This window comes from Pleuronectes platessa, chromosome 14 (genome assembly GCF_947347685.1).
Source record: "Pleuronectes platessa chromosome 14, fPlePla1.1, whole genome shotgun sequence".
NCBI classification, from domain to species: Eukaryota; Metazoa; Chordata; class Actinopteri; order Pleuronectiformes; family Pleuronectidae; genus Pleuronectes; species Pleuronectes platessa.
Window position 1 is genome coordinate 12,792,554 of NC_070639.1, and position 66,907 is coordinate 12,859,460.

Genomic DNA, 66,907 nt, shown 5'->3' on the forward strand with positions numbered 1-66,907 from the left:
CGGGGATGAATGTTATTAAAGGCAGAGCTGTCTGACACAGCTCTAATGAAAAATAGGATGTTTCTGAAGGTTACGTTGCCAGCCAGCTCAGAAATGCCTGCTTCATTTTCCCCACCCTTGCACAGGGCAACGTAATTCCCACCTCTTGATAGATCTTTTTTTTTCTTAAGTTTTTTGTGCCTCTGTGTGCAGGAGCCTCATCATAAAGAGACCTTTATTATCCTTGTTTCTTCCTCTGTAGATGCTCAACAAAGGGCGAGACTGGACTTTTTGGCAGATCATACAATTGTGAAAAACTACATCCATGTGTTGTGAAGTGGTGGCTGCTGCTGTGTGGGTTTAATTGAGAGGCATAGCTGTGTTTCTCATGCAGACGGGGGAAGGGTTTCTCGCATTTTAGAATTATATTTATGCCGAAAATGTCTCCTCTTTGCATCTTTCGGTCAACTTTAATCACATATGAACTCATAGATATTTATGAGAATATAATGTAGAGATTGCACAAATATAAATTACACTACAGTAAGTGGTCTCTATTCAGACGACGCAGGCTTGTGACAGTGAGGGACGACTGTTTCGGCATTAGGGTCAGACTGCTCTTCTCAGAGCTCCATCAGAGGTGGCAGGTCACGCTGAAGACGACCTGACCCACCCACACTGACGGATCCCAGCTCTGGCCTTAAGAGTAAATCCTCCCCTCCCCCTGAATCGCTGCCCCGGTTTGGCCTTGCCAGTCCCTAACAGCCCCATCAGAGCCACACGGGAAGCCTGCGCCGGACATACGAGATACCAGGTTACTCCAATTTATCCCTTCATTTAAATACTAGATTTCTCTCTACAAAGTCCACAAGTCAGTGACGTTTTTAAGTCCACGACTGTTGCCATCGTCATGAGCAAACATAACATGAAAGGTGTTGCAAAACTTAAAATGCACCCAAAGACTTGTTGTCCTGCTGATAATTGATTCCTTATTAAAAGCCAATATAGAGGATCAATCAGTACAACATATGCTCATGTTATTTTTTAATAGACTAGAAATCTAAGCATAAATAACACTCATCTTTATTAAAAGATAAATTACCTTAAAGTAGATATCATATACATTTGTTTTTCATATGATCTTGTTCTGGTTTGAACATTAATAAATTTCCCCGCCAAGTTTAAACCATGAAAAACAATAAATACAAAGCTGCTTTGCAGGTTAATAATTAGATTCAAATCTCAAATCAATTGAAAAGATTTAGGTTTACACATTAATCACTTGTTTTATTAACGTATTGGTTAACTTATCTTTTTCTATTTGCAAAAAAAGAAAATCAAACTTTGTTATAGAAATAATGAAATAATAAAAAAGATGAAATATAATATTTTAGACGTCAAAATAAAGGAATATATTTTGGAAATTTAAGTGCTAAATGGGTAAATTGTAAAAACGTAAACAAATTCAAGTTAAATCAAGAGAATTATATCATGACAAAATTTGCCTTCTAAAATTAAATTCAGTTTTCACGTCAGTTTTCCCGAGCTCCGATATTGCTGCCTGATCAATTTACATCAGTATTAGAAATAATCTTAATGTCACAGAAGTTCACCTTCAGGGATAAAATTTATCCGGGATCATTAGAATTAGAAAATATATTTTATCTGAAGACAACCTAGAATCAGCACGACACAACAAACACTAGAATGTAATTCAATTTTTTGGGTTTTTACAATAAAACTGTTACATAATATAGCTTCAGAATCTGTGCCTGCTTTCCTCAACATTGCAGTAAAAATTCAATTTATTGTAGCTGTCATTCAGTATTTTCCCGGCTTCTCTAATGCCCGGTTGTATCTTCCTCTTAGCTGCCTTGTCTGCTGTGTAATCAGCAACAGACCCTAAACACAGATGTTTCGGGGTCAGCCAGCAAGACCTCTGACAATTGGTCACCACCTCTTACTGCGTGTAAATCACAGCCAACGTCAGCAGCTCCAAAAAACCATGGGTATGTGGGTGTTCCCCTTGCCAAAAAAAACATGAGCTGCAAGCTGAAAATGGTGCCATGTCACTTTAATGCTTAATCTTTGGAACCTGAAATTTCGGGGTTGTGACCCGTGCCAGCTTTCTTTTTTTGGGGGGTAGAGGAAATACTACATCCACTGAAGTGTGAGGTGAAAGCTGGCAGTCATGAAATAAACAGTATTTGCTCTAATCCTGTTCACTTGTCTCACAGATAAACAACAGGACTGAATTCTCTGTGTATACCTGGTTAATTTCAAATGTTGACTTTGCAGCCGGTTGATATGAAAGCTCCATCACCTGTGGAGCGTTAAAAACAAACTATTGTCGTTGCTGTCGGGGCATCGTGGTTTGTTAGGGATGTTTTTGAAGCAGCGACTCGCCGTGTCAGATTATGCCACACATCTATTTGACTTTCATAAGCTGTATACGCTTCAGAAATTGTGGCAATGGCTTCTCTCTTGTGAAAAGGCTTTTACATATGTTGTGTCTCGGAAATTCTGCCCCAGTTATAGCTATCATCCTTAAAAAAAAACTAAAAAAACAAAAAAAAATTACAAGGTAACATGAGGCTTGTCCTTTTCAGTTTTCTGTTAATTGCATCTTGTTTGGTATTTGAATAAAGCATTCAGGGATAATTTCATTGATAAAACAAGACAAAGGTAAAAATAACCTAGAATTCTTGCATCTATCGAGCCATAAAACAATCTAATTGCACCGGCACCTTTGATTTATTTTAACTTTATCACCATTAACCTAATAGCAGCTCCCTTATTTCTCCGTTCGCATGGGAAAATCATGGTCCGCCAATTTGGTGAACGTATTTATGGCTTATGTGTTACACAAAGCCTGGTAATAATGTGTTTAATGTGGACAATATTGCTTACACATGGGCTCTTATTAGTGAGTGGTAGTCTGGTCTCAGGATCAGTGGCAGTATCCTTCGGGGATGGCCTTTCTTAGGGAGGGATGAAATAAGTACATGTGAAAAAAAACCAGCGTGAGTCCTGTTCAAAGGCACAGACGGGTTCTGACTGGATTAACATTTATTGACCGTTCAAGCTTCCCCTCTTTTTTGTTTTTTTTTGTATTTTCCTTTTTTTTTGCACCAGGACAAAGATTCACACTTAATTGCAGTGGCTGTTCCACCAACTGATCACCAATGTGCCAACAAAAGCCTCCCTAATAGGTGCTTCATTAAGGATTAGAAACTCTCTATTACAAAACAAATTAAGCATGGTCTGATCTTAACCTATAGGTCGAACGGCATTACAGCAAAGTTTAAGCTGTTAGATGGCTGAAAAACTTATTACGGGTTAGCGCTGAGATAGCAGTTTGGTATTGATTTTACGATAGCTAGGTATGATGATTTATGGAGTGCTTGTGTCAGTATAACAAGCTGAAGGACACACAATATCATCTCCAACATCATTAAAATTCAGAGGTCTCCAGAGCTAGCTCATCAAGTACTGTTCACCACCTTGGAATCTCACACGCACACACACACACACACACACACTCACAACCCGCACACACATGCACAAATACATATTGTCAGAAATATCAGGATCGGGAAAAGGTGTGTGTTCACTCAGGCTTTTCAGCTTTTTACTTTGAGTCGATGCGGTGCTACATTGTGAGGACGGTTCTGTTTTACTTCAACTGTCTTTTACCCTGTTTTGCATTTAATTAGCTCCTTTACTCTGTGCTCACAGTCTGATTTGCGTATAAGCTTGGTTAATGTTTATATCAATTGCACAGCACAGCAGTTCAAAAGGTCTACCCTCACCACAATCAGCACCCTGGTCTCCTAAGCAGCGTCTAACACACACTCAGGGTGTTAAAATCTGTGGTACACTAGAGCCCCCTGTGGGCACTGGAAAGTAATGCTGGCTGCTGGTAATGAGCCCCTCTGTAGTTATTTATAATTGGATGAGGGTTTGCTGTTGAGAATTTGTCCCAATGATGATGATGAACATTATCTGATTTCTGTTTTTTTTCTCTTATTGTTTCTAAGTAGTTGTCAAGAATAATTTGCTGCGGTTCAGCATCACCCTGAATTTTAACACAAAAGTAATTGCCACATTTAAAGGATGGATATAAGGTAATCTTGTTTTCTTTTTTTGTGCTTAAAGTCTCTTATTCTGGCAATTTTCAAAATACACTTACTCTAAACAGATGGCAAGCACAGGGTGGTTCTTCTTAAACTTTCGGCAATCAGACTCTGCCAGTGTTTTTTTCTTTTCTTAAAGTCCAAATCATTGGCTTGCTAAATAAAGACTTAACATGAGTGACTCTTGTAAATTCAGTTGTACAGTCACATGTAAATTATTCAGTGGTATTTTTTTTTTAACAGTGATGAATGGAAATTTGATAGTCAACAAGAAAATCAAGCTACTGTGCGAAGAAAGATGCCTGTGTAAAAGTAAACAAACAATACAAAATCATTTAGCTGTCTTTTCTCAGAAACACCCCCTCCTGCTGCCTCTCCCCCAAAGAACCCCAACAAGGAGACTTCAGACTACCATATCAGGTCGGGGCTGTCCGAGGATCGGCCTGTGGGACGGAGGTAAGCTTCTGGGCTTCTGTCTGTCTTTCTCTGTCTCTCAGATTCCTCTGGATCCACCCCCCTCCTGGATCCCAGATTCTCTCCATCATCTCCTCCAACCGTGAGGTCTAACCGGCAGGGCAGGGGCGTGTGGGCGGACATGCTGGGCGCTGGCAGCGTGCTCCGTCTGCTAGTGAGTAATGCGAGTACAGAGGCGACCCCCTCCGCCCCCACCACCCAAACACACACAAACACGCACAAACACGCACACACATCTCACACTCATAGAAAGAGATGGGCTGTAGATGGAGAGGCAGGCACTCCTGCTGTGACTTGGCGCACCCCACTGGACAGCTGGAGACTTAGGGAAAGGAGACGCTGCCAAACATGTCTGACAGAGCAGGGGAGCGCTGGAGGTGCAGGGCTGGGTGAGGCCTGAGGTGGCTCCCATACCTGCAGCTGATCACCGGCCCATCATCTGTAATTATCTACACTTATATACCAGTGAGATAAACGCTGGGATGGAGGACACACACACAAACTGACACACACACGCACGCACGCACGCACACGCTCACACGCTCACAGACACGTATAGATTTAGTCGAGTGACCAAAAACTAAAAAACCTTTTCCAGGGGGTTAAGAAGGAATACGTTTACTCATGTTACCCTGATGAGAAAGTGGTATCTGCTATTGTTACTTTGATTGGTTACCTTGTTAGCAGGAAGACCACTAATGAGCCAATGCTAATTACATTTTATAACAACAATAATTAGCTCAAACTGAATTATTTCTGAACCAGCAATAAAATATATTACTGTCTCATGTGAGTCATTTAAAAAATTGCTGATTTATGGCGGCAACTAATGATTATTTTCATTATCAGTTAATCTGACAATGATTTTCTTGATTATTTTTCTATTGTAAATTTTTCTAAAGAAATGATATAAAAAACTGAAAACATTGTAAGGTTATCCAGAGCCTAATGTGACATGTTCAAATCCTTTGTTTTTATGACAAATAGACTAAAATAAAAAGCTAAATATAAATAATTTTACCCTCAGATATGAGACAGAAACTCGCACTGGAGAAGCTGAATGAATATCATTTTCAGAAGCATGACCTGCAGTTTCCTATAATTAAAAGCTGCCTAAGATTTCTTACAGCAAATAACCGAAGAGGAGCTGCAGTATGTTCTACTAAACCAGCAATTCACAAATTCTCCTTCTCCAGGTCAAACAGCTGCGGCGTATGCACATTAGAGAAAAGTGTTTCAATCTACAGCGAGTCTCTTCATCATCGGGCTGTCGTGCTGGACCTGTTTTACAGCTTCTAATGCAGCTCCCTGTAAAGGAATAATACCACTTTACTGTCATGAATATCGAGCTAAGCCCCCTGCAATGTGGCTGTGGCCCATTTTCTACTCCTTCATTCTCAATCTATCTGCTTAATCTTGATTCATCAGTTACTGCGGCTTATTATGGAGAGCTGACAGCATGCTGGGGTTCTTGATAAATGACACTGCTCAGGCCAGATTCGAAACGTGAGGCTCAAGTGCCAATTATCTACGCAGGCCTGGTTAATAAGGGGATCTCTTGTTAACTATCTGATCTCAGCATGAGCATCATTTGTCATGAAGGCCCCTTGTTTACCTCAGAGACAGGAGTTCCCGAGACCTCCCTGCCTAACATATGTAAAACCTGGATCTTTGTTCCTTTAATAACCTTTTATTAACAGCCTGACATCATGATTAAGTTTGGCCCAAACACGCGCTCAATGAAGTACACAATTACCCTCACCCCCTCGCAGAACCGCGGCAGATCAGAGTCAGAGGCGATAATGAATATTGAGCCGGCGTTTGATCCATTCCACATCGAAAGCCCAATTTGCTTGAGCACCTGGAGCTGTGCCGCTGCGTGCGGTTTTTTGAGGTGATGATAGATACTCATGGGAGCTTATTTCCATGAGCACATCTTCTCCTGATTTGTAAAGATGATAAGTGCTTTGACCTTAACTCATCATTACAGCTCATTAAAGCTTTTGTTTGTTCCACCTTGGAAGAAGAAGCTGCCTTTTAAATCGGCTCGTTGCAAACTATTATGGCTCGTGACTGTTAAGAAGTTGGAGACGCTCTATATGCCTGTGTTTTCATTTAGCAACTTCTCAGAGGTCTCAAGGTCTCAGATTAATAAACACTCGCTGTGGTCAGGAGTGTGGCGCAGCCGAGGGAGGTGAGATGCCCCCTATCTTCTCTGAAACCCCAACATCGCCATCCTGTCATCTTGATGTCTGGCTCACGGGCTCGCTGCTCGGTCTTGGCGTGTTTTGTCTTCCTGGGAAAGTAGCAAATAAAATATTTTGCAGGTCTGCCGTAGCCAGGGGACTTTGTGTTCCATCAAGAAACACCTCTAGCTCGTAAGTGTAGAAGTTGTAAAATACTTCCAGACAGCACTTGGAACATTCCTTTTAACCTTACTTGTCCAGCATGGGATATATATAAAAAAAAAGAAGATATTCTATGAAATAAATAATTAATCAGTGTGTTTTCTATTATTGCTTGGATATGGAGTCGGTAGGAAGCCAGGTGGAGCGATCAGATCTTCACAGCATCCCCACTTCCTGTCCCCCACAGAACGCTACACTGTCTAGGCAGCATCTGCTGAGGAAAATAAAGCCCCTTTTCCTTCTCATGTAGAGAGGATCATTTGCATAATATCCCCCTCTGTAAGGTGAAAACAGAATAATAATTGGTTTGCCCTTTTCTCTCTGTGTGTTGTAAAACAGTTAGGAATTAATTTGAGGATAACTGTGCAATTAATTCTAAATGCTAAAGATGGTGTGTGTGTGGGGGGGGGGGGGGGGATTCAAAGGAGGGGAAAGGATATACAGACTGAGGTCATGGAACAAAGACTTTGTGTTCTGATAAAACTTAGCCTGCTGCATTCAGATGGTTTTGGGGTATTTTGCTGACAAACCGGGTTGTCGTGTTGTCTCGTTTAACCCTCTTAATTTATTATTTCTCCATCAGTTATGTCTCAGGTAAGTGCACATACTCAGCTGTGCTGTTTGAATATTCTTGTCTTAATGATGAATAATAGTGCTGCAGGAAAAAGGGCTGCAGGAATACTTGAATCGTGAGCCTGTTTTTAACCTCGTTACACATCAGAGTAAATTCCACATGCATCCCCATTAAAGCTAATGAGCAGCACTGTAATTAATGTCTGATTGTGTGTTTTTGTTTGTTTTCTGCATAATAGAGCTCAACAATGTAGTTTCCTGAAGCAAAAATTCCTATAGAGATTTTTACTTTCAGCCATAATATTGCAATCATCCATGGTAGACATCACACAAGCTACGAGATTAGAAAATGTTTTTTTTATGCTCCCGTAGAAGCCACAAATCTGTATTATTTCTGTGTTTTAAGAAAAACACGTTTTATTCGCTAGTACTAAGCTTCCCACATTCCTCAGGTGTAATGGCAATGTTTCTGATTGGTGGAGCTTGCTGTTTATTGTTTTCCACAACTGTGAAAATCATGTCAGTTGCTGTCAGACCGTTTAACGTTACATTACGCTAAACCACTTAACAACCACTATTTCTTTTTCTTACATCCTGGAGGAAAAATCACTAGAGGAGGCTCGCTGGAAGTCATTGGAAATGGTTTATACTAGGATATGTAGTTAATTTCCTCCTAAAATAATTATCTACACAGTTTTCTACCTTTGCCTTTTATTTAATTTCCAATAATTTTCCATGTCCAAGATCAAATTTTTTATGGTCATGATTCATAGCTGGTCAGCCTGGTTCCAGGCTTACAACTCTTTTGATAAGGATTCACACAAATGTAAATTGAGAAAATGAATGAGAAATTTTCTCCAGAAACCAGAGCTGCTCTATCGGTTGGCGGTCACTCTTCTGTTCTGTAATCTATTCAATATAAAGAATCATGCTTTCATCCAGCTTTCTAAGACAGAGGAAAGAGTTGGTCAGACACTTAGGTTCAGGACATTTGACACCTGCACATACAGAATCTGTTGAGCTTCCATTTAGGCCAGCAGTGTGATATTAGGACATAGATGACTGGTGTAGCAGTGGCCTGGACATGTCTCCCTTCTGTAGCCTGTCCTATTACGAGTACAGCAGCTTCATTCCCTGATACCTCCACAGCGGAAGAAGAACACGCCTCGCCATGAGTCCCAATTACACCTAATGATGGCGAAAGGATGGAGCACATGCAGATTGTGCCGCAGTTCCTTTGTCACGCCACGGCACGATCATTTATCACACCAGTCATATCCTGCACTCCTCCCCGAGCTCAGACAATGAATCCCAGCATATCATCCATGCTGTTATTTGTGTTTAACTGCCAGGAAAAGGGAAATAAAAGGCCAGTTACAAGGCGTTGCAAGAACACGGCTGTATCCTGTGAGCTAACGTGAGAGTCTTCACCTTCAGGGAGGAAATGTTGCCGTCATCCAGTCCTCAGAATAGATCGGACAAAGTCCACACACCCGCACAAGTACACACACACTCACCCGCCTGCTGCCTTTACCCCTTGTGTTTAGATGACTTAGTTTGCAATCAATTTTGTCTTTGAAACCCAAATGAGATTACTGTAAGGTCTGTGTCTTACATGTGGAGAGGTGGGGGAGAGCTTAATGTGAGATTTGGGAGGTGCTGTGTGAATGCGCGTGCTGCTGCAGCAGAGAGGCGGCTCTGTGCTTGTCAGTGGCTTTCTCCTAATCCAGGCCTGATCTTTGTGTTTGATCCGCAGCATGGTCCTGAGACAGCATGAGCAGCAGCTATTGCTGTAATTTGAAGTCAATATTGTACTCATGATCCCTCTCCGCGGGCTAACAGAAACCGCCTCTCACCGCGATGGACAAAGTCATCTCTGCTGCTTAGAGGGAATCCTCAGCTTGAGTAGTTCTCCTCTCTCTCTCTGACTGAACAGAAACCTGACCGGTGGCTTGTGTTCGCCCCTGCGAAAGGAAAGAGTTGGGATTATATTTGCTATTTTCCTCTTCCCTGACTGCTGACATGCCATCTAAACCTTGTACCTCAAAGAAACTGATCTGACCCTTAAATACAGATGCTCTGATACCGGTACCAGCATCAGAAATGCCTCTGATACTGCCAAAAATGTCAAATCTATCACCTGATCCAATATACTTCTTTAAATATATTAGTTTCAGCCACATAAGACGGCAATTTTCCTTCTAATCACTTAGAAGGCAATCACTTCTTTGTTGCTCCAAAACAATAGTTGTATAAAGTATATTTTTTTTTTTAGAGCAGCAAAATGGAGGTAGTTTCCAGTAGGGTAGCTTTAGCTAGAGCACCCTTAATTGTCCGTAATTGAGCAATATTTCACACTGGAAAGTTCCACAGGTAAAACACGTGTACCTGTTTGTACCTCATGCATTATTTCAGTTTCGAGATGTTTAAAGCAAGTACATTTTAGATTTTCCCTTGATTTTTTTTTTTGCTTTGTTATGACTTTCAAACAAGATTATAAAAGAAGTTACATGACATTAATTAGGCATTAACCCGAGCCAGGCGATATAAAAATCATCACTTCCACACGGATTAGTACCATACAGCTTCTAAAATACGTTGTAGAAGTTATTTTCTTAAATGCACAGGTTCGGTCCTCAGATACGCAAAGTCAAGTTATCAGCACATCTTTACCCTTAAGCATTTAGCATTTCCCAGTTTTACTATCCCACATAACTTGAAACATCACATGTTTCCTAATCTCTGAGAAGTCAAATGTAAATACGAATGGCATATTCTCACCTTATATATATTTTTCAATTGACACATGTTCATAAAACCTTTGTGTTTGTGACCCTTCCTACAAACCCCATCAGAAATTGTTATTGACTCCAGGATCCGGCTAACAAGCCCACAGTGACATCAATAGCTTTGATGATTCATTCCGAAGCACTTTAATAGATCTAAGATTAGAATTGGAGGCCTCATCCACAAATCTCCTCCCGTGTTATTACACCAAGAACTAAGATATTTATCCTGCGTGAACGACGGGAGATATATACGAGTGGCTCAAGGGCCCATTAAATCCATACATGTCATGATCTGCAGTGTGTTCCACTAAAACTTTCTGCCAAACGTGTTGCTGACAAACACTTTGATTGAGGCCGTACAGAGCTGTAAATTCAAGAGCCAGGGTCACTGAACTCTATAGATGGAGGTGAAATGTCAAAAATTGATTCCTGTTGTGGCCACAATTTGCTTTGATATAGTGTGAACCTTGTATTTATTTTTTTTTACAATCCCACCATTAACTGTCGTGGTTCTGCTGCAGGTTTTGGTGTCAGCCGAACAGCTGCTGACTTCACTGGCCAGAGAAAAGGAAGATACCAATCATTTTCAGATCGTTGTGGCAGTGCACGCTCGTTTTAGAAAGGTTAAAGGGCCTCGTCCTGTAGGAATACACAGACTCGTTGGGAGATTGGTTGATTGATGACACATTCCATGAACTCTTAATTTCGGTCTTGATGACGAGCGTTATTTCAAAAACTTTTTCCAATTATTCTGTACATAAAAAATCTTTCAAATTTATAACCAATCCATGGAACAAGTTTCTTAATACATTTTGCTTCATTGGCAGATTAAGATGGTGGTTTCTTTATGTACTGTAGAGCAGAGCAAACAGTGAATTAAATGACCTGTAAATGAACTGCAAGCAGCTCAGTCTATCAAGTTTAATTTGATGAATTTGTTTGTAGTTTTTGAGCACATATTACTTTCTTTTGTAATTGCATACAGATTAAATTTTCTTGACGCCATACAATACACCTAACCCTGCAATATATCCACGGATTTTTTTATCTGCTCCTTACAGTTATTGCTATAAAGGTAAGGCAAGGGGAAAGATTATTGGTGTGTCTAGTTTGGCCAATCATGTTTGAGCAGGCTTTGGTTGCCCGTGGATAAACTGTTCATGTGGAGAGTAATAGAGTTCGAACATGTTAAACAATATGCATCGGCAATCTGCTTTATACTTTATCTACATTCAAATGCAGACGGTTGTTGAAAGGTATAGCCAATGGCTTCAGAGATTGCTCCTTACAGATTTGTATGCATTGAGAAACATTTATATTTTAACATGTGCTGTCCACACATCTTCACATGCAAAGCAATCAATTTAGTTTGTGTTCATTTGTCTTGTGTTTTTAAGGTTGTAGCTTTGTGGTGTTAAATAAACACATCTCAGTGCTGTGACCTGGACTTTAAAAATACAATATATCATGATTACTGACATCTCTCATGTGTCATGCATTTTCAGTTATTCGGTTCAACTTCTGCATTAGGGTAACCTTTAACCCTTCCTCAGTGGTGATTTAACTTAATCCCCCAGTGAGCATCATCGTTCCATCTAACACTAAATTACCTAAATCAACACTAGGCTAAATCTAGCACCCGTTCCTGCAGCACAGAGCTTAATCCTGTAGCTGTGGACGCAGACATACGCCAGTGGCCCACTTATAACTTAAATGACTACTTTAGTTAACCTTCCTGTTTAAGTCTAACATATTGTTATGACAGCAATAGTGCACTGCATAATTTCCCTGGCATTAGCATCAGTCATCGGCCGGCCCGCTATAAATACACCTGACAGCAGAACTGTTTCAGAAGTGTTCTTTGCAGGATAGTGCCCAGGACTCCAGAGGTGAGGTACTCTGATAGTACAGCTCATGAAATATTTGCTGACTTCTATCACCTATGGGACTACTGTTCTGATGGAGCCAATGATATGTGCCCCTATTAGTCTCTAAGGAGTTTTCCTAGCCCACTTTCACCCGATCCGTGCCAATTAAGTAGCAGAATTATGTATATTAGTTGGAGTCACTTGTACTTCCACACAAAGGAATGCATACAGGGAAGGGTGACAGAGGGATACTGTTGAATAATTAGAGTGAATTTTCCGAGCCCTGGAAACTCAATCATATGCTGCCATGTGCTAACTATTTTTAACCAGTTCTTTCCTCCTCTTCTCCTCTTTTCTGCTCCTTCCTTCATACATTCAGCCGCAGAAATGAAGAACAAATTCTCTATCCTCACTGCTCCTTTACTTCACCCAGAGTAATTGTTAACATTCTGCATATATAGCACCTCTCGAAACATGCTCAGAAGTCTGGGCATTTTCTTAAAAATGTTCCAAAGGGTGTGGGCTGTTGCATAATCAAAATGTTCTAACAAAGCATCTGCATCCTGCTCCAGCAAAAAGAAAAAGAAAAGCATGTACAAGCGTTTATGCATTTAAAAAGTCTCCGGCTGCATCATTCATATGGTTAAAACAAAGTCCAGAAAATGTCTGGACCCAATGTTCTTGGTAGGAGGTCACTTTAACAAAGTCCCCATTAATATTTTAGAGAACCATCGCACACATCTCGTCTGGCTTGAGCTTGTTTTGATGGTTTGTGAGTATAAACAACTTTCATTCTCATGTCTAATTCTCATTTTCCCTCCATCAACGATAAACAAGTAAACGATTCCCGAAAGCCACGCATGAAAACACATTAATTGAGCTCCTCAGACTTTCTGTAAACTCATTACATCACGCTTGGCTTGTCATCCATACAATGCTCGCAGCAACTGCTCTTTAGTCTTCTTTATGGAGCCGGGCGGTTTGAGGAAGTACGGAGTGTCACGAGCAGACCTCTCATCCTCGCAGACACTTCCCACAGTCATCAGTATTCTAATGACTCATGGGTGTTTATTTTTAGAGATCCAGAGATTGATGAGATGCTCGTATCGTCCTTAACCACCAACTAATTAACTAATTAGGACATTCAAATGAAGACTTGCTCTGGATAATGCGGCGTGGCTTTGGCATGAGCAAACAGCTCTTGATTCTAACTGCTTGACTCAGCTGAGAGGGGTTCAGCATCATGGTCTCTTCCTGTTTGCCTCATCGGTGCCATGTTGTTCTGTTGCACTATTGACGAGGGCAGGTATTGATCAGACAAAATAATGCCGCATTGGGTGATAAGAGCGGCACCTGTGACACTGACTATGTTTACATGACAGTGCTATTCAGAGATTAACCCAATTAGGACACTGAATAAGACACACTGCAATTTAAACAGCATTTTCTGATTATCTTAACCTGGATAAGGTCAAACTCGTAACTGAATTAACACCCTGTCCACCCTAATGTGAATATTTTGCTCTCGTCCACATGATGGTGTGGACGATATTTTATTGTCAGGATTTAATCAGAAAATTTTCTTGCTTCGTGTAGCAGTGGCATTTACAGAAAACAAAAATCAAGACAGGAAGCAAAAATACATGCATTTAAAATGATTTCAGACTCGACGCATTAGACAGATATTTAAACAACATTAGACAAACAGAACCTGAGACGCGTAGCCGAGCAGTGCACCTGCACCTGATCGGGCATTTTTAGTAACTCAAACTGATTTTTACAAAGGTCAAAACTCTAGATTCTGTGTATCAATGTGTACATGTAAAAAGAAATGTTCGTAAAATGATGATGTCACTGCTGACTTTGCACATGCCCACTGTTGCTTTGTGTAATTAGCTTGATCAAGAAAGAAAATGTCTCTAAACCCGTTTCTCTACACGTCATCACAACCTACTGGTTCGTTATGCTTGTTTGAGTGTTTTACAGTATTTCTGTGTTCACGTTGAAGGTTGCGTGAACAGATTTTTCAAACAGGGGCGAAAAATATTGATTTAGACTATGATCCGCCGTAGTGTGGACAGTTATTGCGGCATTTTCATGACATCGACACCTGGAATATTCTAGTTGCACCTCAAGTAAACATCATCATTGAAATAATGGCTTATTCAGAATATAGTCAATATTTGGGATATTGTTGTCCATGTAGAGATGGTCACTGATGTTAACATTTTGACATGTTTTCATGTATCAATCAGCATATTTTCACTTTTACTGTTCCCCAACCCAAAACCTTATGTAGATCCAATGAGGTGATATCAATCCTCCGTTACATCAGCCTCCTTTGTTGTCCGAAAATATGCTCTTAATTTTTCCATCAGGTATTGTCAATCACACTCCACTTACTTTGACTTTGAACTCACCTGCTCTAGAGGCCTTGAAGTCCTGCGATGCCAAACATCTCACCGTCTGTGTTATAATTAGTTTTTCTCAACCATTGACTTGTTCACCCATTCACCTTGTTCTCACCATGTTTAGATTGGCTCTGGTCAGATCTGTATCATTATCCATCTCTTTGCACTGATTGTTATCGCACCAGGTATAATGTGTCAGCGTTCTGTGGACTTTAATTGGAGGGAGATATGGATGATGGCTTATTACTGCTGTAAGTCAGCTCTTTAGAAAAGCTAGCATGTAACTCAGCTACGAGCAGGACTGGGTCAGATTACTTTGAAATGTAGTCAGTTACAGAATACAAATAACATGGCAATTCTTTTGTAGTTAGTGAAGTTATCCATTCAATTACAAAAGTATAATCTAATCAGGATACTTTCGGATTAGCCTACTTCAAAAAATGAAGTTCAAAAGGAAAGTTTTTCACCTTATACTGTATAAACAAATAAAAGCCTCCAAATGTAGAGTTTCAAAATGTTTCTCTTTCAGTGCAAATAAAATGTATTATTCATATTAACAATCCAACATCAATACATGTTAACATTGAATTGGATCACCCTGATCCCTGATCCACAAAATAACTTTTCAAGATGTGGATTACCAGCGCTTCACATGGAGCTGCATGTCACAATGTAGGCTCCCAGCGATGAAGAACAACAGGTGAAGAGACAGAAAACAGCAGAACAAAACAATAGAAACATTCCCCTCTGTTTCAGTCAGTCAGACCCCTCCTCTGACCTTTAACTGCAGCAAACACACTTGAACACTGCTCACTTTACATGCTTTGACTACTTGTGAGTGGAACCACACAGAGCGTTACCTGTTGTGTCCTGCATAACATCGATATTTATATTGACCACTGATATTGATATTGACAGCTGCAGTGGAGATAATATTATGGGAGTTTACCTGGAATGAAAGTCTTAATGGGTAAAATCGACGTTATCGCTGTTGAACAAATCAAGTGTGAAATAAGTGAAAATGAATACTTCATGAAAATACAACACACGTATTGTTTGACCACACATTCGTCTGCTGGGATCGTGATAATCAAGCAGTGATTGGATTAAAGGTACTAGACATGTTGAGCAAGACATACTTAAGATTTGTTCGAAATCATAGCCCAGATGTGATGTCATCTTTATTTGTCTTTTAAATAACCCGTTTATTCAATTCTGATCAAATTACCTCTGAACAACAGAGTCTTGATTACGTAATCCCAATTACATTTAATCTGTTACAATCACTAACCCTGGCAATGAGCCATTCCACATTCTTTAACTGAAATGTCTCTGCTTATTTTGGTAAAAAAAAAAGCTGTTGACTGTTACATTCAAGAGCTTAATCCCACATGGCTCAATTTTAAAGGTTAATAATCCCTTTAATTAAAGGATAAGCCTGCTATTGAACAGAATAGATGGATGTAGACCCACTAATTAGTTCAATAATTAAGGTTTTAGTGCCGGACAGAGATGAGAGCGCTCTGGTGATGTGTCATAAAATTCATAGAGTTGTTAGGACGCCATGAGTACGCTGGCTGCAGCTTTACAGCAGTACGCCTGCATATGCACTCAGGGTGGTGGTGAAACATGGCGTCCCAGTGGACGGTGCCGCAACAGCTGTTCTTGCCTGAGCCTGACGTTCCACACAATATGATCGCTCCATCAGCAAGCACGCTCTCCAAACAGCCGCATCTGCATTCATCAAACACACTTATCAATAAACAGCAAACAATAAATGATCTCCGAGAGTAAACAAAACAGCGAGCCTGGAAAGAAATGTCACCCGTACAGTTTAATCACCGATGTTGTTAATCAATAAAGCGGCTTCATATCTTTTAATTAAAGTTTTATTTGCAGCAAACGTTGGCCGTATCTGTCTGCATGTGTTTGGGCTTTTTTCCCTTTTAATGGAACCTGTTGGGGCTGGGGAATGGAGGTGGCAGCTGCTGATGACCAGTCACGATGGGGCGCTTGTGTTTGTAATTGCATTTTGTCACCTACAGAGGGTGTTAAGAATCCTGGTTAAAAGCTGGGGGAAATCTCACAGTAACAATTATTGTAGAGCAAATTACCAGGTAGGCAATATCTAAGCTGTCAAGAAAGGTTAGGAGAAATGAGGAGAAGAAGATGGACTATTCAGACATTCATCATGGCCATAGTTGCCACTTCCAAATTGAAAATTGGACGGAATGCATCCTTCATTTTCGCAAAATTTGAATGAGTTACTGATTAATGCTGGGATTGACAGAAAGGCCTGGATAAATAAATAGGATGGTAATTCGTTTCTGTGCTTTCGCCTTAGATCCATTCCCGCATAGAACTTCTGGCTATTTTGGCGTTAACAATAAACGATGAACGAGATGTGGCCTCTTGTGCATCGGGATCCGCCTGCTCATGTGAACACGTATGTGAACGGGCATGCAATAGTTGCACATGAAGGCGTATTAATGGATCTAATCTGGCTTCGGATGGTGTTGGGAGGATTTCTTGTTTGGCAGCGGCTGCAGTGGTAGCGTTACACAGTGTTGCCACAGGAGACATTCCCTCCACCATCTGTCTCTTTTTCAACTCTGTATATTACATTTACACCACGTGCTTGGAAATGTAGCTTCCTCGTTTTAATGGGAATGTGAGGCAACCGTAAAATATATATTCTCTCCTTCCTCCGGCAGCCGGGGCGTTGCTGGAGCCAAACCCATCGCCTGTGTTCATTTGCAGCAGCAGTGTCCTTTGAATTCCATTTATGGCGAGCTATAAATTGAATTATTGAAAAGCTATTGTTTGTCGCATGAAATCAGTGAAGCAGTAAAGGGGTTAAAGTCAAAGAGTCATAAAAACAATAAGCAAGGGTGAGAAAAAAATCTACTCCAATCAGGATTGGGTCAATATTTAGCCCCTCACCATATCACAGGATTTAATAGGACATGCTCCATGTGTATTTATAGATTGCAGGCGTCTGCTGAAAATGGGTTCCGGTTTAGGTGATATTGATTCTGGATTCTTAGTTTCACTCAGTAGCACATAGGTAACTTTAAGTTTTGGGGGGAAAGTATTTTGGGACATGATCTAGTTTGGTAGAAAAAGTAGGCCTGAGTCTGAAAGTTATAAAAACTAACAACTCCTGCTTGTCCCATGGGGGCAGTGGACAGGCCGAGTCTACCTCCTGTATGTCAGTTTGAAGTGTAGGAAATGATCAAACACAATTCAACACATTATGTATAACATTATAGAGCTGAAACAATTTGTCGATTAATCAGTTAGTTTAGTGACAGAACTAAATGGTCATCAAAATTAGCATTAAAGCTAGTGTTGTTATCATGGAAAAGCTAGCAAGAGCACGCTACAATATGCAACTGTTACATCCCAACCCCTTCCGCAAGCCCTCTCGTCAAAGTTGTGCCCCCGAAACACATGAACCTGAACTGCCTGACTGACAGATGTTCAGAGGTGTACGTCTCTACGGCTAAAGACTCCAGCACAGGCCGGCAGGATGGTTAGTGACAGACAGGTACACCAGCGTATCATTTCATCCACACCGAATAAAATTATTCGTTGCGTCTCATTTGAGGGTCGCCAATCCAAGATGACATGGTTGTACCCCGGACAGGTCGCCAGCGTACTGCAGGGCCAACCTGTTCAGTTGTTAAGTCGTGACATGTGATATCTGTTTCTGGGTTCAAGCTCGGGTATTTTCAAGGTGCCGCAGTGCTGTGTCCTTTGCTGTATTTGTCGATCTCAGATAGTGTAATAGATGAAATACGATGTGATACAACGTTTGTCTTTTGCCGGTGTATGCTAATGTTAGCGAGCAAAACTTCTGCTGCGTTCCAGACAACTCGGATGTCGGATATTGCGACTTGAAATTTCAGAGACCCGACTTCTCAGCATTCCAATACATGGATACATCATCACAGGCTATGACATATATTTTATAAGCTGACAGCGATAAATCCATCCAAAGCAATTTAAGGTCTCTAAACACCCAATCTGCATGTCTTTGGGTTGTGGGAGTATCTGGAGAAAACCCACACAGACACAAGGAGAACATGCCAGCTCAACTCGGCCAAGAAAACCTTGTCTCTGTGAGGTGACATTGCTAACCACTGCTCCACCGTGCCGCCCCATCTTCATTGATCCCAAAGTGAATATTTTGTGGGTTTTATGCTTTAATTTTATGGACCAAATTATGAATTGATTGAATGAGATAATAATCAACAAACTAATAATGAAAAACTGAGTCGCAGGCTCCGATCACAGGCTCCGATCAGTGTCTCTGTTTAGTCATTTGCAAGCTGTGACCATTGTTGATTCAAGGTGAGACCTGATATCATTGCCGTATAGGCTTGTGTTTTTATTGTTGTTATTTTCAAGAATGGGCCCATTTTGTCATTTAATTGAGGCTCATGGGCTCGGCTGTGTAACGGCACACGGGGGAATAAGACGTCAAGCGGCTGCATTTCCACCGCCATTAACTGTTCCACACTCAATTAGAATGCATAGGATCCTGACATTTCATAACTTATGGGTCTCCAGGCTGATATAACCCCCCACTATAAAAGAAGCCGCGTTCTGAAGACAGAGCTAGATACTTACTTCCTCTCAGAGATTTAAGTGATTGCCTTGTGAGTTTTTGCAGAGCAGAATCAAGGCTGGATAAAAAGGCACGCATGATGTGATTAAAACCTTCCAGGGGCTCGGGCGTTATCGCTGCATAAACATGGTTGCTGCTCTGCTCGGAGGATGCCACAGATTACTCTTTAGACGTCTTCTCTAACTATCAATTTAATTCAGCCACATGGCAGAATTCTCATATTTCCATGTCTAATAAATCAAGCTGCATTCCACGTATAGAGAGACTGTGGAACACATGTATGCCGCTGTTGTACCGCAACATAAATATGAAATATGAACAGCAGCAAATTGTGCCACTTAATAAATAGAAGGATTTGTTGTGCTGTTATGAGCCGTCTTGGGAAAGGTGATCCTGACAATCAGAATTATGATGATAGAAATGCACTTTGATTGCTGTTTAATTTTCTTTGGTGATCTCTCGCCACCGCTATAACTCAGTTTCAAAACAGACAGGTCCTATTTGCCAGGTAATTAATAACAGGCCGCTGAGGCAGGATTTAGCTATTATTTCTAATATGCTGTGTGATTGTAAAAAGCACCTTTTCCAACAGGACGATTGAATTCATTTATATCTTGTTATTTTGTAAATGCTTTTCCAGAGCTTTAATTTATACAAAGTGAAGGTGAATCTTCAGCACAGCCATCAGTAATCGAATTTAAAAAGAGACTGCTGCTATCTGAAGGGCCACCAATTAATTCAGATTGATTCCATGTATAATTGGGTATATTACAAAGAGCAGTATTAAGCTTTCATTATGCTGGGCATGACTGTTCACTCCTTTGAGTTTTCCAGCTTGTTTTTCACCGAAACACTTTGAAATCAGAAACCCCGTCTGATGTCTAATCCCTCCAATCATGGATACGAGAATGTAATGTGGAGGTAATGAGTTTTAGGAAAGTCACTCCTAATCATTCAGTACCTAACCTGGATTAGGACCAGAGCAGAGAAATTGAAGTCAGAGGTTGGCCTATAGATCACACTTTCCTTGAAATTCTCTGTTGGTGGCAAACCAATAAACTTAATAGGTGAGGCCCTCTGCCATGAACAACAAAGCCCCATCAGCCGTGCCTCCAAGGTGGAGCCACCTATGGGTCACCGCTGCTGTGACTCCCGACAATATGACAGATTAACGACAACAGGTTGAGCCCTGCACTTTCGGCCGCCCACAATCTCAATTATGTCTGTCTTAATGTACACTGAACAGCCACAATCACAGGGCCATGGACAGGGTAAACACACTTGCAGGAAGCAGACTAGTGACAGGATAATAAAGTGCCATGATTGATTCCGCTTGCTGTGTGCCAGATCGGTTTATTGTGTGGGAGGAGTGGTACCAGATTGTGTAGGATTCTGTGGTGAGCTATCTGTTGTCTTGGTTCAAGACTGGAGGAATGATTCCATGTAAGTGTTAGGATTTACACAGACATATGGCATATGGCTTCCGATAACTGCTGCGTCGTATCATGTTTATGTTTCAGACAATATACTCATTCCAGTGGTTCCCCACCTAAGTGCTTTCTCTAAAGAAGCTATATTAATAGTACCACATGGTAAAAAAATCAGTTAAAGGTAAAACCTTTCTTTGAAAAAAGCATTGTCAACATGTTAGTAACATATACTTTAAGAATCAAAAGTGCAAGATGATGTAAATGTTTGCATCATCAAGTGTGTATCAAATATCACACTAGATTATTATTGACTATGGATTATTGATTGCCCCAAAGTATAAGTAGCATTTTACCATTGTAGTTGCCTTAGGTGGAGCTAAATTTATAAATTGTATTTACTGTTAGTTTGTTTAGTCTGTGGCAGTGTCTTATATTTTGTATGATCATCACACTCTGTTTGTATAGAGATACTCTTTTGATACTATTTGAGTAAATGTACTTAGTTACACTCCACCCCTGAATCTTGACATTACTGTTTTTCTATTTTAGTTCTTCTCCTTTTTAGTCTCTTTAGAAGTTTGTTTTTTTATGACACCAACCTCTTCCTGTTCTACAAGGGTATATAAAAAAAGAAACCGTATCACCTGGCTGATGTCGGCAGCAGCAACTGTTTGTCTGTGCTCGAACATCGGAAAGGGAGTTAATGCATATTAATGGGGCCTATAAAAGCAACTAATTGAGCATTCCGGATCTTGCTGAGTTGGGCATCTGTGAGTGACATTGTGCAGCTCCAGGACCTCCACCAGACTGCCTTTATTAGCTCTCTGAACTGAGATGTAGGTCAGGCCATTAAAAGCAGGAAGGGCTCTCTCACTAAACATTGTTGTGACAGCCTCATGTTTGACATGCCCGTCTGCGAGCGGTGCTGAGGAGACGTTTGCGGCAGTGAGCAGCTCTTAAGTAAGGAAACATGATATAACTGTTCGCCACTTAAAAAAAAAAAAGTTAATCTCACTTTAAAGCGATTTAATTGAGCACAATAAAATGCAGCCATATGTGTCCCATAAAAATCCAGAGCGTTCCATGCGAGTGCTAAGTAAACATGCTAATGTGTAACAAGTCTCATATCCAGTTTGTAATGTGATTTGGTTAATGATTGAAGTAAAGCCTGCAGTCCCATTTTTTTTGCATATAAGGTGATTTTTGGAGATAAAAGCTGACATGTGGAAGATTGACAAGCTTTGTGTGTGAAGATCAGTATAAATTTATTCAGTTTAACAAAAAACAAAGCTGGGACACTTTCGATATTCAGTCATACACATGTTTTCTAGTTAAATAGTCTTTAAATCAAAACTCGGCTATTACATTTCAGAGTGACGACAGAAATAAACTGAACTAGACAGAACACCACACTAAATCACCATCTAAAACAGTAAGTAGTTCGGCAATAATATTTCAATAGGGGGCAGCACACTGCCATTACAGATTGGCCTTTAAATCATATTTAATTGCTCTTTTGTGTAGTAGACTGTAACTGCAGTTTGACTGGAGCTTGAAACACACCGTGCTCCTGATCTACTATTCTGTGTGCTACATACACTGTCTGTCTATCAAACACTTCCTCCATATGCCATCCTTAACAACCTTCTGTCTGCAAAAATTAACGTGCATATCTTTGTTAGGTGTCGTAATAAAAAAAGACAACAGTACATCCCCGTAATGGACCACAGCGTGAGGTCAAGCGGATTCCTCTAAAGTGGCCCGACTCGTTTTCTTCCCCTGTCATCAGCCGTGGGTGGCTTTTTACTAAAGTGTCATAAGCCATTTGATTGTAAATCTCAGTGACCTTGAAGTCACTGGAGAAAGCACAGATCCGTAAACCAATCATCGCACGGCTGCCCCTGTCAGCCACGCTCCTGTTCACACAGCCACCGCCTGAATTTCCTGATGTTAAACAGCAGAAGGAATAAAGCTCAGTTCACACCAGTGTTTGTTAGAACACAGTGTCGGTTTAAAACTTGATTTAAAATGCAGCGAATGTTTACATTAAATCCTAGTATTTCTGTTAAGGAATGGTTTAATATTAAAGCTCTTGTTCAGTTATAGAGGTGATACAGACTTGGCTAAAAACTCTGTATAAAGACTAATGATATTGCGAGCCTCAGCATTTCTTACACTACTTCCAGCTGCACAAAGATCAGTGTTATTATGGATTTGCTGAAAAATCCATTTTTGCGAATGCTAATGTCCTTTACATTTTTCAGGGGTGTAGAGCGCTCGTTGCATTTCTCTGGGATGATTTTCAGAGAGCATCAGAGATCTGCCCGTGTTTCTTACCGTGGATTATTGGACCAGCTGCTTGAAGGCTGCACTCTCAGTGAAAAGGGTTCTCAGGTTCTCTGTGTGACCTGCTCATGTTAAAGAGTCTTGTTTTTCTATGGCAAAAATCACAAGTTTAGATGTTGGAAAAGCCATGTTTGTTGTGCAGGTCTTTAAAACATGTGACTTGTGTTCATGGTACCTATGTTCCACATGTTCCCTATTTGAACTGGGAAGGTGAAGTCAGATACACTCAGTTCCCTGATGGATTTTTAACTCTTCAATTGTCTTTCTCTAACTTAAATAGTGTTTGTGGATATTTAATCAGTCTGTGACTGAACTGTTGGTGATGGTACAAATCTGTTGTTGCTTTGCTTTTTGTGACTCAAAAGTCAACTTTTCATGCACCAAGTAAAACAACTGTCTTAGATCATTATCATATATTTGTCAGATATCACATGTTTTAATAGGTTCTTCTTCTCATGTAGAAAAACGTAAATTAACAGTTCAGATAGAAAATGTTTTGGTGACTAGTATGGAAAACAATGATGTCACAAAGTATTTCTTTATTTATACTACGTAAACATCTTGTACCTTTTTAAAAATTATCTTTGTCCTTACAAAGGTTGAATAGCCCTTTGTCTTCAATACTGACAATTTGCTGAGAAATCCAGATGTTTCCATAAGAGGCTATCTGCTTTAATCTGTTACTGGATTTAGTTCATTGAGAATAAACTGCCTGTGTTGATGTACGGCATCGTAAGATGAACTGCAGCCTGCGTATCCTTGGACTTGACAAAGCAAGGAGCCTCATTAGTTTCGTGCGGCATCCAGAGATGGAGATTAGCATGGAGCCATCAGCAGCGCTGCAGTCCCTCCCTACCCTGCTTCTGCTGTCAGACCGCCTCCTCCCTGCTTGTCAGGAGCTCCGTCGAGGAGCTGTAAAAACCTTTTCCCCTCTCCTTAACAACTGCAAAACAACACGCACACACCCCGACTGAGGTGCCGGCTTTTCTGAGGCCTCTGACAGGACGTGCTGCAGGCACAAATTGTAATTCATAAAGGTTAAGGGGGTCAATGCCTTTTATTACCAGTCTGAGTGCATCCAGCTTGATGGGGCGGGCATGCAAATGGAATGTCTCAGATTGTTCTATGCAAGAACTCAGACAGCGAGTGCGTGCGTGCCCGTGAATGGGAGGAAGTAAAAGGTGGGTAAAGGGTGGTGGGGAGGTTGCGTGAGATCGGCTGCTCTCTCCACCTTCCACAGTCCATGTAGGACCACACAGCCGCTGCCCGGTTAATTAGACAGTATGACATTGACCTCAGGTGGTTAACGGCCACTTTGATATGTGCTGTCGTGCAATTAATATATTGTAAATCTTCATGTTTTATCATACGGTTAGCTCTGACCTATAAGTGGCTCCATTACACTTGGGCCCACAATATATTAATATATTTTACATTCACATTCACATCAACAGAAATACATTATCAACAGTGTCCAATTAAAGATCAGTCAAATAATACCTATACCTCTCTGTACTTTCATAATATCAAGGGCAACAAAGAGATTTAGACCAATTCTGGTACTGAGACTGGTTATCAAAAAAATAAGATAAATTATTTGGTCTGAGATATTTATTCTTCTCTTCTCTTTTGTGTAGTTGCCATGACCTCGACAACCAAGGCTATGATCACATTAGACCCTATTGCACCCTCTGCTGGACCTTTAGAGGAATAACTTGGTTCTTGAATTATACAGGTCACATTCAAGCTCCACAGTTTAAGGGCCTGACACGACATGTGATGGTGCAATGACCAGATCATATTTTTTATTGTATTTAGATATTTTCAAATGAATATATAAATACTGTGATATTTTGTATAGAATAAAAGAGAATAGAAGGGAACAGAGTAGAATAGAACACTACATTTATATTTTATATTCTGTTGCAAACCAGAATACAACTAGAAAAAATAAAATAACAGAAAATAATCAAGAATAGAATATGAGGAGGGAACAAGTAAGGAAAGAGGAAGAGGAATAGATACTAGCAGAAGAGAATAGTGTGGAATAGAGTATTCAAGACACAGTTAAGAAAACAGAACAGCCAAGAGCGGAATCTATAAAAAAAAAGGAGAGAGGAATAGAATAAAGCAAAACTGAATAAAGAACAGACGGAAACAGAGTAAAGTAGAATAAGTAAGAGTCGACAAAATAAAAACTGAATAGTACAGATCGGGAAAGACATAAATAGAACAGAATAACATAGAACAGACTGGGGGGATTGGAGCAGAGAGGCACAGCAAACAGCAGCACAGAATACTGGTGAGTAAAAACAGAATGAAACAGAGTAGAGTAAATAGATAAATTTGGACTAGGATAAATTACAAAAGAGTCAAATAAAAGCAGAATAGCACAGAACAGACGTAAATAGAAGAGAATAGGGTGCAGCATTCAGCCAGCTGTTCTGGGCTTTTGTTAATGCATCAGATCCTTCATTGTCTCTCTCAGTATTTCGGGTACATGTATGATCTACTGACTGTTTCTACTCAGTGCTCATGAGGTCAGGAATCTGTGGCTTCATGTGCGCTGTAAAACTGAAAAGATCATACCTGAGGAGCCACTGGGACGTTCCTCCCTCAAAGCCAGCAGAGGCAGACTCCCCCGTGCTCATTACCTTTCCATCACAGACCAGCTGCCATGGAGTCATTCATCACGACGACAAATCCGCCCGGCGTCGGTAGCCTACAGCTCCACCATCAGCCTGCGAGATGCACAGGCAGGGCCCCGAGCCATCGGTCCCTCTGGGCGGCGCCTTAAATTAACACCACAACAGGTGATGGTAGTGGACATGTCAGGGAGCTAAAACTAAAGCTAAAATACTAGAACTGAATTCTACCTCTACTGTGCCTGCGACCACAGGATGAAGACAAAATAATATGGTCCGGTGTGGTCCACATGTTGAAAAGTAGCGCTATCACATCCCTCATGTCAGACTGCAATTCAGAATATACTCAAAAGAGGAACCTATACCCTATTTCTGGGTTAATTCTTTGATACAGGTTTTGATGGATTTCAGTGAAAGCTGTGCTCCTGACTGTCAGTGTACAGTCCAACATGCAGGAAAGGGAAACATGTGCTTCAGAATCAGGTTGAGGATCACACTAATTTCATCTCAATTGTCATTTCCTGGTTTCATCTGACCCACAGTGAAAAATGTTCAGCCTTGTAAAAGACTTTCATTCCCCCAGTTGAGGAAAAGTCTCCAGTAGCTGTGACCCAATATTTAAGAATGAGTTTATTAATGTCTGACAACTAGACATGATTTAATGTCATGTGGACTTTTTTTAATCACTATAATTTACAACTTATGGTTTGTGAAAGGAGAGCAAATGGATTTATGTTGAGTTGACCGATCTTATTGATGTCACATGAGTTGAAGTAATTCGTTCCAAAAGATTTTAAATATCAAGAATTATAAATTCTCACTTTGAACTCAGTGTTTGGTTGTATTAACCTTTTAAGCTGAATGCGGCTTTAGAAAAACCAAATGATCCCTTACAATTCCCCTTAAATTAGGGAAAAAATCTTATTCCACACTGATAAAGATCAGGATGTTTCAGCAGAAACATGTTGATTTTGACCTGAACACAAAACTACAGTTTTTATAGATCCTCTGTTCCATCAAATGGAAATATTTATTTATGTTTTTTATACACTTTCCTCCAACATTTACAACAACACATATGGGGCTTTTGTAACTGTGGGACCTCGACTAATACTTGGAATAAAACACAAAAATACCACATTCCCATTTTAGATTACAAATAGGTATCTAACTTGGAAATTATATGGATCTAGCTGAGGCTGGAACTCATAGCTCTCAAGTTAGCTCTGAACAACAGCAGCTACAAGAAAACTGGAGAAAAGAATCAATACCAACCCTGCCCTCAAACTGGAGATGGACATACTTCTTGGGGACTTTGTTTTTTTATATATATGTTTTTTAAGTCTTGTATTTGTTCTCATTAGATTTGTCTCAGTTGTGTCTGTAATTGTGTTCATGAGATTTCGGAAATGTGAACTGATACTATTACTAACTATACATGTGCAATAGCTATTCACACACACTCCATACATTTAAAGTTCCAGCACCTCTGAGTGTTTATAGTCTTAGTTTTTTCTATAACATTTTTGTATATAGTAAGCGCTTTTTACCTTGCTTTTAATTTAATATGTATTTAACTATTGCACTTCTGAGCTTCCTTCTTGTCCAACACCTTTCTTTGTACTGTTGACCGGGTTAACTGCACACGACAAATACAATTTGAAACTTGATTTATCTGAATGCTAAATGATCTGTATTTACATCACAGATCAACACTCACACATTATGTCAATAACTGTATCTCATCAGAATTCTGGGTTGTATCCTCACGTGGTTTTGTGAATGAACATTGTCGCAGTGCTCTTGTTCAATAAAGTTTTCGACCTCTCCTCCTGTCACACATCCGGGCCTCTGCTCACATCACACCGCGCACGCGCACTCTTCCGCTGTGGAACGACCTCTGCATCGGTAAGTGTGTGATGGGAGATTGAATGAGACTCACTTCTCTAACAAATCCTTCTTCATCCTCCCTCCAGAGCGGCCATCGCAGCGCACATGTGAGCGGGTGGCGCAGGGCGGACGTGGATGTGCATGTTGTTGTGTGTATTTGCTCCGCGGAGCCTTTATTCGCCTGTTTGACCTTACACTTCCTCTCCGGTTCTTCCCTCCGCACAGAGACCCGGGATTCACGACAGCATTCGAGCCGAACCGGATCCAACGACCACCCCCACCAACACACATAGAAAATGTACGCCTGTGCAAAGTTCGTCTCCACGCCGGCGCTGGTGAGTTGTCTCCCCGGTGTGTCTCCTTGGTGTCGCCGCTCAGAGCCGCTGGGCCTCCGCTTGAACTTGACTGCAGCTCAGTGGCAAGGGTATCTGCAGAGGAGGCCGGCATGCTAACCTGCTAATGCTAATGCACCGGAAGACACTGATATTTAACACGGTGACATCGTAGCTTTGCTATTCACAAAGACAATGCACGTTTATCATCTTTACGAAACTGCCACAGTGTCTGTGCTGTAGCTTCGAGCGGCCATATTCAATGATGGCTGTCAGCTAAGGTCATTATTAGCCTGTGTTAGCTTAGAAAAGAACTGAATCCACCTGGAAACCTGTAGACACCTCTGAGCTACTGATGCACAAACCACCAGCTCCTCTATTCTGCATTTTACAATCTGCAAAGTGACGCTGCCTGGTGTTTCTCCAAGGTCACTTTTCAGTTTGTTAGCTCCACCTGGCTAACTACTGACAACCACAATATGTCATGTGGCAAATAAGTTTGCTCTGTTGTAGTCGTCCTGCACCTTACATCAGCATGTCACTAAACTAACCACAAGAGGCTGTTGGGACAAACTGTACCTACAAACCTCCAAATGCCACAGGTCACACTGTCACTGAGAGGAATGACACTGTGACTGACAAAGTGACTTTCAAGGTGCCTCCCACCTGCCGTCTGTGTGAGAATAGTACCGACTATGTGTTTCATGTCAGGTAGAGTTTGTGCTCATGCTGTGTAACTGGACCTGAACTGTTTTTATTGTTTATTTAAATGCTTGTGTCCTTGCTGCAGGTCCGTGCTGGTTCCCGGGCTCTTTACAGACCCCTCTCTGCCTCTGTGCTGTCCAGGCCTGAGATCAAATCAGAGGTAAGAGGGCATGAAGGGGACTTTCTGCAGAGACTGATTGTGCAAACATTGTGTCAGATTCTTGGTTATATATAACTGCTTGTTTTTTTGATTGAATTGTTTTATACTTGATAACAAAATCAAATATAATGCCAAATGCTTAGACCTGCAATATGACATTTGAAATGTAGAGCAGCTCGTGCTGAAATGTTCTCTCTGAGACCAGGCACAGTTGTTTGTGTCTGAACCAGACCTGAGCTAGACTTATTTATTTTTTACCCAGATTACAGGCTCTTGCAGTGTAGAAAGTAAAGTAAATGGCCCAGCTAGCGTCACTGGCCCCGACCTGAACCCATGTATAATTACACATTTTGGTAAAACAGCCACACTTCTTTTGAAATAAAGAAGCAACTTATGTCAGTTTTGGTTCTCAGCAAATGTTCTTAAAGGTCCAGTCTGTAAGATTTAAGTGAGAGTGATCAGTTATCAGAAACTGAATATAAAATAATCCTAGAGGTGTTTTCACATGTGTGTTCCATCTAAATTGTATGAATTGTTTTCTTTACTCAAGAATGGCCTCTTTATATTTAAATACTTTATATTTATACTGGGAGTGGTTCCTCTCTACGGAGGCCGCCATGTTTTTTTAAAGTAGCCGAAGCTGGACAAACTAAACATCTTTTGAGTTTCTATGACAACTGAAGGCTGCCACAGGTTCTCTGTCATGTTTGGAAATATTCAGCTGCCAGTTCGCCACTAGATGTCACTAAATTCTACACACTAAACCTTTAACTCTTCAGTAAGACTGACATTTTACACGTTTTGCCTTCTCTTGCTCCAGAGCAATGTCGCTCTGATGCAGCAGAGCCCCCTCACCCAGGTCATACTGAGGGGCTTCCAGACCAGCGCTGTCAGCAGGGACATTGACACCGCTGCCAAGTTCATCGGAGCTGGAGCTGCCACAGTGGGAGTAGCTGGATCCGGTGCTGGTATTGGGACAGTGTTCGGCAGTCTCATCATTGGCTACGCTAGGTTTGTTTTGCGCTTTTTTCACATAACCTGAAAATATGCCTGAAATATTCACTTGTATCAACAAGAATCTTTTTCCTAGATGCACTGACAGATTTGTTCTTGTTCTCTCTCAGGAACCCATCTCTGAAGCAGCAGCTGTTCTCATATGCCATCCTGGGATTTGCCCTGTCTGAAGCTATGGGACTGTTCTGTTTGATGGTCGCTTTCCTTATCCTGTTTGCAATGTAAAAAGAATCTCCTGTCATGTGACACGTTCATTACAGATGTGACTACATATTTTATTGTGGCTACCAAAATTGTCCCGTGTTGGTGTCATGGAAATGTACATTTTCAAGTCTTTCAGACACTATCGAAATAAGCAAAACGTGTATTGTACGAATGTAAGAAATTACGTGATTAAAATACATGTATTTGACTAGTTAAAAGATGGCAGTAACTTTTATGTGTGGAATCTCAGAGCAGAGAGCGGTCGGCTTTTCTGAATGTCATCTTTTCTGTGAAGCAGCTCTGTGACATCAGCCTTGTTTTTCTCACAGCATCACATGCAAGCTTTTTAGGGTCCAGCTTAAGGACTTCTTGGTTCAGATGCAGTTAAATAGTAATGTAATTAGGCAGCAAGTGATTGCTTGCTTTTGTAAATGGCATTGAATAAATCTAGACAATTTAATTAAGTTAAACAATGGGTTCTGACGTTTTTGAATGTAATGAATGAAAGTCCTTTTGTAGGTTGTTCCAAAAACTGAAAATCTTAAGTTAGGCCAATTGGACTGAACTTATTGAGACTGAAACTGTTGAATCAATCGATTTTAAAATGTCAGTTTCAGTAATGGATTAATCAATCAAAAAAGTATAACATTGCTGTTTCCAACTTCTTCAAGGTTTTCTTACACAATGTTGAAGATCTATAGATGCCACAGGGAATTAAGGAACTTTCAGTATTTTATAGAGTAAATTAATACAAAAAGAAACAGGCAAACATGTACAAACTATATTTGAATAGCTCTATATGGTTACCATGTTGAAATAAGTCTAAAATCTTCTATTACATGTTTTTGCTAATAAATAGAAAAATACAGAAATGAATAAAAATATGCATATAAACAACGGAAATATAGTACAGTGAATATGGCTTATATTAACAGCCTAATTTAAGAACTGCAGATACGTGCTCAACACAGAAAATAGTATCAGCAGTGTATTTAAATATATAGTCGTGTAGTTAATTATTAATAAGAAGGAAAAACATAAACCCATTTATTTAACGTTCATATAAAGGAGAGAAAAGAAAAAAGGGGGAAACAGTCAAACCAGAAATGCAGTCTATGCTAATGACCCATTCGTGTGACGTTTACGGAAGTACCCGAGCTGTTCTCGCGATACTTTGGCTCGGTCGTGGGATTTGGAAGGGTAGTGGCTGAGGGTAAGTGACCACACAAACATTGCGTCCTGTCGAATAGATGCTGTTTAACACTATGTCGGTGTCACTGTTCGATACCCGGGCTTCGATACAACACGACGGCCCCGGAAAACCCGCTGACATGTCCCGTGTTTGCCGAGAGATTCAGCTCTAAACATGGCGACGGTTGTATGTTACGCGGGGGCTCGGGCTATTGCATGGAAGCGGCTGGAACAAACGCCCCCCCCCCCTTCTGTTTTACACACCTTACGGGGCTGATGTATGCGGTGTTTTCTTGTAATGTTTACAACATATAAACAACACGTTTGGTTCAGCGTGTCGTTATTTAGTCGCGTGTTTGTAGCACAATGAATGGAGGGAGAGCTCCGCGTGTGTTTCTGGTGTAAACAACCGGAACAGCCGCCCTTCATCGACACGCTTTGTCCAGAACCTCCGACCTGTCACCTCCACGCTGTCTGATCCCAGATCCGCATCTGCTGACATAAATTTTAACAACAAGCCGCAAGGTTTACTTGACACATTGAAGTCTCCACGTTCTCATTTGTGACTCTGTCTGCTTCGCACATCTGTAGGTTTGATGTTTATCTCCAGTTTGTCCTGTTTGATTTCAGGGTGACACAACACGAATCCCTTTTAATATGAGTGATGATAAACCTTTCCAGTGCACTGCTCCTGGCTGTGGACAGGTAAGTTATCACCGGTAACACAAACTCTGCCACTATTTCACATTGCTCTCTGTGCACCTGATTCACATGTGTGGGGTCAAAGGTCTTGTCGACTCAAGGTTCCTGCACATGACCCACACGGCAGCGTCATGGTGTTGTGTGCAGAGAGGCTGACACCAATCAGGTCTCATATCAGAGCACTTACAAACACAATGTTTATTACTGAGTTCATGGTAATGGATGAATGGATAATACACATTTAATTTAAGATCATCCACTCCTGTGGCCTAATTGCTAAGGTCATACCGCAGAGCCATATACCTTCTGTTAAATGTCATACTCTTCTCTATCCAACTTTGTTCCTTGTTGAACTGTATAACTGTTAATGTCTTGGATCAGTTTGAAATGTCAAGTTGCATTATCATTGACTTGTCCTTAATTTGAAGACCCATTGAAGCTTCAAATTTGACAGAAGTCCTTTCCAACGCTGTGTCCCAGGCTCAGCAGCACTGACATAATGTAGCTTTGTGTAATAAGATTAATTGAAGCAGACCTTACTGAAGTTTTTATTGTGCTTTACACTGTTACTTTTGAAAGAGGGAACTAGTAACTCATTTCTAATTCTCAATAACTTGCCCGACACAGATCAAATCAACAGATAGAGTTGTAAATGTGTTAGTATACATGTAGATTTAATAACCTGGTTTTCTTCTCTGTTCTTGTTGCTTGTTCTCACCATGTATTGTCAATTATCCATAATGTGTACTTTTTCTAACTTTAACCAAAACTGTTTGGTTCTCCAGACCTTATTCATGTACATCATAATCATCACATCTGTTTTCTTCTCTGACCTCACGCAGAGATTTACAAATGAAGACCACTTGGCTGTCCACAAACACAAACACGAGATGACCCTGAAGTTTGGTCCAGCGAGGACCGACAATGCCATCATTGCTGGTAAATGTTCTTGAAGTCGATATATTTTGGTATAATTGATACTTTGGCCCAGTGCACTAAAGGTTGTCCTCCGCCGCAGATCAAACCCCTACACCTACCCGCTTTCTGAAGAACTGCGAGGAGGTCGGGCTCTTCAATGAGCTCGCAAGTCCGTTTGACCACGACTTCAAAAAAGCGGCTGAAGATGACATTAAAAAGGTTCTTCTCATTAAACCTGGCAGCAGATGACCTGACACCTGTTTGTTCTATAATTTCCATCAAGCTTCGTCCATTACTGACGCCTTCTTCTTCTTTTCTTTAGTTACCACTGGATTTGTCACCTCTTGCGACGCCCATCATACGCAACAAAACTGGGCAACCCACACCAATGGAGGCGCATCTTTTGCCTCACCCTGAGTCCACAACAAGTGAAGACAAGGTAAAGTTTAAAATAAACTGGCACACGGGTAAGTTAACAAGACTGTTCATGAAGGATATTCTCCTGCTTCTGTGATTAGTTATTTACTCTGGAATCAGCAGATCTCCTGGTATGAATATTCTTCTGATAGGTGTTCTGGTCATTTTAATTGGACTTGACTGAAATAATGTTATGACTAACACTGTTGTGTAAACTAGAGATGTTCAGATACCGATACCAGCATCGGAAACGCCTCAGATTCTGCAAAAATGTTATCATTGGTCAGATTTTCGACCAAACACTTTTTCTCCAGAGCTAGAATGTCAACAATCAGACAATATTTCACTCTAGAAGGTCCCATAAGTAAAACGGACATGTAAGATGTATGTGTGTATTTTTCTCTCCAAATGTTTAACCTGGGTATCAGAAGGTTTATGTGAGGGGGAAAAATTATCGGTTATGTGAGAGGGAAAATGGTATCGGGACATCTCTAGTCTAAACACTGAAGAAATACTAACAATTCTGCACAAAAGATTATTTATAAATGGAGATATTAGGTTGATTTGATTTTAAATTTGATATTGTTTGTTGAGGAAAAAGTAAAATATCAGCATCATCATCTGGTTTTGGTGAAACACTTCCTGCAGCTAAGGTGTTGTATGATGTTTTCAGGAATTATCTTTGCGGCCAACTTCACTGCCAACCTCCACTATAGTCCATCCTGCCTCCCTCCAAGTCCCCAATGTACTTCTAGCAACCTCAGAGGCTAGTGTTGTAATACAGCAAGCTCTCCCATCGCCAACAGCTAGCTCTGTTATTACCCAAGTCCCAGCCACTAATAGATCCATAGTGTAAGTAACTTGCAATGTCATTTTTTTTTAAGAATCGTAGTTTTTAAAGAATTCATCCTTTTTCCTTTTTGTTTTTTAAATGATTTTTGTGCAGTTTTGTCTTGGTGAGCTCATATTCCATGAAGCATGTGCTTGTTTTTTTTATTTGCAGACGTCATTAGGCAGATTTCCAAAAACATCATTGTTGCTCAAATATGGACGTTTTCCCCTGATAATCATCACGATCACACTTATTGTATTTTGTTGTTACTTTTGCTCTTGAATCATCCTTAATATTCCTATTAATTGTTATGCTATGTTATGACAAAAGAGATTTTCCCTTTTGTCTACTATTCTGGTGGTAAAATCACAGATTGAATTTAAAAACTGTTGTCAGAGTTTAAAGATTCATTGTGATCTAAAATAAATTAATCCAGAGATGATTGCAAAAATCTCAGCAAATTTTCAGCAGAGTCCATATATGAGCAGAAGTGATGTTATTTGTTGGATCTTTTGTGGCAGTAAAACATGTTCTTTTAATGTATTTATGTAACTAGTCTATTTACTTTACGTCTGGTTTGATTTGGGTTTTGGGTTCATTTTACTCCCATCAGTTGTTGCTTGAATATGATTTTATTTGAGTTTGTTAATCATTAGCCATGTTCTTCTTAAATTTGTGACAGATTCTGTTTTGTGTGTTTTTTATCACAAAGTTGTCTATGTCCCCCCCCCCCCCCCCCCCCCTCTCTCTCCTTCAGCCCAGTGTCGGGCACCTTCCCTGTGCTCTTGCAGCTGCCTAACGGCCAGACCATGCCAGTTGCTATACCTGCGACTATTACAAGCTCAAGTGTACATATTCCAACTACAATCCCGGTGAGTTCTCTGCTGGTCATACTGTGTTAATGTTTTGATTTTCCTATGTGTTTAAAAACTGGATTTTATCCAGCTGTGAAATTTTGAAAAAGTCTCACCTCAACATCCATTTAGTCGCGTTCTTTACCTTTGATCATATCGCAACATAGTTACTAAATGCATCTTGTGGGGAGTGTTTGGTTTTCTAGGCACTAAAAGGAACAAACTAATGAACTTAAATATTTGTTTTGTATCTTACTGCTGGAGTCCATTGTGTAGACCAACAAACTCACTGGACTGTGTCAAATAACACGCTTTGCTGGGCACCAGTTTGCTTGTTTGTGCATCCTGGAGATTTAACATAAAAATACAAATCCCTTCCATGGGAATAACAGCTTTTGAGTCACGTTTTGAATTTGATGTGCACAGAAAAGTATAAACATCAGCAGTTTTGCAGTCCTCCACATGTGACATTCAAAATAAACTTAAGCTACTGGCGTAATATAAAAAATCTCTTTTGCACTTCTTGGACAAAGGGACTCTTTACAACGTTGGCACCTCAGATTTGGCAGTCACTTGAAGCAATAGAGGTTGAGTGAAATAATGGACTTTGGAGTACAACTGCATCACTGTGACAAGAGACGCAGGAGTTGGCTGGGGCACAGCAGGCTCCATTCCAGGATACTTCACTACTATTTGTCCTTGTACAATTAGAATTAGCTCTCTTAATTTCTGGCAGAGCAGATAGATGATGCTACTAATGTGTTTAGCAAACCAATCATAACTGCATCTCATATCGGGGAACATATTGTAAATGGAAATCCTGCTGGTGTTTTTGTGAACTCCCTCATGTGGAAGCGTGTCTTGTTGTACACTGTAGTCCTGATTATCTGTGTGGAACACTGAGCAACACATGATTATCTCCTGATAGCGGCACAGCGGGGAAAGAACCTATATCTTCTCAGTCTGTGGGGATTGAGAAAGCTGTTGACAAGCAAAGTAGTGCAAAAGTAAATGGAGAACATGGGCCACCAGTGGGCCTCCCTTTCCCCTCGATCATCTCCTCCCCCCTTCTTCTTTCTCTCCCTCGCCAGCCCTCCCCACCTCCCTCTCTCTTATTGTCTTACTGTGAGGGGAGCCTGGCTCTGCCCTTCCGACTCATGTCTCTCCATCCTCTCTTCAGTTTCCCCGTCCATATGCTCTCACGCAGACAGGCGGAGGTTCATTAGCGTGCACACTGCATCTCCAAGTGGCGCTGCCTCCACAAAATAACAGGCCATCCGACCTAATGAGGCTGAGATATGAGGAAGCTATGAGAGCCTGCCGCAGCGTTGTGTGTTTGTGTTGTGCCGCCTGCCTTTTTTACTGCCGTAGACTAATTTTCTCTGTGCTGATCTGTGTCTGTGTCTCTACCATCAGCTTGTCAGACCTGTCACCATAGTGCCTAACGTCCCCGGGATCCCAGGACCTCCCTCGCCACAGGCACAACAACAACCACAGCCTCAGCCCGCCCAATCAGAGGCAAAGCTGGTATTTATTTTCTCTTCCTTTACATCAAATATTATTTCTGTGTTGGAGTCTGTTATTTCTCTTCTGAGAGCGAGAATAACAACCAAAGTAATGAGAGAGCTCGACTACAAAGACATAGTTGCCGTCTTTGACCTGATGAGGGCGCTAGAGGAAGCTTTGGTAAGCAGTGTGAAAGCAGTATGTTAGATTTTTATTTACTACCCCCCCTTTCATAACAGTAAAGATTTCAATAATCAAATCTTTGTTTTGGTTTATACAGCAAAAGTCAGACATCTTGTGGTCAAAGCTTCACAAATGATAATAATAATTGTAATTTTGAAAATAATAGCCTACATAATTTTGTTTCCCAATTTACATGACATTAATATTAACAAGAATTGAAACATCAAAAACAATATCAGTAAAACCAAGTGTGAGAGTCACCTCTCGTCTTTGTCGTGCATGATAATAAACTAAATATCTTCAGGCATATGTGACCCGACAACACATGTGAATGCATTGCTCGACTCCGAGGCATTTATCGCAATTTCCTGACGACACAATCTTTAAATGATTAAGAAAATAATTACATATTAATTATAAACAAAAGTCTTGATAGAATAAATCAGCTGTTTTAAAAAACAAAATAAAAGAACAATTTCTGTTTGAGGAGAAGAGGTCACAGCAATCCTGTAAGCTCTTGAAGTCCTCCTACATAAAACATGGTAGTTGAAGGGCAGGGATATGAAGTGTTGTGAGGTAGATCAGTGGCAATGTGATGAAACACGGATCACAGAACCTGTAAGTGTTCCCAGCATGGTCTGTCTGTGGAAATTAACAGATAAACCATGGTGATGAGGTGTGTGTGTTTGTGTGTGTGTCCGTGTGCGTGTGTGTGTTGGGAGGGAAGGATTGATTCTGACTGGCAAGAAGGAGGGAAGGGAGTGGGAGGTGGGGGTTGTCGAGGATCATGGGGTAACGGAGAAGACAAACGCGGAGACAGCGTTGTGCTCAGCACGCCGTCATCGGGGCCAACTGGAGGGGGGCTACCAGCGAGCGCCAGCTGGGGGCATCCTGGCACACGTTCGGCGAGGCACATTAAGTCGGCCTCACCCTGCATGGAACCTTTTGTTCAGCAGAATCCTGCCTGACCTGCACCCCCCCCCCCCCTTACTCCCAGCACCTCCCACCGCACTGAGCTCATCAGCAAACACCTAATGAGCCCGCGTCAAGAAAACAGGCCCCTGCTCAACCTGCCCGCTCCCCCGCCCCCACCTGGCTCTCAGGGGGCGTGGAGACGGCACTTTACAAGGACTGATGATGCTGCAAAGACCACAATAATGATAATTAACTTGCTGAATTTAGAAGATTATGCTGTTAATTAGTTGCAAAATAAAGATAAGTAATATAGTAGCAGATGGTTGAATAACACCCATGAGATGGAGGGTTATTACACTGATGAGGTTTCCATGGCAGAGATGAAATATGAATCTGACTAGCTTTTCTCTCGTTCTATGGGCCATTCCAAGAGAATAATATCTTGTTTCTGCCAGAAGAGCTTCTGGAAGGGTATTACACTATAAACTAATTTGGTAGATAGATTGCTCTGGCAAAGGTAGTTGTTAGAATAATGTGCTCCTCTGTTTTCTCATGTAAATGTATTCCCTCTCACTTTGTTATTGCTCCGAAAGGCTCATTCACTTTCACCTTGTTTGCTCAGTGCTTGATGCTGGAGGAATTGGCCTTTGAATCATGGAGACCAATCTGCAGAGAAACAGTTTCTGTGTATGTGTGTGTCACATTCACTCAATATTGAGAAAAAGAAAAGGTTTTTGATAGTTGGGCTCATGTTATGTATCATGGACACCACACACCTTTTGAGTGTGACACATGTTTGCATTAGACACCTTATTGATTTTCTTACTTTCTACTTTTTAACGTTCTTCACTGTTTCCTCTTGGCTTACTTTCTTTATTGACTTATTTCATACATTTTTTATTGTGGAATCTTATTTTATAACCTTAATTTTGAGGAGAATCCCTATGTAGTTGTAGAAGGAGGATATTTTATATATTCTTAAACCCGTCCTTGTTAATATAGTCAACAGTGATACATCTCTCTTCTTTTTCACTGCTTTGAGCTCAGTAGTTTCATTGAAATTGGTTCACAAAGTGCTCAAGACTCGGTCTAGTGGTGTTATTCATCATTTGGAACTTCGGCCCTTAACATCTTCAAGCAATTTTTTTTTAAGCATTTGAGAAATGTTTTAAAATTTCGTGCGTAAAAAGACACTAAGCACTTCTTTTACTTCATGTTTTTTCTTCAGATAAATCCCACACTTTTCTCACTTTTTTATCATTCAGTTGCTCAGGTCTGAATTCTCAAATGTACACTTTAGTTTTCCGTTGGTCTCGCTGACAGTTGAATATCTTGCAGAGGACCACTCAGGAGATCTGTGCTATAATCACATCCTGTGGATTTATTTCTCTCAGGGAAATGGAAACGCGATTAAAACATGTCTGGACTGAGGCAAATAAGATCATCATAAAATAATACTAAAATCCTTAAAAGTATTACAGCTTTAAAACAATAGTAATAGCAATGAAATGATAAAATAGATGGATAACAAAATTCTGTTCTAGGATTAAAAAATGTATTTTTCTATATATGTTCCAAGGAATTATTAATAAGCTGTCACGGTTTCTGCAGGACTACAGAGCCTTGGAAATACCATTTAATAGTCAACTTCAAAAATCTTACCTTGTATAGTCTAATGTTTTAAAAATATATTGAATGATAAAACAACAAAAATGGTCCTAATATTTACTGTCCTCATATAATTGACTGAATTGTTTTTCTTGTATGAACTAATTCTTGGCAGGAACAGTTTAACGTTTGTTCCCCCTGTGATTGAATTCTCCTCCAAGAAGCTGAAAGCCACATTGAGCCAGCATCTTCCTCAGGTAACCAATGGAGATGGCGGTGAAGTCCAGAGCAGCGCTGTCAACCACACTGCTGCTCCCCCTTCTCCTGCACCGACTCCAGCTCCGTCTCCAGCCCCAGCCCCAACCACAGCCGTGGTCCTAACTCCTGTTCCCCACCAGCCCACTATCGAGGAACCCTCCCCTCCTTCTCTTCAGCAGCCGGCCACCTCCACCACAGAGACACCTGTAAGTGTTCACTTCTGCAGAACACACGGATCAGACTCTTCTCATGACAGTGTTGCATCGGTGTCCCAGAGAAGGGAGGACTTTATTTGTCTTTATTTGTGGATTAGTGTACATGCAGAATAACATAATACTGACTGCATTAGAGCCTTTTGTAAGCACAACAGATGCGTTTTTTTTTAAAATTTTGTTTTGATCGTAGCTCTTCTGTGTGAATCTTCCTGTTGTCTGTGCAGGCTTCCCCGGTTCCCCCTGCGCAAAACCCTCCGATCACAGGGGGGCGGCGGCGCAGAACCACAAGCGAAGACCCTGACGAGAAGCGGCGCAAGTTCCTGGAGCGTAACAGGGCTGCGGCTACTCGCTGCAGGCAGAAGAGGAAGGTGTGGGTCCAGTCTCTGGAGAGGAAAGCAGATGACATGAACTCCGTGAACGGACAACTACAGGTGCTTTTTACTTCTGACCCTCACTCGCTGCATGTAAACACAGCTGCTCAGAAAGTGTCACTTTCTCTATGTACGCACGCCCACGTCTGTTTATCATCATCTGCTGCCGGCACAAGCATGTGTACACAGACTTTTCCCTTCTGTGGTGATGAAGTCATTAAAGCTGATTAAGAAGAGCTGTCATGTGACAGCAGCAGTGTGTGAGCCCTTTACATCGATATGTCCCTGTCAATAAAGATGTATCCTCCAGATGTCAGCTGCACACAAGCGTGTCTTCGCTTCTGTCTCAGCAGTTTACCGAATGGCCTCAAAAATCTCCTAGGGAAAGGTGTCTTTTTGAACCTTCATTTCGCTGGAAGCAATTAGGATCTGATGCTGACAAGTTCGAAACAGTTCATGTATCTGCTGTCTCTGTTGATAAGTGTGAGCCGGGGGTGCAGCACATCGGTGTTCCAGACAATTAAATGAGATGTGGTGTTTATTTGCTCACTGTCTCATTTTTCTATGAAAGCAGAGTAAGATGTGGAAGGTGGAGGAGGGGACAGACGGCACAGGGAAAAAAATGCTGTTTGTGTCAATATCTGGTTCACAAAACAAGTTATCACCACTTGTCATGGGTGCACCAGCTGAGAATTTACATAAATATAGGTAGAGGAAAGAGGAAGGATGGGTGAGTGAACGGGGCTCTTAACAGTAAGATCATCGCTGTTAACTACAAAGAAGAGAACAACATGTGGCGGAGGATAAAAGGGCTGCTTTATACGGAGGCATTAATCAGCAGTGCCGTTTTTGTAAAAAAGGAACACGCTGACACGGCCCAGCTGATCAGTGAAACTGCCTCTAATGATGCACAATTATTTTAACATCATCCTTAACTGGCTTTTTAATGAGGTGTCAGACCAGGCAGCTCACAGGGCTCCCAGCGTTACCCGAGGCCCATTTGCTCAATTTTGATTAATTCACAAAGTTAGAAACAAGTGAAACTCTCAAAAGTCCAACGTAGCCAGGATTTACATTCTCTGTCAACGTCAGTGTGATGTGACTGTAGCTGGAGCCTTGACGGCAGTGTTACTGTCACGGTTTTTGACTTCATCTTACGGTTAGATGATATTGTTGAGGCTTTTGTAAGTCAACCAAACACTATTCTCACGGCTAAGCTGTATTGCAGAATGTCCTGTTTTTTTCAAGTTCAACCACTGAAACAAGATTCTGTGTACGGTTCTATTGTGTGGGCTTCTCTCGGGTCAGTTGCACAGGGAGCTGGAAGGAACGCCTGTGTTTATATTGGCTGTAAATGGCAGCAGTCGTGGCAAAAGCACTGTGAATACGGCTTTGGCTTCATGTGGTCCATACGCTTCTTCCAGCTGTGTTTTAAATCTGCCTTACAATAACTCAGCGCTGCCAACACCAGCAAGACTAAACAGATGGAATCAAATGAATTGGCTGCTTTTAGACTAATAGGTTAAGCTGCCCATCGTCCTTTTAAGGAGGAGCGAAGGAGCCTAAATCTGCCATTGGGTGTTGCGGGGCCCCTGGTCGCTCTAAATCCAGTTAAAGTCACCTTCAGCGTAATGTGGCTCCGTTTTTACGACATGCAGAAATCCTCTGTTCCCCTGGGAGCCGTAACTACACGACTGTGTAAATCTCTGCCGCATCTACAAAGTTGCAGTGACAATCTGAACAGCTCAGCTCTGACAAATGTGCTCGGTCGGTCGGCAGTGAAGGCCCATAATTATTGTGTAGGAAAAACATAAATGAAGAAGTACATCATACTTTATTCTGAATTCATTCACTGTGCTGTTGCCTCCCTGTGTTTGCTCTTCCTTGGGGGACTAAATACGAGTTGAATGTGCAGTAATGAAGTGGTCATGTGTACTGACTGTACAAAGGTCTCAAGTATTTCACCCTGTGATCCAATTAATAACTTGCATTAGTTAGAACATACAGCGATTCATCTATAGACGACACATTCACTCTGTGATTTGCTATTTACTGTACTAAGCATTTACAGTATACACACTATGAAGGGGTTTTAAAATTAATTATTCCTCCACACTGGCTACAGCCAGAGCCGGAGGCATTATGTTTTCGAGTTGTCTGTATGTCCTATATTGTGAATGAGACATCTCGGGAATGGTGAGCGGGAATCTCTTACATTTTTCCGGCTGAACTAATTAAATTTGGTGGTCAAAGTCGATGTGATTTCACAAAACATGAGCATTTACTCATTAGATAGATAGATAGATAGATTACTTTATTCATCCCCGAGGGGAAATTAAGTCGTCATAGCAGCCGGTACATTTGAATACAATAAAATACAATACAATAGAATAAAATATAAAATATAAAATATAAAATATTGCGGTAGAAAGAATAAAAATAAACAGAAACACAAGATAAAATAGGTAGATAAGGTGCAGTGGCAGATGATGGTAATAGTAGTGATGATGATATGATGGTAATGTTATTGTTAGACAGTATATAAAAGATAGTACAGTATATATAGTATATAATATATATTTATATATGATAGTAATTATACCAATATAATAGCAGTATATAGTAATAATAGCAGCAACAGTATATATAATAATAATAATAGTAAAATATAATAATAATAACATGTACACATGTATAAATAAAATATGTGTATATAGACTTATATATACAAAGAATATACAAAGAGTATGATATAATATATAATATATAGTACGGGTATCAATATAAGTATTTGGCGATACAATAGATAATATAATATACTGTGAGTGTAAGAATATGTAGACAGAGTGTGCAAAAGACAATATTATTGTATGAAATGATGAATTGAGACAGGTATGTTCAGTGCAGTTCTGTGATGGTGGCTCTGACAGAGGTAGAGGAGTTGTATAGTCTTATTGCGGTTGGGAGGAACGACTTCCTGTATCGTTCCTTAGAGCAGCGGGGTTGAATGAGTCTGTGGCTGAAGCTGCTCCTTAGCTTGTCCAGTGTTATGTGGAGGGGGTGAGAGGGATTGTCAATGATTGCCAGCAGTTTTGCCAGCATCCTGTCCTCCACCACCTCCTCCAGGGTGACAACCTTAGAGCCAACCACAGACTCTGCCTTCCTGATAAGTTTTTTCAGTTTGTTGGCGTCCTTAGCCTTGATGCCCGCACCCCAGGACACCACAGCAAAGAAGATGGTGCTCGCCACAACAGACTTATAGAACATCTGCAGCATCTTGTTGCAGACATTGAAGGACCTGAGCCTCCTCAGGAAATAAAGCCGGCTCAGGCCCTTCTTGAAGACGGCCTCTGTGTTGGTGGACCAGTCCAGTTTATTGTCCAGTGTGACACCCAGGTAATTGTATGCAGGGACCACCTCCACAGCCGTCCCACAGCCGTCCCACCGATGCAGACATCGGTGGGATTATCTACTCACCACTATGCTGATGGAGGGGTGGTTGAAGTGCTTCAGGCCACAAACCCTTTGAGTTTCGGGGGTAAAGAGCTTTGGAGCCAAATCCAATGCAATTGAAGTAAATGGCGACTACGTTTTCTAACGAAGAAAAACATAAAACGCCTCCATACTGCTCCTGTGGTGTCATCCAAGTGTTCAAATTCAACTCGAAACGGCTTCACAATCATGGCATGATTTTAGCATAAATGTCTGCTACCGTAAGAACCCTGCACCCCCCGCCTGTACCCTTGGGCGAGAGCATGTGTGTGGTGTGTGCGAATGTGAAATAGTGACTTTGTAGAATAGTTTGTCCACTGACAAATTGTTTGTTAAATATTCCACTCGGTAAAAACTTTACTAACCAGTGTGTGTACTGTATATAATTAGTAGATGTGTCAACTGATATGTTGGGATTGGATATCGGTAACTGCCAAAGATCGATATCAAGCACAGGTCCAACTCAAAGAAAAGGTTCAAAGTCATATTTTGATTCCCACAAAAAGGAGCTGAAATCTGACTGTTTGAACTATGAGCTCACATCATCTGTTTGTCTTCACGTCTTCGTCCGACATGCTGTCGTGACCGTGCGTCTCCTCTCTCCCGCAGAACGAAGTCACCCTGCTGAGAAACGAAGTGGCTCAGCTGAAGCAGCTTCTCCTGGCTCATAAAGATTGCCCTGTAACCGCCATGCAGAAGAAATCTGGCTATCACAGTGAGTAATGCTCCATTATTCTCAGCCCGAGGCTTCCAGTGAAATGCTCCTGAAATGAGCTCCAGCTAACCACTAGAAGGACACGTCTTACTTATGGCCCAGTGGAAAGAGCTATTGTCGTATTAAATCCCCCCCCCCCCTTTTTTAACAGAAAAAAGTTTGAAGAAGTTCAGATATTTATAGGCTGTGTTGTTTTAGACAAATTCTGACTGGAGGCAGCGACAGAGATATTTCATGAGGCCTCAGGTGGTAACTGCAAGAAAGTAATTGTTTGTTCATGTGACACCAAAATAACCATTTGTCAGATCAAGCTAAACATCCCCTGTGGATGGAAATGAATATCTTTATTTAATACGGTATTAAAAATATAATGTTAAACGTCTTCAGCTCACACACCACCATCGTCTTTATGAATACTTGAATATACGAGAGGTTTCTGCCCATTACTGCCTCTTTATTTAAATTCCTATTGTCAGCCTGTACTGTACGTGCTCTCATTTAGAATTATATCACCTATATTTCTTCGTTTCCCGACACCGTGGTTCTGTCATCTCGATCCCCCGCTCATAACTCACCTTCCCTCACAGATGAGCCTGTACGCGGCGAGAGGCAGCGCGCCGCCAGCCACTTTCCCCGCTCGTGCTCTAAACACCTCCGCTGACTTGTATTGACAATGATTGCCTCTGAAATAAGTCCATTAAAGCGGCGAGCTCGACAGGACTGCGGAATGTCCTCGGGAGGACGTCCACCGAGCTAGGCTGTTCATTATGCATCCCTTATTGCCAACCGTTGCTCTGACACACGTCACGCGCATTATGGGACTGATGGTTTCCAGTCTGGAGTGGTCCGTCGGAGCCAAGGTCCCATTTAGTGTCGTAGGGATTGTTTTTTAAGCAGGAAGTGCAGATGAATCGGGTCATAGTTCGCACGTGTTCCTGCGGAGGACGCGTTTCTAGACCTTTTGTGAAGGATGATATTTGGAGCACTTTTTTTTGCAGTTCGAAAAAAATGTAAGAACCTTATCGAAAATCGGCCAGTTCATCAGACTGGTTCACAATGACAGGTGGGAAGATTTTAGACGGAAGGAAAGCCGACTAATGTAACTAAAAAAATAACTCTTTCTTTGAGGTCAACCACAGTCCAATCAAATGAGATCAAATATCCCCTGATCGACATCCATTATGTTTCAAATGTGCTTCTTGCAATAGATTTTTAACTGAATGTTATTTAACACTATTGATTATGCAAAAATAGATTTGAAACTATTAAAGTTACAATTTAACTGTCGATGTTTAGGTCAATTTGATCAGCTTTGCAACCCCATCACGTGTTACCTCCACCAAGGACATTATATTTATATAATTTTTTTTGTTGATTCCTCATGGCTCTTGATGAGAAATCAGGTATGTTTAGGTGACTGGTAGGTTACTGGTATGGTACTGGTATGTGCAATGTGGTGCAGATCCAAATAAAAATCAGTCTCAAGCGAATTCAAATGTGTTTACATAAGGGGCCTTGGCGGTGTTGAGCATTCTACCGAGAGCCATCCATGTCAAACTCTATTGATTATGCAAAACTAGACATGGCAGTATTCATGTTGTTGATGTCAGTTTGATCAGCTTTGAAATGGCAACACTTTGTGTATCAAACTCCACGAGAAGCTACACAGCTATTTGCCTCACCACACTAAGCCTCCTCACTCGCACAGAAGTGAATGAGAGGCAACGGTTCATCACTGTTACTACACTGATTTTACTTGTATTTTTTTTCTACTTTAATTTTAAATTTAATTAAATTTAACTTTCCCTTTAATTACTGTAGTACATGTGGGGACGTGGTTGGAACAGAGCCCACCACTGCTGCTGGAGGACTCCAGCCTCCTTATGAGTGCCGCCCCAGATATATTTGATTGCAGATGAAATAAGGACTGGAACTACTCCACACTCTTTCCCCCTGTCAACTGTATAAGTGCCCTCCTGGGGCACAGCGCCCCCTGGCTGGGAATCACTGAAATAATCGGTCTCTCTAATTAGTCAAACACATTATTTAACTGTGACTGATCCATGGCTCTCACTCATATAAAGGCCTCATCAAGCTCTCAGTTTTTCTGAGAGTTACACATCCCATAAGGCCACACTGGCCTCCAGACCCGGTGATACCCTTCATCGTCCTGACCAGGCGGAGCCCTGGCAGAAGGGAGGAAATTACCCAGACTGCCCCGCAAACAAGCCAGGACATGCTTCGAGCTGGCACACTGAGCTGTCCATCTGCTTTTCCGCGGTGCCCACTTCAGGAATCAGGAGAGCAGAGAGCCGCTCCGTCTGCCCGGGGAACCAGGGTCTCTGAGTGTTATCACCGGCCAGCCCTTAATGTCGTTAGGAGTGATAATGCTCACTTGAACATGGAACTGAACCACCGAGCTGATTTATTCCGAGGTTGACCTTCTGCGTTGTAAAGCAGCGTGGTAGTTTAAAGCGCTTTGACATTCACTTGCACTAAATCACCCGGTCAGAGTGCAGTGGAGAGTGCACGTGAAGCTTCTAATGTAAAGACACGCGGACCGCTCTTTAATTGCTTCTTCTTGTTACCGAATCTATATTTTACAAACTCAAATACGAGTCCCAGTCATTAATTACAAAGTGCCACACCAAGTGACTTCCTATCATTAGCAATATTAATTATCATAGTGCTCCTTATTCCTTTTATGAAACCGAGCATGGGAGGAGAATCTCTCGTTTTTCTTTTTCCTCCCCCCCCCCCCCCCCCCCCTCTTTTTTTCCATCCGGATCCAATTAATTCAATGCAACTGCCGAACAGCTGGTGGCATTTCAACTCCAAGTCTCCCCGACTCTCCAGTGTGAGCATCGTTAAAATCAGGTGCTGTAATCATCTGTCGCTGCAGCAGTTGGCAAGGTAACAAAAAACAAATGAGAACGCAGTTAGGGATGGGAACACGGCCACCCGCCCACGAATGGAACGCACCCGTATGGGGTGGCTTTAAATTGACATTGGAGCTTTAATTAAAGGGAAGGGGAGCACAAGTAGCATTATGGGGATTAATGGAACGGTTTGTGTACACCACATGCAAACGGCTCCTCTACATGTGATTAGGCCGACGTGACGGCGCTTTCCAGAGCCGCTCTGGATCATCTCAGGTAAACGCCGTTAATTAGAATCAGTGGGGAAACAGAGGTGTAAGAAAATCCAGACCCTGTCGTGATTGAGTTGCTGAATTTGTTTAATTTTTTTTTTATTCCACAGTTTCTGACAAAGACGAGAGCTGCGAGGAGATGTCCGTCCCCGGCAGCCCCCAGAACGAGGCCATCCAGCACAGCTCCGTCAGCACCTCCAACGGGGTCAGCTCCTCCTCCACGACCCCGGCCGTCTCCGCCCCGTCCAGCGCCGGCACCATCACGTCCAACCAGAGCACAGAGGAGACCAGCCAGTCTCAGCCATCAGGGAGCTGATTGTCCAAAACCTGCGTCCGAGCGTCCTCACCGGAGCGCTGCCGCCTCTTCTGTCTCCGGCCGACGGAGCAAAGCGATTCTCTCTCCGCTTCACTTCTGTTTTCTAATTTATTCTCGATCGGTTTGTTTCCTGTTTGGTCCGTTTTGTCCTCCATAGGCGATGCTTCTTCAAAGTGCACATGTTTTCTCTGGTTGATGAAGACGAAAGTTCAGGCACTTTAGGTGTAAGATGTAAAAACACATGGATCAGAAATGTTTTTGTATTTGTTATTTTCTATTAATTAATTATCAATCCTATCTATTTTTTGCTTTGATTGTCCTGAAGCGGTCGATCAGTTGATGGTTAGAGTCTTTACCAAAGTGTGTGGTGGCTCATTTGTAATAAGTTTGCTTGTTTGTTTCCATGTCTTTTATAAGCACTATCTTTGTGATATCGTAGACAACAGTCACTTTTTTTTTGTAATTAGCTTTTTCCATTTTGCACATTTAGAGAGAATTAAGGGGTTTACGTTGTTTTAGGTACAGGCAGCTTCGTAAAGGTAGATCTAAACGCTGCCACGTTACACAGATTTAAATGGACGAATTGGATCTTGTTGTTTTCGTGAGATCAGCTGTTGTGGCGTTGTACAGTTTGAATGTTGGAGCTCACCTCTGTTTGTAAAAGGGTCTCCGGGTGGGCTGCTAGTGTTTGTTCTTTCATTGACATTCCACCTGTAGTCTGATTGTTCCTGAAGCAGTGATTGTAGGATCGCAGTACTTTTCCATTGCTCAATCATGGTGATGTTGAGTTCATTCAGTGCCATTAACATTTTTGTAACAACTTCTGTAGCTTTTTTATTGCAGTTCCAGTTGGGTGCCGTCCTCAGATCAAAGGTCTCATATAGATCATCGCAGCTTACAGGAGATGTCCTGCTTTTATATAATGTCTTTGCTTTATAACTGTTTCTGGCTTCAGTGTCTAAGGACATTCTGCTGGTTTCATGATTGCAACAACGTTTCTAGAAAACATTGTAAATACCATCACTGACACATTGTACATGATCTTTCAATGTGTTGTGTACTTTTGTCTTTTTTAAATAGGGTAGATTCAGTAGCTCTGTTTTATCACAATAACTCTGTTAGCGGTAAAAAGTTACTGAACTTTAGGATAGACCTCCTGGCTTATTAAATTATTATTATAAATTAAAGCGTTCAGATGTGAACTGGAGTCACATAATTTATATTAGAGTGAAACTACTACTGCTTTGTATAAATTGTGAAAGTTTCATCATTGAAATAATCGTACCCTAACCCTACGAAGCAAATTAAGCCGTGAAGTCAATTTGCCTTTTCTCTTAGTCTGTACGGACTTACTACTGTGTAGTTTCACAACAAGCTAACACCTTGTTTTCATAAAGTCTGTTTTTTCATTTAAATCTTCCGTCGTGTGCGATCTGCATGAGATAACAATTCTCTGCGAGAATTTAACTGTTTGTTCGATAATATCTCCGTCAGATAAAATATCTTTAAACAAGTTTCAACTTGAGCTTTGGCTCGAAGTTTATGTTAAGTTATGCTTCAGGTTGTTTTTTATTTATTTACCTTGGCTTAACTTCTAAAATGGGCTGTGTTGAAAGTGTTATTGTTACTTGTGAAAGTTCTGTAAAAAATTTGACTTGATAAGTTGTTGTAATAAATCTTTTAATATCTCTTAAAAATCCAGTTTGGCTCCTTTGGATTCTCCAGGTGGATTTCATATCTCTTAACTATAGATTGAATGAAATGTGTAAATGTTTTAAGTTAAACAGTTTTATGATATAATATTTGTTTTAAAACCTGTTAATGTAAGCAATGGATAAGTCCACATCACATATTTTCACTGTTGTTATAACACGACCATATTGTACTGTAAGTCACATGAACTCCAATGTGGACTGGGATAACTGAGGCCAACATGTCGCTGCTGAACACAAATATTTTCTCGTGGTGTATTCTGCCACCTTGTGGAAGATCTGATAAAAGTATCAGTACAGTCACACAGCCGAAGCTGATAACTATTATTGTACTTTTACATTTCTTAAAATAATACTTTACTGCACATTTTACAACCACTTCATTTAACTCAAGTAAATGATCCTGATGGTGAACATGGTGATTCCAGGGTTAAACACATTGTTCTCTTGGTTTTGGCTTTAGTACAATACTCACATCTTTGACTTTGAAAATACTACTACTACTAAATATTCTATATTTATTGATCAAATATTTTGTTAATTAAAGTTTTATTTGGAAACTAATATAACTGGTAAAATAATTACATCCAGCGAATTTGTACAATATTGCCTAAGAAATACAGTAGAAGTACATAATAACTCATAATTGTTCAATACTTGAGTAGATGTACTTAGTTACTTTCTAACACTGGTGCTGCACCCTAACTGTGACGAACATGTGTTTTACTTGACAATTTTCCTGTAAATCTGCCCTATTTCTTTTTAGATATGATGATATAAGACAATATAAGTTAATGTTATAGATACAGTTAAAGCCGAGTACTGAGTCACTGCTACCACAATGGTCCACATTTCAGTTCTTATATAACAACACTTAATTTGATTATTAAAATTAAATTTGTAGTTATGTGTTCACGTCCTACACTGTTTTTATTAATGGTAACATCTATTTTTATCATTCAAATTCTTCTGTCTTATGAAATTGTCGCTCATTTTATCTTGAATCTAATTCTCTTTAATTATATATTCTTTTTTGACTTTATATTGCTTTGTGTATCTTTTCAATCTTGTGTTTTTTCCTTTCATGTCTCACATCAAACACGGAATTCACATGTGGCTGTAGATGTTGTTGCAAACAGACTCACAATACATTGTCTACTGGGACTCAGCAAATACAACACAGAGCTCAGCTTACACAGAGCCGCTGCTGATGAGGTCACCAGAATTTGAATGTCTCCTCTCACTAAACAGAGTGGAGATAAAAACAGGATCAAACCAATCACATCTCATAACTCACAGCCGAATCTTTTCTCCACATGATCCAGTAGCACCAGTAGTGAATTTCCAGCAGGTGGCGATACATCCAAACCCACGGTTCCCCTGGAAGCTCCCTGACTTAACGCATCTGTTATTTATGGCAACACAGCATCAATTACCAGAGGATTTTAATTAAACACATGGAATCAGGTCAATGAGAGAAAATACTTTTTCTAAATTTGAGATTTACTTCAAAACACCAACTCAGAGTAGACACATCTTCACCAGATCAACTTGTACGATGTCAAACTCAAGACAAAATGCAAGTAAAACATTATCATGTAAAGTCAACAATGAATTGGGAGGAATGAGTTTCCTCTGATTCCTTTATGTGTTTTTCATCTAACAGAGACAAATATTTGCCTGCCAACATGCAGACGCTCCCTGACGGAGCCAAACTGGGGCATCCTTTATTAGCTGCTGATCACAGAGGGGAGAACTGTAAATGTTAATATGTAGGTCACAGTGTTGGTGAACATCAACAACACGTTTGGACTCGATGCTGGAACCGAATGATGCGGCTCAGCATCTTTGATGTCGAATCAAAAGAGGGAGAAATAATAAATAAATAAAAGAGGCACCACCAGTGATCATTTTTATTCTCTTTCACCTCCATGTGCAGCCTTTTCATTTTAATTGTTGGATTAATTGAATTCCCTCTGGCAAACAGCTCTGTGTTATTCATTATTCATCCCATAATGATTTTAATGTTAATTTCATGAGGTTTACATTAATGGATTCCTGGCGTTTAGCACAGGCTCGGTTTTCTGGCTCATGCAGCCTGAAAACCACAGACTGTGTTTACGAAGTGAAAAAGCACAATCTAGATTTTTCATATTTCACAAAATCATGAACCATTCACACGGAGCCATCAGCCGTAATTGGGGAAGAATGGCGACAGGAGTAAAGATGGCCAACGAGCCACAGTGGTTGATTGTCCATGTTTTAGCCTCTGGATAAATGACGATAATGGGGAGCTGATCCGCTGACAGACAGGCTGCTCCAGCTGTTCCCATAATTCGACAGGTATTACTCGTTGGCTCTTCGTGGGCCTGCCTCAACAGACTGGCACTTAATTAGTCGAGGATTAAGGCCAAACAGCCTCATTTGCACAAACTGTATCATGAATACAAACTGGCCGCCCTCTCTCCTTCAGGGCGCATCGGGGATAAATGATAAAAACGCAGAGGTTGGCTGTAGAAAGAAGAAGATGCTCCGGGGCCCTGCTCTCCAGATTTCTCAACAATGAAGAGCCTGGTCCCCCTGCTGAGGGGGCGCTGGGATTCTGAGAACACGCTTTAACCCCTCGAATCCAGGGAGACGGAGATGAAACAGCTTGATTTACATTTAATTCAGATTATGTAAATACACTGGTCGTGTCCCAAACCAAACACGGGGCACAAAGCTGCCTGCAGCCCCCTGCAAGATGGCCTCCATTGTCATTCAAATTTAAGATATCAAATATTTCTTTTACACGTGGTCGGGGCGTTTAATTGAACTCCTGATGAGATCTAATGTGTTCTCTCCACAAACACAGATAAGGGCTTATTATTTTCAGTTGGCAACCTCCACACACTCAGATACTGAGTCTGTTTGCTTTTCCTCTTGAATGGAGGGCGACTGTTCCCGGGATTTGCCTCTGTCACCAGGGATGTGCATCTATTTAATAGTATTATCAAGGAATATCAACTCTGCTCGCCAAGTGTAAGGGTGGAGGCAAATCCCCAGTGGGAACATGCACGTGCACATGGAGGGAGCTCGACTTCCTTCCTCTGGGTGCCGGGCCTCCTCGGTGCGTCTGGAGGCTCCAGGATGTCTCCTGCTGACATTAGTATGCATCAAGGTCTGTGGTTTATCCATGACTGTGCGTGGGGGTCGTGTTACTTGATCCCGCTTCCCATGAGGATTTGCTTATTTTGTTATCAATATTTTATGTCTGGTTCTTCTCACACTGTGCTGATGATCCTGCACACGCTGGTTAAACCAGGCAGGACTGCACAGATTCACTGTTTGAGTAGAGACAAATCTTTCCTCTTTAGTTGTACTGAGTCGTTGTTGAAGACAAAGATCTTTGGAGACATTCATGTTTCATTGTGTGTATGAAATAACGAGCTCATCATATAAATTCATTCTGCAAGTATCTGCAAAAATAAGTGGGGCCTCTTTTTTCTCTAATAGTCTGGGAGGAGAAAAAAACAAAGGGCCAGACAAAAATAAGAAAAACTAGATTTTTCTTTTCATTCAAATAAGGTCAAAATCTTGAGAATAAAGTTCAAGATTATTATAGATCTTACTATAAAAAATATATCTAACTATCAGTGTTAGCACAGGGACTCAAGGAAAATATGTTAGCGCCTGAACACAGTGTGGTGATCAGTATTAGGATTGTGATGAAGTATGCATCAGTTAGGATGGAGTGAACACAGCAGCTTGGAAAGGTTGAACAGTCACTCTCAACACATTGAGAGGGGGGGGGGGGGGGGGGGAGGATATCTTTCTTGGTATTTCTATCTTGTCTGGCCCCTAATTACTCATCCATATATCATCTAATAAAACCCATAATGAAAAGCTGTGAATTTGCATTTCTAAAAACATCTTTGAAATAGTGCAAGAAATCTAGTGAAGCATCTGTTAGAGGCAGTTATTCCATCTCCGATCTGAAGAAGAACCGTCCAACCCTCGTTTCCCTTATAGTCTCCATGTGTCAGGTTTGCTGCAGGGAGGCAGAGTGGAGGTGAACACGGGCTCAGAGTCAGCACAGACACTTTAATGATGAGAAAACAGACGTGTGCAGGCAGAGCCGACGACAGGAAACAGGACGAAGCCAAAGAAACCAACAGGATCTGACGAGGAGCGGGTGACAGAAGCAGGTAGACATACAGAGTGGGGTAATGAGGAGACTGGGGTCAGGTGGGTCAGTGGGGGGGCGGGGGGGGGGGGGGGGGGGGGACGTGTGTCTCCAGGTTCTCCGGCTTCCTCCCACAGTCCAAATACATGCAGCCTGGCACTAGGTGGAGAGTGTGGATGTGAGTGTGAATGGTTGTTTGTCGCCTCTCTCCCGATGCCAGCTGGGATTGGATCCAGCTCCTCAAAGGACCAGCGGGATGGATCCAAATTTGTTGTCTTCTGAAAATTTCCCAGCCTGAGGGATTCTCTCCTAGTGGGAGTGTTGACTCCCCTTCTATTGGGATTCAAGATGTGGATCCATGGCTGAAAATACTAAAAGGGACAGTTCACACAGTTTGAGGAATATTGGCTACAAATAATGGTGTCCAGCTCTTTTAGGAACTTATTTAGTCCATCTGATTTAGATAAATACTCATATATAATATATACTTTGACCTGATTTACAACTTCATGAGGATGAAGTCTTCCTGAGGCAAAGAGCCAGAGTCTGGTGATAAGTGAGAGATGGATGACACATGATCAGTTTTGTTTTTTTACTTGTTGACTTGTGTAAAAAACGCTGCAGCCTCACTTCACACGTTCTCAGCTTGTGTTCTTATTCTTTTGTTCGGGATCAGAGACAGAAGCTGCCGTCTTCTCCACCGGCATCTCACTTTGTTTCTGATTCATAATTCACAGATATCGATCGGCACGCACGACCCGGGCACTGGAGCTGTCTTGTGATCTCAGCGTGAGGACAATTTGTGCTCAAATGATTTGAAAATGTGCTGTCGAGGTGTCGGGGCGCCGAGGTGTTGATTGACCTTTCGCCTCAACATGCTTACACGAGGGGATCCTCTTCACTGAGTGCTGATCGGCTCAAAGCCTCATCGATCGTCGGCCTCTTCAGCGGGAACCTGGACATTGATCTCATCCAAACGGGAGTCAACTGGAATTCTTATTTATCAATTACCATATTCAAGTGTTTTCATCATGAGGTTGTTTACTGAATTATTTCGCGGTTCACAGAGAGAGAGAGAGAGAGAGAGAGAGAGAGAGAGAGAGAGAGAGAGAGAGAGAGAGAGAGAGAGAATTGCTCATTTTTATTTCCTGCACAGAAAATGAGGCTGTGCTCTTTCCAAAGCCATAAAACACCATCCACATGCTCTTGACATTGACTTGTATTACAGCGGCGGCCTCCCCCACGGTGCCTGTTTCCCCTCCCCCCTGCTGTCCCCAACCCACCACCACCACCATCCCCCCCTCCGCTCCCTGTGCACTGACCAGTGTTACTGATTGCTCCTGTATCATTGTGGGCACAGTTGTGTTGATTTATTGGCTCGGCAGAGATCTTGATCCCCCTCATTAGCTCCCTCATTACGCCGTCGATCATTTCGCGGTGGGCCGTATTGTTCAGATTGTACCGAGCTCTATCGAGCCGGCTCCGAACACATTCCCGTGGTCGGTGGTTAACGTGATGGATTCCTCGTTTTTCCCCCACGTGTGATCTTCAATCTGTTTTTTCCGTCGTTTTCAGAAATAAGTCAAAGCAGCTCAAGCACCGGACGTTTTTTCTCGGTTTACTTGAAATGTTTTTTCTTTAACTTCAAGTAAGGTTATTTAAAAAGATCCGGTTTTAAATAAATCGGAACCAGAACAACAACTGGACTATAAATCAGTCTCGCTGTTTAACTGTTAACCTTCTGCATAATGAGATATGTCCTTCACACACTTTTGTTTGGGCTGATTTGTGCTGTAACTAATGATTATTCACAATATGCATAAAGTCGGCCGATTGCTCCATTAATCATTTGGTTTGTAATTTTCTTGATTGTTTCCTTGACTGTCGTAAAATTCTTTGGTCCTCTGTAATAAGTATATTTACTTTTATAACTTTGATGTGTTGATCTTTCATTCAGCGCCATCATCTCATCCAAGCTTCGGTTTGTCCAATACTTTGTATCCAGATACCTGGACACAGAATGTGCAGCCATCAGTGTCTGTCGAGCTGTAGCCTTCTCTTTGTTTAGTGTTAATGAGCAAATAATATCATGACAACACGCTAAATTAGGATAGTGAATACAGTCAACATCATACCTGCTAAACATATATAATATTTACAACATTAATGAGAGGAAATAGGTTTTAATATAATGGAAAATTGTGTCAATGTTTGAAGTATTTATACATACGAAAACGACAGAGCTGAGGAGAACTGGAGGAGTCATTGACAGTAATGGAAGAATGTGTGAGTATAGGCATACTGTCTATCAAGTAATGTTCAGATCATGGACAAGTAATCATAGTCCATGATCTGCTGCCACCACCATCACAAACCACCATCCACCATCACAAACCATCATCCACCATCACAAACCACCATCCACCATCACAAACCACCATCCACCATCATAATCTCTTAATTTCCAGCCCACTTTATCTATGTTTCACGATCACAATTGACCTGCATGTGATCAACACATTGATCAATGCAGAGATCACATTCAGAATTTGATGCCTTTAAAAGACCAATCAGACGACGTCATGACAGAAAGACTTGATAAATAAATCCTGCATTCTACTGATTGTTTGTGCCTCATACGGAGGTTTTAGTTTCTATTTTGATGAGATGAGCAAAGTAAGCAGCTTTAAAAACATCTGTACCAGCTGCTGCTGTGTTCGCGTTCATTCATCATCAAAGTGAAACACAATGTCTGACAAATCCAGGCTGAGACGACATGTTTCTGTAAAATAGACAAACTGTTGTTCCCTCTGTTTAGAATTCAAATACTGATCAGTTACAGTTTACAGAAAGAAACTCATCGACTTCTCAAGGATGAAAAAGCCTGTAAACGGTATAAAGATGGTTGACACAACTGCTCCCCAAATGTGAAATGATTGCCATCTGGTGGCTAGCTGCAGTATAGGTCTAACTCCTCCAGGTTAGCAGGTGGGACATAGTTCAACCTAATGCGTCAAACAAAGTTTCAAAGTCTCAAATTGATGTTGTGCCAATTTTTTCCAGATTGATTTAGTGCTCCATTCGCCTGATCCCTGCTGCGCTCCAAATGAGCAAGATGGCGGCGTTCGTATCCAGAATACTTTGGCTAGTTTCTGGATAGGAGGAGGAAGAGGAGATGTTTATATTCAGTCTGTGGTCATGCTTGAAGGGTGCAGCTCCAGTGAAATGACCTTTTTGTAATACAGTGAGGATTGTGAATCACAGGAACACAGTGTTTGAGCCATTCTGTTGTTTTATTTTCCAATATATTTTTATGAACTTCGTAAATTCTTTTTTCTATTCATCAATAACCATAATGGGTCTAATGAACTCTACTGTAGACTCTCTCTGCTGCATTTTTATTTTCACCATGAAACATGAGCTAAGTCCATTTTTGTCACAACAGCTGTATCTTCTAATTTCTACAGCACTAACTCAAGTCAGTCACCCTTTAATGGGATTTCCATAAATCTTCTAAATGGGTTTAAACCTCAGCCTCGCTCTTGTGTGGATTTCACAAATCCCTATATATATATATTTTTTTTTTAAATGTTCAAGATGCACACAATTTGACAGAATTAGTTCTGTCTCAGCGAGGTCCTGCATGGTCACACACACACTGTCTCCACGGGGCCGCAGCCCAGTGAAGTTAATGGGATTACAGAAGAAGCTGCTAACCCACGATTTAACCATCGAATGTTTAAGAGCGCTGCCGAGCTAATGAGGGCACTCCTCATCACACATGAAGGGCAGTGTTATTGCTGCGGTTTATCAGATGACACCAGGGACTCGGAGGTCACTGCTTTTATTTGCAATATTAAAGTCTGTCTCATGCTTCTCGTGCTCATAAACGATGTTATGGAGGTGAAACGAGGACCGCGTCTGTCTGACGGGTCTGCAGAGACCAGATGAAGCCCTCGGCTCGGCTGCTCCAGCTGTTGACGAAGCTGTGAAGTCAAACCTGATGTCAGGAGATGCTGTCTTCACTTGTCATATGAAACAAATTCATAGTTTACATAATCAGTCTTTTTAGAGAATAAATCAGGTGACATGTTATGTCTTCCCATGGTGAGACTAAAACCAATAATGTTGTGTTTGGACCTTTAAAACAAAAAGAATATCCTTGTGTGTTGACACTGTGTTTTATACATTTGGATTATTGGTTTTGGTCTTTGTTTTTATTCTTAAGATTTTCATTTCCTGTTTTATTTTGTAGCCACTTTCCTTGCTTACTTCCTGTCTTTGTCCTGTTTCCTGCTCCTGTGATTGTCTGTACCTCATGGGTTTCACCTGTTTTCAGTTGTTATGTTCAGTGTCTGTGCTCTCCGTCAGTTCCTCTGCTGTCCAGATCTGTTTCTGTTTCCTCATCATGTTCCTGCTCCCTGTGTTTTTGTCCCTGGCTCCAGTCACATGTTGTTTCTGTTTCGATGGAGACTTTAGTGTTGAATCTTTGTGATGAATCACAGATCTACCTCTGTTGGTCTCTATTTGCAGCCAAATTGTAAACAATACATAATAATTGTCTTAACAAACTGATATTTTCCCATCGTCCATTGAGTCAGTCAAACATCTGCTGTTATAGATATAAAGATTCACACAATACATTAATTTACCCTCATGATATTGAGCCAAAACAATGGCTCTGTATTGTCACTGAACTCTGGAGGCAGCCGGTGCATTATTAACTTTAACTTTGTTATTTAGATCCTATATTATATAACAGGGGAAAAGCAATGGTTAAAAAAAGTGGTCATGCATAATTTACCAGAGATGCCCCCTCTTTCACTGTTAGAAATGAATCTGGAATGTAAATCGTTTAAATGTCTCCAGTGATTTCAGGTGGAGCCACATTCAGAGTTGATTTGAAGAAATCAGTTTATTAGCAGTGTGATTTTTTTCTTTACTCCTTTCCCATAATCCATTTCACTCCCGTCTTTGTTAATTTGACCCATTATTCATCGGAACCATGTGATAACAAAGAGCACAGAACGATTCCTGGCACGACGGCCATGTTTTGAATATGAAAAGCAACAAAGAGATAATCGTCATGACTGCGAAATGGAATTATAATACATTGGCTCCCAGTGTCTTATCAAACCTTGGTCCATTCCCAGCTGTGTCAGGATACAGGAAACGTCCTGGTCCTAAAGTCCTGGTCGATGTAACATCACAGTTTGGGGAGTTTGTCGTGTTGTGATGATTGGAGCCGCTGATTAGCAGAACTGCAGCTGCTTGCTTTCAAGCCGGTGAATGAATTAATCAAGACAACAAAGACGAGCTAATCACTGTTTTAACATTTGCCCATTAAATGAAGTGACGGCTAATTACTGTTTGTGCTTTAAGACAGGCTTTCAGGGATTTTTTTAATTACTAATTCAAATATCATCTCTTGATGAATTCTCAAAGATCCTATTCCAACCTCGCACTGAAGAGAGCAGGGTTTTATTTTCTCTTTCATCCGCACAAAAATACAAAATCTTCATATTTTATTTCATCTACGTATGGCATATGTACATTAAAATAAATCATCCTATAAATGTTATAGTCATGTCAAAGAATTTGCATTGGAAAAGGGTTAGCTCACCCAAATTTGTATGCCACATTTCAACACCGCAAGTCAATGTGCTTGGCAAGGCATCGTGACGAAATGTAAAAGCAACAAAAGACATGAATAACTGAAATATTACCTAAAAACACTGCCTCTGCCCGACAGTGCACTTTATATAATGTCTCTATTTTGAAGGTGTTAATATTTCAGTCTCGGTGACAACTGGTCAAATTTTGGAGAAAATTCTATAAAGACAGATTTCATGTTGAAGAGGCCACTGGGACATCGGCCCTTTGATCTGATTGAATGTTTGTGCCAGATTTGATGTAATTCCCTCAAAGTGTTTCTGAGATGTTTCGTTCACAAGACTGATGATGTGTTTTGTAAGGTCACAGTGACCTTGACCTTTGGCCTCTATGCACCAAAATCTAATTTGGATCCCTGAGACCCCCCTTACCTTTGAGAATCCTTCTGTTTTATGGAATCTTTACATCATGTACTTTAGCAATTTGAGTTATTTCCTGTTTTACTCTGAGATTTCCTTCCTTGCCATCACCACTCTTGTGATATTTTCACCTTCTTTCACATGATCTCTGTGTGTCCAGTATTTTGTCTCTGTGCCCACTCTCCAGTCAGTTGGTCTCTAGAGCTTCACATCGGGTTTTACACTGGATTTCCTTGTTCCCAAGTTTCTACAAACACTCACTAACCAACAAGTTATTTCTCTTTTAATGTATAAAAAATATATGAGAACAGTTGTAACATTTACTCCAAATTCCTGTGAGCGACTTTTGTTATCCTGACACCCTCGGGACTCTCCTTCTGTAAACATGCAGCTCTGGTGTATGAAAGCCGTGACAGATATTGATCAGTCCAGACATGTGATATTTTCACCCTTTCATTACATTTATGTCTCAGTGCAAACAAACCGAATGCCTCTCCACAGTGTGTCCAATCTAAAATTGCAGCTCTCCCCTACTCCCATGGTCAGGAAAGCAATAATGGGGGAATTAGGGGCGACTTAAACCACAATCATTTTGTCCTCCTCCTAAGTCTCTCCATTGTAAAGACGGCCGGCCTGCTCAGTGAACTGTGCGCTGTGGGCCGCAGCTCTCTGCTGTTACACTGGGGAATATGTTTTTTTATAACAGAACACAAAGCTGCAGGGATATTTTCAAGGAAAAGGGGAAAATACTCTGTCTTTATTCTGCAAAACAATTGTTTTTTTTAATCTTTTGGGTCCGTGTATTATTCATTTGATCCATTTACTGACTGGCTGGTTTGTAAATAATCAGAATGCGTGAGGAGAGGCTGAACTAATCACAAAGAGGAGGGTGTTTTAATCAAAGTGGGAAATGTTGACCACACCGGTGCATCAGTTTCATATTCATACATGCGTGTTACTGTACATGTCAATTCAGGTCAGGGGCAGAGTGAAGCAATAATTCAGTCAAGGATTGGATTCCATCCCAGGCCGCCCTGTTCAAGCAGACCATCAGACTTCTAATATTTCAGGCTAACCCTTTTTGTTACAGACTGGTTATGCTTTAAACCCATAAAGTTCATCTGGGAGGAAACAAGTAGCCTACAAGTAAAAAGTCTCACTTCTCTTCCATTTAGAGTGAATCTGAATATATTGACTTTCAAGGATGCTATGGTGATGGATGAACCCTTTAAAACTGTCTAAGAGTTCCATCGCTCATAGTAAATTATTCACACACATTCATTAAAACTGAATATTAGAAACAACATTGACCTATATGATGTTTTTGACTCGTTATTTACTGGCAAACATTTGATTTGCAGGATTTCTCTGGGTCAGTGGAGAGGGTCTTTCACTTTCATAGCCTCTCCGGTCCTTTCCTTTCTAAAGTGATTGGTGGAGAAACAGGTAGAGGAGCTTCCTCTGAGCATCAGTGGTTTTATTTTCACACTGAACAGAGTGAGAATCACATTAGATGCATGATTCTGCAGAGATCCATCAACTCATTTTGACTTGCTATGTTATCCCAGGTCCTGTTGACAGTTCAGCAGACAGCGAGTCCAATAGGGGATTGTGCTGATAAGATATTTGTCCTAATCGTTAGGTGATAGGTTTTCCCTCAGATGATTATTCTCTTTGCCGAAGGCAGAAAAGAACCTTGACATGAGTTCTGTTAATGTGCTGTCGTGTGAGCTTTCCATCATATCACAGCATCACCAGATTGAACCACAGACGGTGAGTAAACATGGATCACAAGTCCTTTCATGTGACTTCAACTTCAACTTTACAATGACCACTGTATACCCCCCCCCCCCCCACCCCGACACCATCCACAGTACCAACATCCTAAACTGATAACAAAAAAAACAGAACATCATTATTGTACATCTGATTAGGGTTTACAGCTAACAAGTGAAAATATATTCTATTATTATTCATAATAACAGCAATAAAGCCAAATGGGACTCGTTCATATTTGGTTCGTAAGACCTTTGTTTATTTTCTGTAGCCGGCATCAAACTTTGAATCTGAACCATCATGAGTTTGAGTGCGAGTTGTTTACTCCTCCGGTAAATCAACTGCCGGAGGCGAAGTGAGGCAGCGTGTCGACAATGAGCGAGATTGTGTTTGCATAACAGCGCAGGAAGAGATGACGTATCTGACAATTTCACATCGCTTTTCAAATGTATTCAGAGGATGAAGAGCGCTCGGGTTGGGGGGGGGGGGGGGGGGGGGGGGGGGGGGAGTTCGACCTCAGTGGTTAAAAACAAAGAGCAGCTCTGTGTGAAAATCCCAGCAGATTACACTCAACAGCCCACCGCTTGTGTAACGTCTTATTCTGGATGTTATGTAAATAAATAGTGTTCATCTGTGGGCTGAAAATTCCCAGACAAAAGGATTTTTATAGTTAAACCACTTTTTCCTGTTCTCCAGTAAACTGATGTATTTTCTCTCTTTCTATTACAGAAGTACTCTCCTGTCTTATGATGTGCTAACAAGCAGGCGGCCCGATGGTGACACCGGCCGTCCAGATGTCCACCAATCGCTCTGCTCTGCGTAATTTTGAATGATTTGATATTCATGACCTGCTGATTTGAAAACTGCCTGCAGCAAAAAAAAGCCTGGTGTGGAAGAAATATAAATTCATATACATTTCTATCTGCTGGCGTGTTGTTCATGCAGCAATCAGTGTCAATCATTTCTGCCCTCGCCACCCGCCATAACACTGCAGTACAAGAAACACAGCTAATTTGACTGCTGATTTTTAAAAGAATAATAATACAAATAATTCCAGGTAATTATAAATTGTATATTGTTTTGACATGTGTTGCAAATTAATCTGTTGGTTGACAAATTAATTGATGTGATCTGTGAACACAACATTGTTAAAATGTCCAATTATCAAAGCTCAACGACATAAAGAGGGAAATACACGAGGCAGGGAAACAACAACATTTTACACAAGCCAACAATTTAATCATGTTGGAGGTAAAAACAAAATGATAAAAAAACAATACTGCACTAATGCACTCAAAGCACTTTAGAGTACAAGTTGCATTCAACCAATCACGCATCTTAGCAAGTTTTCTTTGCACAGGACACTTACGCAGACTGTAGGAGCCAGGGAATCGAACCAACGACCTGTGTGCACAAAGCTAAGACAAGTACAGTAGAACTAGATACAACTACCGACAGGCGTCTGTAGACTTGAATAGAAAATGATCACCGATTGCTTTGGGTTATTTACTTTACCTTTACCTACTAGATAGATCTGTGTATTGACACAACCAGGACCATTGACTAATTGCTTGTCTTTGTCGAAATGTTTCACTTATGTTTGGCAGCTGAGAGTGTGTGAAATTTGTATTACCGATAGAAATTATGGCAAAAAAACAAGCTGCAGTAGGTGACTGTTCAGGGCTCAGTCTGATGTGTGAATATCACAGTGTAGCTGCTGCTGTTCAGGAGGAGAAAATGTTCTGAGCTCAGTAAAGACTCAATTGTACGAGACTATCGCACAAATATTTGAGGATCCAAATTGATTTAATGATCAAAAATGTCTCTAGTGTTGACTTGACTTTGAACTTGTGCCATCATTAAATTAATATTCTAACTTGTCCAAAACTTAGATTTATTACATAAGAAAAACAATGAAATCAGCGTATAGCAGAACATCATTACATGAATCTGTTCCAAAGCGCCTTGTATCTCAGAACATACAGAGATTGTACATAAAGATGGACGACCTGACTGGTCCCGAAGTGAAGCCAAAACATCTTGAGCGCCCCCTGTTGGCTGCAGTGTAGATCATAAACCGGGCCTCATCCATGTTGGTGGATGAAACATAGACCAAACAAAAAAGTTAAAGTACACATCTTGTATTTATCAAAGTCAGTTTTTGTCGAGTATGTTCAAGTGTTCATATGTCTGGTAAATTTGGTTTAGTTAGTTATTTGACGCTGTACGACGGAGGTGAAACATCTCGATAACCAGCTGATATCAGTGGGTCGTTGAAACAGCGTCTCCAGACCAGGCTCAATCCTGCACATGGCATCACCAGCACAAGATGGCGGCGATCACGTCAAAGGTATTTTGGCCTCATTTTTGAACAGTGGGAGGAAGTGGAGATGTGTAGCTCATTAACTCATTAAAGAGGACAAAAAGAGTAACACAGTTACTCTTGGGCCTATTGGTGCAAAACGATTATTACATTAGACACTGAGCGTAGAGAGGAGTAGAGAATGCTGCAGGTGATGTTTGATAAGTTTTCAAGGTGACCACGGCCGCCCTGTTCCTTTTGTTGAGACTGTACCAAATGTTACACCTCTCTGACAGACAGGACACGTCTTTGTATGATGAGAATAGAGAGCATTTCTCCTTCCTCTGTGGTTCACTAAAGAATATGTTCACGCTGCTAAAACTGTCAGACATTTTAATGAGCTGAGCCCAGAATACTTTCAGGGATGATTAGGGTTGCAGGCTACTTTGCCACAGCTTTGGCGAGCTCTGTCCTGCAGGGTTACGTAATTAGAGCTTTTTTTTGTGTTATTTTTCTAGTGATGTCTTTTTTTTTTTGCTGTCCTCCTTGCAAAACTGAGATATCTTTTAAGATGTATTTCTTTTGATACTCTGTTCCTGAGAAAAGCAACATGTTTTCAGTGCAGAGCAGTTTAAAGTGCTCTAATCAAATTATGCATACATCAGTGCCTCCCAAATATCTATTAACACAGCGTCCTCCTGGGACTAGTCGGCTAATTTCAGTCGGTGAGACAAGCAGTGGTGTATAAAAGAAGTCCACCGGCTCAGAAACATTGTTCTCATGGGAACATGGCAACTCTCAACAGATGCTATTCTCCTGCAGCCAGTGAAACATAATAAGAGACAATATGGTCAACGCTCCACAGGTTTGTGTCCCTTTCAGCCGGAGCAGACAGCGAGCAGATTCCTGATCACAGAGTCGAGCCCTGGACCACCTGTCTGCACACATCGAGCCACAGGGGCTTTACACATACCCAAAGATTGACTCGTCCATAAGAAGCACAGAGACGTTATTTGTTGTTATACACTGTCTTCATTGTGACATTCAAAACTGATGAAAAATAATATCCTTGTTACAATTACACTACTGATTAATTTTACATTTTCCTCGCCTGTCAAACGGTCCTAGTTCCAGTTCAACCTATCAGAGCTGAGATCAGGCCTTTCTGCCGCCCACCCAGACATTTCCCTGCTTGGATCGATCCAAACCACTCTGTATGAACCTAGCTTTGAAATTATGCGAAATACTATTGTATGGAATATCATTATCATAAAGGGGTGGAGCTCAAACCGTGAAAATCCGGCTAACACTTTATTTCCCAGGTTGATTCTCTCCTTGTAGTATTCGAAAAGTATCTTGGTAGCTTCTTTAAATACCTGTGTAATTAAATACCAGGGGCAAGAAGCTGCAGATTTAGTTTGAGTTTTAAAACAGCTGAGATGAGCAGTGACACCCAGTAGAACTGCTTCATTTAACAAAAGTCAGTATTAAATTAATTTTGACTTGTGATTTGAATCTTAATTCTTCATGCATGTTGAATTGTAAACCATGAACAGATTTCACAGTTTTACATTTGCGGCTGACTAATATTTTTGAAACATGGCTTGGAAATTGGATTGTAACCTAGTTAAACAGAATATATCTAACTAACACATTTTTCGAGGAAATTACACACCCATAATATAAGATCCCCTGAAAAAGATATAAAAATACATAGAAGAGTATTTCCACATATTTTTGATGGTATCATACATTTTTAACAATATGTGGAAGTCCAGAATCCCTCTCAATTATAGTCTTTATTTTTATCTTGACCCCGGATATGACTACAAGAAATCATGTATGGGAATAGTTCAAATGTCTTTCAGGATTTCTATAATCTGTTCTTCCTCTGATTCAGATACTTATGAACATGTTTTTACAAAGTGTACATGTTCCTTTGTGCAGCGTCTTATGATGCTTATGTGATGAGAACAGAAATGACCTCTGACCTGATGCCTGGTATTTATTCTGTGTGACCAGAGCTGATTGTGTAAGAGGCGCTGGTGGAAGCTCTCTGTCCTTCAGGAAGCTGCAGGGCTCAGCCTTTGTCTCTCCAGAGATGTGGAGGAGTAAGGTACAGTTACATAAGAGTGAATTATATATATATATAATTATAATATACTGTGGCAGCTTCATCCATCTCTGATCTCTGAACAGTGGGATGTGATGTTCTGCACTCAGATTTATGGATGCTCACACAGGGAGCTTTTCTAATGCATAAAAAAATGTTACTGCACCTTCACAGACGTGCTCGTACATTATGTAATTTCACTTTTTCAGCACAGTGAATATAACGTTAATTTCTAATGGGTTTTTAAATGGATTTACTATCATAAAAATTGAGCTAATATGGAAAGATGATGCCACCAAGTTAATTGAGCTGTTTTTGAAGGAGGACATTTCAGGAGAATAGTAGGAGACTTGAAAAGAAGACTTAATTATTTCTTTGATAAAAAATATAATGTAAATTTGTACACAGCTGGAGCTTTAGGTTAACACAGCCCAGCAAGACTGCAAACAGCTTACATGGCTACATTCCAGGGTGGACAACAAACCAACAATTATCTTTAATGCTTTGTTATTAACACTGTTAAAAACAATGTGTCAATGTATCAATTCAGGTATTTTTTATCATGAAGAACTTTTTTTCATTTAAATTGCAGTTTATTAAACATCATCACATGTGACTCTATACTGCAATTCTGGATATGTATTTGCAATGGCAGATAATAATAGATAAGTACCAGAAAAAAGAAAGTTGATGCTCAATGTAATCCAGAGTCTGACATCCAGAGTCATTATATCTGGATTTAATGTATTGTTGAATTGTTAGAGTAGTTGTAACCCTTAAACAATTTTAAGACTGTAATTATAAAGCCATGTTGAGATGTAAACACTATAATCTGTCACATCTCTGACAACCATCTCCTAATATGTGCATGTAATTCAGTGCATAAATGAGATTATGCATATTTGCTAACTTCAGTCCTGCAAAGAAATATAAAATAACACCCCAAATGTTGGACTATTCCTTCATGAATACAACATATGTTAACTCAACCTCCTTATTTTCCATGTTTTTAGTACCTGCCCTGCTGTTCTGTTAAAGCACCGTAAGGACTGAATAAATATTTCAGGCATTAACTAAATCACTCTGTCCTGTTGTCATCACGCTGTTGCCAAAATAGCTGATGCACAATGAGTCATTCATCAAGCTCTGACCACAGCAATTCACTC

At 40.9% G+C, this 66,907-nt stretch overlaps 2 protein-coding genes across 5 annotated transcripts; both read left to right on the forward strand.

Annotated features, from left to right (window-relative positions):
- The first annotated feature begins 27,549 nt into the window (after positions 1-27,549).
- On the forward strand, positions 27,550-30,215 carry atp5mc3a (ATP synthase membrane subunit c locus 3a). Of its 2 annotated transcripts, none has more exons than XM_053439551.1 (5): positions 27,550-27,600; positions 27,808-27,917; positions 28,705-28,779; positions 29,600-29,790; positions 29,904-30,215. In XM_053439551.1, exons 2-5 carry the CDS (start codon positions 27,879-27,881, stop codon positions 30,016-30,018), a joined length of 420 nt encoding a protein of 139 aa, XP_053295526.1. In that variant the 5' UTR covers positions 27,550-27,600; positions 27,808-27,878; the 3' UTR covers positions 30,019-30,215. The 2 variants fall into 2 exon arrangements, with proteins under 2 accessions (XP_053295526.1, XP_053295527.1); XM_053439552.1 differs by having other exon boundaries at positions 27,566-27,689.
- A 921-nt stretch (positions 30,216-31,136) lies between these two features.
- On the forward strand, positions 31,137-49,338 carry atf2 (activating transcription factor 2). Of its 3 annotated transcripts, none has more exons than XM_053440084.1 (12): positions 31,137-31,210; positions 31,819-31,893; positions 32,733-32,829; positions 32,909-33,027; positions 33,131-33,247; positions 33,899-34,077; positions 34,815-34,929; positions 36,328-36,438; positions 39,345-39,587; positions 39,821-40,027; positions 44,069-44,174; positions 47,436-49,338. In XM_053440084.1, exons 2-12 carry the CDS (start codon positions 31,846-31,848, stop codon positions 47,639-47,641), a joined length of 1,548 nt encoding a protein of 515 aa, XP_053296059.1. In that variant the 5' UTR covers positions 31,137-31,210; positions 31,819-31,845; the 3' UTR covers positions 47,642-49,338. The 3 variants fall into 3 exon arrangements, with proteins under 3 accessions (XP_053296059.1, XP_053296060.1, XP_053296062.1); XM_053440085.1 differs by having other exon boundaries at positions 39,348-39,587; XM_053440087.1 differs by having other exon boundaries at positions 39,381-39,587.
- Positions 49,339-66,907: the final 17,569 nt, after the last annotated feature.

Coding starts and splice junctions, on each gene's coding strand:
- atp5mc3a (XM_053439551.1), top strand. CDS start 27,879: ATGTACGCCTGTGCAAAGTTCGTCTCCACGCCGGCGCTG. Junction 28,780..29,599: donor GGCCTGAGATCAAATCAGAG/GTAAGAGGGCAT, acceptor CTCTTGCTCCAG/AGCAATGTCGCTCTGATGCA. Junction 29,791..29,903: donor CTCATCATTGGCTACGCTAG/GTTTGTTTTGCG, acceptor GTTCTCTCTCAG/GAACCCATCTCTGAAGCAGC.
- atf2 (XM_053440084.1), top strand. CDS start 31,846: ATGAGTGATGATAAACCTTTCCAGTGCACTGCTCCTGGCTGTGGACAG. Junction 34,930..36,327: donor ATATTCCAACTACAATCCCG/GTGAGTTCTCTG, acceptor CTCTACCATCAG/CTTGTCAGACCTGTCACCAT. Junction 36,439..39,344: donor CCCAATCAGAGGCAAAGCTG/GTATTTATTTTC, acceptor TTCTCCTCCAAG/AAGCTGAAAGCCACATTGAG.